This window comes from Theobroma cacao, chromosome 2 (assembly GCF_000208745.1).
Source record: "Theobroma cacao cultivar B97-61/B2 chromosome 2, Criollo_cocoa_genome_V2, whole genome shotgun sequence".
Lineage (NCBI taxonomy): Eukaryota > Viridiplantae > Streptophyta > Magnoliopsida > Malvales > Malvaceae > Theobroma > Theobroma cacao.
The window spans coordinates 34,018,009-34,073,978 of record NC_030851.1 but is presented as its reverse complement, the minus strand read 5'-3'; the positions used below and the strand labels follow the sequence as shown (position 1 = coordinate 34,073,978).

The following is a 55,970-nucleotide window of genomic DNA, read 5'->3' as shown; positions in this document are numbered from 1 at the left end:
TTTGTTAGAGATTTATTTTTTATTGTATTTATATTAAATTTCTCAATGAATAGAAAAAGCACTATTACTAATAATTTCCAAAAAAAAGTTAAATATTTTTGGTTCCATATGTTAAACACTCGTATTGAAGACCGACTTCAAGTTTTGAGTCATTAATATTTTTAACATACAAAAAATAAAGTAACAAATGCGAAATAAACAAATGCACTAAACAAAACATACAGAACAAATCATCAACACTAAGGAAACATCGAATTACTTAAAGCCTTGGATAACCTATTATTATTTAAAGGTTCGACTCTCGGCAGTCCCCAGTGGAGTCGCCAACTGTCGTAACGTGTAGGTCGGAGAACTCGACCGCCAGACGCGAGTGAAAACTCTAAAAAATTAGGAGTCTCCACCAATCTTTTTTACTAGGTGCGATTGACCACCTATTGACTCGATTCTAATCGACGAAGCCTTAAATTAATTTTAAGTCCACCGAAGAGAACCTTAAACTGGTCTACGATTTTCTAGATCTAGGCTCGAGAGTACGGTTACGCTCGGGGAAGGATTAGCACCCCCGGGACGCCCGTTCCATGAACAGTACCATTTTTTAGATTATCCTATTAGGTTTTAATTTTTTAAGTTCACTATATTTTTTTAGTTATTATTTTTTTATTTTATCTCATATTTAACCTAAAATGGAATGCAAATGTGAGGAAAAATGAGATGCATGGTGTGAGATAAAAATGTCGGACGAATAACCCTTTTATTGAGGACGTTCTCCCGAATCCGCCCATCATACTGGTGGGATCCGGGATGTTATCTCACTTAGGGAATTATTCGAGAAATTCACCTTCGCAAATTCGACGAATAAATCCCGTCATCGGGGTCATCGTACGTTTTCTTTTGAAAATAATATTTTCGTGCATAATAAACCTAATACAGTTAAAAGCCTTTTATTAAAGATATTTCTCGAACCCTCCCATCATACTGGTGGGATCCGGGGACACCTTTTCACCTAGGAAACTTTTCGAGGAATACTCGCCTTCGCAAGATCCTCGGAAGATCCAATCATCGGGGCTTAAACTCGAAAACAGAAATATTTGTATCAATGATATGCATGATGTAACACATATATATATGCTATGCTAATGCAATTATCTATTTTTTTTGTCATTTTTTATTATTTAATTATTATTTCATTTTATTTCATATTATCATATTTTCTATGTTTTATTCTCCTATACTTTATTTTTTTATATATTCTAAGTTTCTCCTATATATTTCTTGATATTTCTTATCTTATCATTTTTTACATAATATTTATTAATCTATACCTTATACCATTAGATATTTAATACTCAATTTTAAATTACTTATTGTTTTGGGTCTTTTATTTATTTGTCTATTTATTTAATGTCATGTATATTGCATTTTCACAAATTAATTATTTATTATATATTTGAAGTATTATCATTTTTTATTTTTTATTTTTATTTATTTTTTATTTATTTTTTATTTATTTAAAATTAAAAATCTCGAAAACCCAAAATCAAGGCCCTCCCATCATACTGGTAGAGCCTTAATTCGGATTTCGAACTTAGAAAAAATTGGCCCGAGATTGCAACTTCTTGCGTCCCAACCGATCATCCCATCATCGGTATTAAATTAAACTTATAGTTAATATCATGGTATTTTTTTAGAGTTAATTTTCTAAGAGTAATTCTCATACCTATTTTATTATAACTACTTTAATACTTAATATAATAATCTCCACTTTCTTAATTTAATCTATATAAATCTTTAGCTTACTGTTTATTTCATTAACCTATATATTATTATTATTATTACTATTTTTTTATTTTTGTTATATTTGTTCTCTGAAACTATCACCACAAACATACTTTATTTAACAATATACTTTTATTTTACATATATGCTTCATTTACTTAAGTGCAAATATTCTTTTCATTTTTAAACATTTTTATTACTATGTGTACGTATATATATATATTATATTTTTCCATTGATATTTTATTTTAATATTTGTGCAGTTTAGAACATCAAGTTAAAACTATTAAATCTAGATCATGCCTATTTAAACATTAGTCCTGAGACCCAATATAATAAATCAACCTAAACCACCCAACAAATTTGAGAAGAATAAAAAGGTTTACCTTTGTGGGTCAAGTAGACCCAAGTTGTCAGGCCGACCCGTGGCCCGTCCCCAAAGCACTGTCCGGCCCCTTTGTCTAGCAGCCCTTAAACCTTAGTGTGCCCAAAACGGCATCGTTTGAAGGACTGAATATGAACTCTTTGTGAGTCAAAAACGACGTCATTTTACAGTCATCAAACCCTAGCTATAAAACCCTCATTTTCTCCTTTCCCCTTCATTTTCTGTCTTCTATTTCTCTCTCTAACCATCGAATTCTCTCCCATCTCTCTGGAAAACCTTTCCTCTTTCTTCTTTTCATCGACGTCGGCTTGGGGACTTCTTCCCCTCTCCCTTCTCCTTCCTTTCGCCGATCTCCCTCCTTGGCGCCGATTGAGTTTCTCCCCACCGTTGGTTCCCTAAAACTTGACTTTCCCCTTTACCGATTAGTTCTCTCTCTCCCTATTCCTCTCTTCCTTTCGCCGATCGGTCAGCTCTTTTTTTTTTTTTTTGGCTATCACCTGCAGCGTTAAACCCTTTGGCTGCCCACCCATCACTTCGTCACTAGTGGCCAAGCCCCAAAACCAACAAAAAGAAAAACCCCAGATCTCTCTCTACAAAAATCAGCGGCACCCCAAAAACCCCCTAAATCTCTCTAAGACCTAACTAAAAATTCCCTAAAAAAACACAGTCGTTCACCTCTTATTATTGCGTATTTTTTTAATTTTTGGGTTTTTTTTGTATATTTTTTTGATTTGTGGTTTGTGATTGTTGGCTGCTTAGACTATGGATTTTATTTGTAGATTGCTAAGGATTTCTTGAGGTTTTTTTCTCTAAGGTTTTTGAATACTAGTTTCTTGATTTTTTTTGGCTCCCCATTCCCCTGATCCCCCTTGCTACAGTGGGGCTTTATACACTCGGCTTTTTGGCTGAGTGTACTGCCTCCACTACCCTACCAGACGTGAATTTTTTACGTCTGGCAAGGTGAGGGAAGTGCCTGGCAGGGTGTGTCCGCACCCTGCCAGTCGTACCTCTCTCCCCTTTTCTTTTCTTTTTTTATTTTTTAATTCATTTTTTTGTTTATGATTTTTGTTTATGATTTTTTTGACTAATTAAAATTTTATTATAATTTTTAATGTCTGCAAAAAGATATAATTATTTTAGTGAAGGAATAAAGGTTATGTTTTTTTATGTCTAGATTATTTTTACATTTTATAATTATGGATGAAGTTTATAAGTTTTAATATTATAATTTATAAAAAAATGAATATAATTTTGATCTATTGGTCTATAATCGAACCGACCAAACCAATTCGATATTTGGTCAATTTGATTTTTCTTTATGTTTGGTCGAATTTATAAAAATATTTGATCTATTTGATCTTTAAATATGATAGACCGAACTGATCGAAGCTGCCCAATGGCTCACTATATGAAAATCTAAGTGACATTCTTGAAAGTCTGAACAAATTTATCTCTTTACATTTAGGAATAAGTAAAACATATAAAGTTATTAAAAACTAAATTTTTGAAAATTTATTTAGATAAACAACAAAATATAGAATAAAATATTTGATAAAAGAAATAGATCAACTCAAATGTATATGAATAAACAGGAATTTAATTAAATAAAACAAATATAGATTGGTTATTTAGCAAATAAATGCATAATAATAATAACAGGAACAAAAAAAGAAATCATAAAAATGAAAATGCAAAAGATCAGGCAACTATTGTAAAAATCTCAATTAATATCAACATATTTCTCTACATAATATAGAAGAAAGAAACTATAAATCTAAAATATAAAGCAAGCCATGTGATAAACAACATTAATTCCACGATGCCATTAGATACAATTTCTCCATCGCCATTAAAGTATTTGTAGCCTAAATAAAAAAACCCAAATCTTGGATTTATCAATAAAATATGCTATTGATACACATTGCAAAGAACTGGGATTGAAACTGTTCATTAAGCAAGTAACAAAATAGGTGTATACAAGGGTAGATTTAGAAATTTTTCTGAGTGGTGTTATATTTAGAAATTTTTTTTCTCAATCTAGGATTTGCTGTGAGAGTACTTAGATCAAATTCAACATGATTTTACTTAGAAGAATATTGTTAAGTATCATCGTTAGTAAAATTTTGTTGTTATTGTTTGGGATTTGAATCTTGTGACACAATTTTTTTAAAAAAATATCTTTTGATGACTTTTTTATTTAAAATTATAAAACTGATTAAAAATTACTATTTATTAGTATAAATTAAAATATTTGAATTAAATAAAATATTATTTTACATGGGCAATTATTAGGTTTAGTAACTAACAATATGACAATTTTCTATTCATTGATCAAAACTAAATATAAGTATCCACAAACTATATAAAGTTAAATAAAAAATCAAATAATCAAATAATATATCTACAAAATAATCAAAAAAAGAAAGACTCATAATTTCAAGATATTATTTGACATGTAATACTATTTTCTATTAGCTAGATTATAATTCTAAATCCAAATTGTCAAACTAATCAAAAAAAATTAGACATGAAGTATGTAAATACTTAATTTAGGTTGAAAATTAATTACAATTGAAGTCTAGATGAGTTGTTTTGAGATAATGAAAAACACAATCAAAGACCAAGAAGGGGAAGGATTTGAATTTTTAGACAAAGACAGTAGTTTAGGTTTTAAATATTTTAATAAAATTTTAAATTATATACATTTTTTTATCTTTTCTTATAGTATTTAAATATTAATACATAAATTACTTTTTGATAAATCACTTTTACTTAGAGTCTTTGATCCCACTTTCTGTAAAATTATAAAAAAAATGAGTTCGTTAATATATTAACTACCCTGAATCTTAAATAAATTGTATAAAATTTAAAATATTTTAAGAAGTGAGTAGTGTCACGTGACACTATTCCTTCCAACATGGGCCTGCCCATGGGTGTATATTTTATGATGAATTTCATCCCCAAATATTTAAATTCATTTACATAAAAAGTAAGAATATTAGATATTTAAAATAAATAAAAATAATTTGTTCTTAAATTAAAGATGTATCAAATCAAATCAAATGCATTAATAAATGGACACATAATTCTAAGTTAAGTTATTTATAAGTTAGAAGAATAAACTATTTAAAAATTTTATTTAGTTTTTTGAAAAGGTTTTGTCTTTTATATATTTATATTAGATTTTTTTATCTTAATGACCAAATTAATTGTAGTTAATACATAAAAAGCAATAATATTAGATATTTAAAATAAATAAATAAATATGTTGTAAAATATAACTTTGAAGGAAAAATATTAGAGAGAAGTAGTAAGAAGGTAAGAAGATCTTCTATTTTTGTTTCTTTTCAAGTGTATATACCATTAACTATAATGCCTCTATTTATAAGCTTACATAGATGGAGAGGAAATAAATTTACATAAATAGAGAGAATAAACTTAGTAGATAAGAATGTACATATACTAAATGGATCCAAAAAATAGAGATGTACATGGTAAATGAAGAGGTACATTGGATACGAAGAGATACATTCGATATGATGAAATACAATGAATATTCACATATATTTATAACACTTCCTTTTAAATGTTCATTATATTAAGAATATACTTCGTTAAAACCTTTGTAGACACCATTCTTGAATATATCAATTTAATTTAATTTTTGTTTTTGTTTTTATTCTCACTTTTATTTTATTTTACTTTATTCTTATTTATGCCTATTGTTGGTTGACATTTAACAAATAATGTAAATGGGCTTAAAATGATCCGAAACTTGTTTGGGCTTGTTTTGGCCTGTATTTAATGTCAGGCCTTTAACTAAATGACCATTTGGACTTATAAGTTAGGCCTAATATTGAGTTTGTTGATTAAAACAAGCTTAATAAACTTTAATTAGAAGAAAATGGATCAAACAAGGATTAAACCACAAACTAAAGATTAAAGCATGATCAACTAAAGAACATTCTAAAAAATAAGGAAGAAAAAAGAAAATAAAAAAAAAAGAAAAGAAAGAAGAGAGTCGGTTATGAGAAAGGTAAAAAAAAAGTTAGTGGAACGAAAAGAGAGAATGAGGAGCCAGGGTTGCCAGGTGCGATATGCTTGTGTAACAACCATTCCTCGATCGCTACAGGCGCTTGAGTCTCGCGAGCAAGCTTGCCAAGTCCCGAGCAAACCTTCATAATTCATCAACTCAGCAAACCACAACATGTGTCTTGGAAATCTCATAACCAATACAATTTCATTAATGACGTAAATTTACTCAATACAATATGTTTTATCATCACATAAATATTTGTTTTACATTTTACATCAAAAGACAAGTTCTTAAAATCTCTTGACAACATAAGGACCTCTAGTAGTTGAGTGACACAGAAAGAGTTGCTAATAGATGCCATTACCCACAAAGTGGTAAAAGTAGAACCTCGCAAAAAATGCACATAGCCAAACACTTATCTGTAAAAAAAGTTAACGGGGTGAGTCTCACAAACTCAGTGATAATAGGCTTAGTGAGCAAGGCAAGGATAGAAAACAAGCATGAGGGTGGAACATTTGAATAATAATAAAAAAAACCAGAATAGTGATAAATAACTTAATGCTCAAATGGGACAACCATCCAAATATAAAACAATATTTGATTATGCAGCATTATATCGTTAAAAAAAATCATTTTTATGTTGTTATAAACAAGTAGATGCACTTTAAAATCATTATTGTAGCATTATGCTAAATCATGTATTAACTTAAATACTTGAAAACAGTTCACATGGCAAGGACACATCGATATCAAACGTATAAACTAATTGAAAAGTACATATTTCTTTTCGTATATAACTATCACTTGCCATGTAGAAAACTATTGTATAAATCTTAACATTGACATAATTGAAATAAAAACCAATCAATAAATATCCATTATCGGGTAGGACTTTAATCCCGTGGGCCCCTTCCCACGCAATAAGTATTCCCAACTACACTAACCCGTGGCCTTAGCCATATAACATAAACTCGTGGTCTTGCCATGTATACATCAACTGGTGGTCTTGCCATGTAACACGTGCTTGCAGGCATCCCCGTTATATCTCTAGTTATAGCTAACTTGGTGCACAAAGGTCACATAGCTTGGTGTGACAGCAGGCCTACTTCCGAGTAGATCCTTTAATTAAATCATGAAAAATCTCAATGCAAGAGCAAACTCAATAAATCAGTATTAATATCAAAAACAAGTAATTGTATATATAATTACTTTTAAGGCATGGTATTGTATTCAAATGTTGTACTTTTTCATAAGAATAACATATTACAACTTTCATATAAATGTATTTCAACGCATGGTATAATATTAAAAACCATGTGCTCATTAAACACAAAATTAGTTGAAATATTGCCTTTCCAAAAATCCGTAGTTATCATGCTCAATCTTCACAAATACAAACACTTGCAAGGCAATTTTGACTTAAATCATCTTAAAGAGCTTGTTTCTCTATTTTCAAAAGATATAGTTCATATATTTATGCATAGTATATACCCAAAACAAATTTGAAAATCATATCACAATCACAATATCCTAATAGATTGCTACCAGCTCATGCTTTATGTTGTTATAAACAAGTAGCATGCATTTAAAACCATTATTGCAGCATTATGCTAAATCATGTATTAACTTAAATACTTGAAAACAATTCACATGGCAAAGACACATCGATATCAAATGTATAAACTAATTGAAAAGTACATATTTCTTCACATATATAACAATCACTTGCCATGTAGAAAACTATTGTATAAATCTTAACCATGCCATAATTACAATCAAAATCAGTCAATAAATATCCACTCTCAGGTAAGACTTTAATCTCGTGGGCCTCTTCCCAGGTAATAAGTATTCCTAACTACACTAACCCATGACCTCAGCCATGTAATATAAACTTGTGGTCTTGCCACGTAAACATCTTCTCGTGGTCTTGCCACGTAAACATCAACTCGTGGTCTTGCCATGTAACAACTTGCGTAAGGCAAGAACCCTACATCGAGATTAGCCAATCGTGAGAATTGCGTCTGGCAAGCCATTTATCTACTTACAACCAAGGAAGGTAGCCGAAGAGAGCAACTATAAAAGTTATGCTTCTCCTTCTAGTCAGGGAGGGAGGGATTTGAAGAAGAAACAAAAAAAAAACCTTAAAGAAATCAAATCTTAGGAAACCAAAAAAGCAAATAGATAGAGAAACCCTAGCTTTTCTTTTCTTTTCTTTTCTTCTTTAGCAACTGACATTATACCACAATCCATACAAAACAAAAAAAGCATAAAAAACACAACAAAAAAAAAAATAGAAAAATGGAAAAATCCAGAAGCTTTCAAGTTTAGGAGTTTTAGGATGCTTTTTTAGTCTAATTAAAGAATAAGAGAGATAAGTAGAATTGGAGGTAAGGTTTTCTTTTAGGTTTTGACGACGACGGAAGAATAATTAATAGTTTAAAAGGTTAGAGTTTTAACCTTGGGCAGAGGGAGGGAGAGCAATCGTCCACTTTGAATGAGTGACGGATAAAAAAGAATAAGGAAGGAAGCGGTGAGAAAGAAAAAAATAGATTTAGAGTTAGGGTTTCTTAACTAAACGATGTCGTTTCACCTTGCAAAAAGGAGTCGAGCTAGGCCTGTAATCTCTTTGGAAGCTGGACCAAGCCCGTAACCTTTTTTCAAAAAGATTAAGGTAGCCTTACGAATCCCCTTATGGGATTGTTGTGTGTGGTCTATTCTTTTTAGGTCATAAAGAGCCCAAACAAGGATGAATACATAGGCCTTATTTTATGTTTGGTTTGGTTTATATTGTTTTATTACTGTTATTTGTTTGTATTGTATGATTAGGGTTAGCTTTAATCAACATTTGATTTAGTTTATTTTTTAAAAAATACTATTATTTGCATAAATTAATAAGTAATGTCTAATTAATATAAAAAAAGGTATGAATATATATAAATATATATATATATATATTCTTTAAATAGAATAAAAGGATAAAATATGTTTAGGTTTTTTTAAAAAAATGTATAAATAAATAATGGAATACTTTGTTATTTATAATGCTAAGGATAATATAATGAAATGGATACTAGGCTAGACAAGAAATATGAAAAAGATATAATAATAAAACTGTAGTATATAAATTAATAAGGGATAAAATTAGTCTAAAAATTGGAAGGTTAGAATATTTAGGTTTAGGAAAATGGACTAGCTATGCCATCAAGAATATTAACATAGAAAATATTATTTGGATTAACCCCCGATGATGGAGCTTCACCCAGGAAGGCAAAGAGTTGTTATTTTCAGGATGACTTTCCTAAGTGTAGAATTCGATTAGAATTTTCACTGAAACATTGGGATAAACCTAATCTTATATTCCAATATCCCGTTAATTCAAATAGTCATCTTAAATATTTAAAAAAATAAATTCATAGAATATTTTATTTAAAATTAAAGTTAATGTAGTTATTAATTAACTCAAACATTTATTACAAATAAAATACTAGTGGAACCAAGTTGTTTATTCAATACAAATAGTTTTAGAAAATAATAATAACCCATAACAAAATCATCGATTTAAATAAAACTTCTTTTTAAAAAATATATAGTAAGAACAAAAGAAGTATTTAATCATATTAAAATATTAAATATATTACTATAAAAATTAAAATCAAAGAAATTATTTTATAAACGCGTTCATTTGGCATCATTTATGATTTTATCTTGACATGGTAAATGAAACGTTTATTTTGCTAATGGGTTGAGAACTCCTATGATGGGATTTTCTCGAAAGACTTGTAGAGATGAGTTTTTTTGGGGTTATCCTTAGGTGAGGAAAACTTTTAGACTTCATCAAAGTGCTGGGATGGTCTACAAATGATTTTTTTCGATACAAGATTTTTGTTTTTTATTATTTAAATTTGATAAATCATGACATTATTTCATGATTGCATCATGTGCATCCACAAAGCTGAATAATCGACCTTTGATTTAAAAAATAAAAAAAGTAAATAAAATAATAATAATAAATTAGAAAGAAAGATTATGAAAAAAATAAAAATCAAGAATAAAAAATATATAAAGAGACATAAGAATAAAATCAAAAGTTAAGGTTAAAATAAGATAACATATGATTAAATGGTATTGTTCATGGAATGGGTATCACGGGGGTGTTAATCTTTCCCCGTGCGTAATTGTACACCCAATTCCAACTCTAAAAAAAATCACATACTAGGTTGTTGTTCTTTAAATGAATTTAAAAATCAATTTATGACCTTGTCAAATAGAACGAAGTTAATAGGTAGCCAATCACAGTTAGATAAAAAAGATTGGTAGTGACTCCAAAAATTTTCATGTTGAGGCAGACAGGTTCTCAGACTTGCACGTAACAACAATTTGGTGACTCCACTGAGGACACTAAAGAGTTGAGTAATTAATTAATCATAGATTATCCTAAGCCTTAAATAATTTAAAGTTTCCTTTAATTTTGAGCATTGTTGTTCATGCATTATTATTTTGTGCATTTATTGTTATGTTATTTATTGTTCCTAATGGTTGTGGGGAATTTAGGATAGAGGGATATGAGATTACTGATAAAAAGGATGCTACATTCCTTCACACACACGACACATGTTGCATTCATGCATAAGCCTTTTACTCGGGCTTTGTCCTTCATTAGAAAGGAGTTTAGTAGCTATGTTCTCCTGAAGTGATAACCTCCACATGGGTTAGTGAATATTCCCACTCAAATTGAACCTAGTTCATTTAAAGCCTGTAATGGGCGAGGATTGAGGTACCTTATTAGTTCTAGTGAACGATAATGAAGAACAATTTGATAACTTTTTGCTCCGTTCAAACCCAAATTTAACATATAGAATGCCATGAGCAACCTTTTCCTAGGTAGAGCCTTGCCCGTGAGAGTATACCTTTTGATTAGGCACACATGAAGGAACTTCTCTTACTTTCTCTACTTTAAATTTCCCATAAAAAAATAATAATAAAAATTGTAGAGTAAATAGCTCTGGTGACATGATAAATACCCATGAAATTAATTATCACTTTTCTTAGAGTGCAAGTTAATATTCTTTGGTCTTATTTACTATACTGACTTGAATTTGTTGTCATTTTTGTTTGTATATACACATTTGCATCATAATTTTGCATATAAGAAAAGGTATTTGTCACTTGACAACCATTGATGAGGGGAGAATCCGATTTCATTCATGGAGTCATCATGGCCTCCTTTAGGCTATGATAGGATATATGAGTACCATAGCACATGGCTAGTGCTCAACAAAACGAGGGAGATTGCTTAGTAGAAGGTCACATCTCATCACTACTTGAAAGGGTTCACTTTGATCTTAAACAGAATGACTTCACCGACTTGCTCAGCATATGGAAAACGTGGAAGGCCATGACTCGAGGAAACTTTGATAAGAAATATGGCCACATAGCTCAACTGCTTAAGGTGCGGACTGATGATCAGTTGTTGAAAGCCATCATGCAATTCTGGAATCCATCATTATATGCTTTGTATTTAATAAAATGGATATGGTGTTGACGATCAAAGAATATTTAGCTTAGTTTTAGAAAGATCTTTACAATCCAGATAAGATATATTGGAACAGATAAAAGACTGGTCATTGAAGGAAGCTAGCCATGTCAAGATATAAAAATAAGGAAAAAGGAAAATAATGAATGCATCCCATGTAGCTTTTTGCCCCACTAGATCATGAAGCATCAGGACACTAAGCAAGGTTAAATTGTGATGGCATTAGAAATATATGGGTTAGTCATATTTTTGAAAGTTTTGGGGCCTATAGAGGTGGTAATCATGGATTTCTTTGAGCAAGTCATCAACAAGGCTAATCATTCATCGTCGATCTTAGTATAAACCTTTAAGTCACTAAATTATTGTCATCGAAAGGGAAAAGGACGATTTGTTGGATGCGCACAACTTTTGTCTATTTGGATAACAAGCTACTTCAAATATAAAGTTAGGTGATTTAGAACACCATTTCATCCACAAAGTGCTTTCATCAAAGATTTCTGTGAGAGTAAATGGTTGGAAAGCAAGACTAAATAGCAATGGACTTCCAAGCTTAGAAAACTCATGAGTGTGGAAGTAACATAGAGGGCTCCATAGATGCCTCACTGCCCAATTATGTACAAATGTGGAGATAAACCTTGGGTACTGTTAATGGGATCCTAGGGACCGATCTGTTATAACCTAATCATAGTAAGAAGGCAATTTGGGTTAGAGCAATTCGAGTCGATGACGCACCGACTCAATATCTTGGAATTTACTTATAGAGAGTCAGGATTCTTAAAGAAGATTAAAGAAATTGCATGGGCATGGAAAAAGACAAGTTGGGTAGACCAAGGAAGATATGCTAATGAAGCTACTATTGGGTACTTAATATGACATGCTCAATGAGTCAAGGATGTGGTATACCTGCAGGAAAATGCACTTTATTGCCCAATTGACCCAAAGCCATGAGATACTGTACTTGAAAGTGAGTTGGCCCGAAAGAAATTCAATGTTGAAAGTGCTAGTTGGAAGTAATGATATGGAGATTTTCAAAAGGGGTGTGAAAAAGTGAAGAATGAAGTAGTTGAACAAAAGAGAAAAGTTTGCAAATTATAAAGGGATTGAGAAGAGAAATATGAATGTCTAAATAATGAGTTCTCTGCCACAACTAATAATCTTCAAAGGGAAATACAAATAAGAGAAAATTAAGGTAATGAGCTTCAAGCATACAATGATGGATTAAGAAACCAAGTGCAATTCCAACGAGAATCCATTCAGCTGTTAAGGCAAGAATACGATAAGATTAAGGAGATTATGGGAGCTTATCAATGAGAATATAAATGCCTATAGCAAGAAAGCATCCGAATCCAAGACTAAGGTGAAGATTATAAACAAGTTTACGTGCAGAAGCAAGACCATATAGAGTATTTGATCAGACAAATGAGAGAGGTGGCTTTCAAGACAAGGAAAATAGCTAAAAAGACAAACATGCTGAGAGGTTAGGTCTATCTTAAGGGGGAACAGGGACAACAATTGATTGAATATTACAATAAAGTTTATAGTCATTATAGCTGAATTGATGAATATTTCTAGATGTAAAGATGGCTCCTGAATTGTAATCAAACAATTATTTGATGTAATGGATCACTTTTGTTAATGGATGTTATGTGATGAATACTTTTAGCACATGCCTATTTATTTTATGCATGCATAAACACTCATTTCATGACAATAAATAATTTTTGCCTGTAAATAATAATAAACTTATCAAAGGCAAAGGTCTCATTTCTCTTCATTTCATTCATACAATGGCAATGTATCCAATTCATGTTTATAATTACAAAAGGTTTCCAAAATAGCTCGACCACCTAAGCCAAGTGATCAGTGTATCCATAATACCTATTGACGAATGAAAACAAAAAAAGGAACAAAGCAATCGATTAGACAAGATAGAAAGAGCTCAAGAAGAGCTGAAAGATCAACTAGCAAAAATGATGGAGTTGATGGTGAGTTTAAACGAAGGAAAAGGAGTGGCTAGAGAGTTGGCCCCACCAGAAAACCAAGACATTGATAATCTAAGAAATGATCAACTTTACTCGCTAGGATATGTTCCACCCCATGCACAATCCTCTTAAGGAATTCACCTACAGATGGCACCACCTGCTGGAGGGTTTCCTTATGTTTGCTACAACATATCACCTTTACTAGGTCCTTAACTAGTCCATGGGCAATTTGAATCAAATTTGGGAGTAAAACCTGCTAAACAAATGCAAGTCCTTAATCTAGATAATCGAAAAAAGTATGAGGGGTTGAAGAGAAATTCATTTGAGGCAATGGAAAATGACAAGGTTGGGAAGAAATATGATTTGCTGAAGAGTGCCTTAGTGTTGTTAAAAAAGGAGACATGTTCAAAACTATGGATGGAATTGAGTTATGTTTAGTACCCGATGTGGTAATTCTTGCCAAATTTAAGGTGCCGAACTTTGAAAGTGTCACGAGCTGACACTCCCTTCGAGCTCGTGACAACCGTCGCGAAATCTCTATAGACATTCATTACCCGGATTGTCAACCGAAACCTTGCAAGGCCCTTGCATCAGTTTTCCACTTCCTCTATGAGCAATAGTTACTAAATATCGAGTTTTAAGAGAATATAAACTATTTTAGATAAAAAATAATCAAAATAAAATTTTTGCCACACAGGGGTAGTTTGGTCATTTTTACCCAAAAATTTCATAACCTAATAAAAATACAACATATGGTAAAAAGATATCCATTTTCGATCAAAAATAAATTTTTGAAATCTAAATCATCCATTTGGAGTGAAATGTTGGCTAATTAGACTAAATAAAAATATTCGATAATATATTCTATTTTCTTATAAAACAATTTTTATAGAATTATGCATAAATAATTTTTGTAGTGTAAGAACAAAATAAATTCATACACATAGTGATACAGTAAACCAGGTATTCAAAATTATCCTACAGTGGCATATAGACCCTAAGATAATCAAAAGTGTGTAAGAATGTAGACCTACGATTTCCAAGGAAGTAAGTCCCAAAGAGATCCTTGATGAAATCGACTGCCTACAGACTATCCTGAGCTTGAAATGGTTAAAAAGAAAAAGTGAGTTTTATAAACTCAGTGAGTAAACAAAGTCTGTCATTAACATCTAAAGTTGAGTAAATGGAGATAGTTAACTTTTTATCATACCATAATCCACAACATTTTGTACTTGTTTCAAATCATATAAAACAACACATTTCATTATAATACACATCATGACTTATGATTTTCTTAAAAACTTGGCTCGTGTCAAAAATCATACTAGGTGATACCTTGGCCGAGACATTCAACCGAGTCCACCAAGGTTATTAAGTTAACAACTACTCATAAAAACATAGTTTAGCCATCCCTTGGCGTTGACAGAGTTCATCTTCAAGTGGTGGTTCGGCGTGAAGTGAACTCTATCGTACCTTAGGAGATATCCTTCGCGCCTCTCATACTAAAGTAAATATAACGGGGTTTACTGTGTCCCTCTAATAGACTGGTCCACGAAAACCCGCCTACTACAGTGGCTAATTAAATAACCCACCAATCAATAAAATTTTAACAGCATAACATGGCTAACATAATACTACCCAGCTTGTCAAAGGAAAACAAACAGTTTATATATTTCACAACCCAAAAACCCAGCCACATATGTCATTACGTATCAGTTCATAAATCATCAATTCCAAACGTAGGTACGTAACTTAAATATATAGGCAACATCAAAGGTTGGTCTCCACATACTCACATTTTCAAAACTATTATTGAATTGTAAAATAAGTCATAAACCTTATTCCTTAAATCGATTATTAGTCATAAAACATAAAATTCATTTAGGTTCAATATTCTTAAAATTATAAAAACAATTGTAAAAAATACTCTAGATAGATAATATGAACAGTGGTTACTCACTTTGACGAGAATTTACAACACTCCTAGTCTTGATCCTCGGATGCAATACTTTTACCTTTATCCGAGGGCTCACCACCTATACATAATGTGCAATAGGAAATTTAATATACTTATGCTAAATTGTCACAAAACTATTCTATGTTCTATATGAATGCATGCAATAAAATGGGAGGTGTTCAGCCTATCGCGCACTATACACTATTTAATTGGTCTAAACGTCCAATTCGATTCCAATTAATTTATTGCACTTCCAATACTCCCCAAAATTCCACACACTTCACTAAAAATCTATTCTAAGTGCAATTACCAAAATATCCCTCATTATGGTGCAAATTGTTAACTAACGGGAGTAAAATTTTTCAGTACTCGTTTTCAATTTTCGGTATTCCTAAGCACCAAATACAATCTAAAGGGCATGAAAAACAACCAAATTCATCATGAAACCTCACCCATAAAATTCGGCCAAGATAGGTTCTATAATGGGCATGTGGATTTCTTGCTTAATTTTCATACTAAATGTTACTAAACACCTAAAAACACTAAGTTACCTTAAAATTCAACTAAATTCATCACCAACTTTCTCTCTCTAAATTTGGCCAGCATATTGCCCCTCATGAAAACTTGAATTTAATTCATGAAAAATGGAAAAGAATGCATGGGCAAGATGAATTTCAAGCTTAAGATTAAAAATCTTACCTTTAGTCACCAATTTCTTGAAAATTCAACAAATTTTCCTTAGTTTTTCCTCCCTAGGGTTTTTCTTTTCTTTTCTTCTCTTTTCTGCAGGTGCTGGTCGGCCCTCAATTTGTAAGTGGAAGAGTATGGGCTGGTTTTTAAATGGCAATATAATAATATTTAATTTTTAACGCATGTCACCTTTTTATTAGTCCACTTGTTTTAACATAAGTTTTTAAGCCTTTTCTTACCATCACAAATGCTCTAATATTTATCCATAGCATAAAATAATAATAGGTAAAATTCTGGAGCTTGACAAATATCATGGTGGTTTAAAATCGTAAAATTCCAATTTTGCCCTTGTGGACCCGAAAAATTACATTTTTGCCCTTATGCTCAAAATTGAAAATTTTCACTTCTCAATCTCAAATTATACTCTAATTGGTCAAACTTAATCAAAATTTTCATCCAACTTTCCAAATTTGCCCTCGGATGGTAAAATTACTATTTTGCCCCCTATGGTATGAAAATTCCCAATTGACTCCAATTTAATCCTCGAACTCCAAATCACCATATTAAGTCATTCTGTGATTTTAAAATTCTCAATTTCATCTTAAAATTCCTATTTGAACTAGTTCGAGGCTTTAAATTAACTTAGTTGCATAACTAATTACGATACCGATTATTTAACTATTTCTAAGGCATTCTAACATGCAGATGTGTCATCGAGTATATGGATGTTATGATGAGTATATAATGGAGTAGGGCTTGATAGAAAGTATGATGGGACAAAATGCCCGATGGCACACATTACCATGTACTATCGAAAAATAACCATACAATCAGATGACGACAAGTTGCTAATTCACTTCTTTTAAAATAGCTTAACTAGAGCAACCGCAAGATGGTAAATACAGCTTGATCAGAGTCATGTCAAAACTTGAAAGGATTTAGTGAGAGCCTTTATGGCACAATACAAGTATGTTGTTGAGTTAGCTCCTAACCATTTGTCACTCCAAACCATGAAGAAAAAGGCTAGGCAAAGTTTTAAGGAATATGCCCAAAGATAGAAAGATACAGCAGCACAGGTTCAGCCATCCCTAACTGATAAGGACTGACTATATTGTTATAAACACACTCAAGGCTCCTTTCTGTGAACACTTGATTAGCAATGCCATAAAAAATTTTATAAATCTAGTCCTATCTGGTGAAATAATAAAAAGGAGCAATAAAAAGTGGTAAAATTGAAGGGAACGAAGTTATTAGCTCAAAAGAGGGGAATACATCCAAGAAAAGGGAAAGGGATGTACAAGTAGTTACCTACACTAGCCAACAAACTCATAATTTCAATCCATGCCATCCATACCTTTCGTATCAACCTTTCTATCCAAATATAGGCAATATTGCCCAAAACCCATATATCTATCAACCTACCCCACAACCAGCATTTCAAACCAAGGTTCTCTTACAAGTTTCAACACCAAGGCCCATATCCTCGACTAACAACTTTGATAATGGTTAGAAAGATCTAAAACCACCCAAGAAAAACCCTAATTTAATCCCATCCTAGTTGCCTACACTACCTTGTTGCCATAACGTATTGAAAATAGACTTCTTGCTCATACCCCTCTAGAACCACTCGGACTTTCTTTTCTAAGATGGTATGAGTAAAACGCAAACTGTGATTATCATTTTGAGATTCAAGGACATTCCACGAAGAATAAAACCATATTGAAACATATGGTCCAAGCACTCTTTAAGGTAGGACTCATAAATTTTGCCAAAAAAAAAAATTCAAATGTTCATGGGAATCCCTTACCTGACCATACAAGGTCGACAGTAAATGCTATACATGAAGGAATAGCACAGAAGATGACGAAAAGTGTCGATGAGGTCTAAATACCAATGGATAGAATGTTCGATGCTTTGCTCAAAGTAAATGCTATAGCTTCAGAACTAATAGACACCAGAGAATTAAGGATAATACCAATCTTTCTTGAAAATTCCATATAGGTGCCATTAAACATTCTGTCCAAAATTCTGATGGTTTTCATTACAAGCTGCAAGAGTTAATGGATTTGTCAATAATCGAATTTTATGTAGAAGCTGAAGAAAAGTGGGTTTGAGCCATAAATGAAGATTCCCTAATTAAAGCGGCATCAAGTGCATCTGGCATGAGTAAACCCAAACCTCTTATTATCTTCTACAAAGAAGAAATGAACCCGATGAACAACAAACTCCATGATGTTGTTAGAATTGGAATCACTATTGAAATTCCTAGTCCATTCCTATACAAAAGTGATAAGGTCGTTCCCAAGAATTATGAATGTAACATTCTAAGCATGACCTCCCCTACCCCCTAAGTATCTTCTGCAAATCTGATTGATGTAGGAGCTATAACATGACATGGGCGATGTTATTCTCTCGAAATAGTGGAAAGAGTTGAAAAAGATAAAAAAACTAAACAGGGAGAAGAAAATTAGAAAATAGCAAACGCCTTTCCCAAAAACCAAACTACTGAACTGATAGTTACTTGAGATAATGAGGTCAAAAAGACTGTCATGGAAAAAGATGCCGATGAGTTACTCAAATTCATCAAGCATAGTGAGTATAGCGTAATGAAGTAATTAACGAGAATGCCTACTTATATCTCACTGTTATCTTTGCTTTTGAATTCAGAAGCACATAAGAACACGTTACTCAAAGTTTTGAATCAAGCTTATGTGGCTCATGGTATATTAGTTGAAAACTAGACCATATTATGGGAAGTATTACAATAGGGAACTTCATTACTTTTAGTGGCAAGGAAATTCCATCAAGTGGTTGAGGGAGTAACAAAACTCTCCATATAACCATTAAATGCAAGGATCGTGCTTTACTTAGAGTGTTGATTAACAATGGTTTGGCTCTGAACGTCATGCCTCATTCTGCCTTAACCAGGTTACTAAGTGATATGTCTTATATAAGGGCTAGTTACATGATCGTACAAGCTTTCGATGGGGTCAGACAAGAAGTGGTAGGTGAAATTGAAATACTGATGAAAATTGGCTCATGAATTTTTGATATCTAATTCCAAGTGTTGAACATTGCCCTATCCTATAATTGCTTAATAGGGTGCTCGTGGATCCATATGGCAGGAGTCATACCATCTTTTCTTCATCAGAAAGTTAAATTTATAAATGAAGGCTAATTGGTAAACATCTTTGTGGAGGAAGAAATATTAGTCATTCAATCCCAATCGACTCTTTATGTAGAGGCTGTGGAAGTAGTCCTTGAATGCTCTTTCAAATCGTTTGAGTTTGTTAATGCTATTTATGTGGGAAAGGGAGCAGTAATACCAACTCCACGCTTGTCAAGGGTAATTAAGATGGAAGTTAAACAAACGGTGGGAAAAAGGTGTTGTGCTGGTTTTAGGCTAGGAAATAATATGTAATGAATGAGGCAGCCTTTAATTCCGATCAAGAATGAGGAAAGGTTTGGTTTAGGGTATAAATCCACCAAAAAAGAAAGAAGAAAGTTGGCAATCTAGAAGAAAATCAAAAAGATGTCTTAGTTCAAAGAGAAGAAGAAGAATTTGAGAAAAAGACAATCTCATAGTTGTATGAAACCTTCCACTCTACAGAATGCATTCATCTCGAAGCATCAATTAAGGTTATTGGTACATTTGAGAAAGCATCGGTTAAGGTTACTGAGACTCTAGAGGAGGCATTTGAGGAGTTATCAATTCACATGGCTAAAGATGAAGATCTTAGAGAGAAAGTCCATTTGGTGCATCCAATACCAAAGGGCATTAGAAGTAGTTTCTATTTTAATGGGGTTTTCTGTTACTTTAATCATTCAAATAAATGACAAGCATGATGTATTTTGTTATATTCTCTTCAATTGTTATTTATCACCTTTTTTTGCACATGTTGTTTTTATATATTCTTTTAGCCAATAAATACTTGCCTATACATATATGTCCAATTTCACCTATTCATAAGTCTCTAAATAATGAACGTGAAGACAATCTAGAAAACAACTTGAATTTTGTTTTCGAGAAAATTTCTAGCATTAATAAACTGAAAAATGAAAAGAAAGCGGATGATTATGAATTACCCCTTGATTTGTCTAGATTGTTGGAATAGGAGGAAAAAGAGATTTTACCTCACTAAGAACTCATAGAAATGATTAACTTGGGAAATGAAGATGATAAAAAATAGGTTAAGATTAGCACTTCACCATCACCTAATGAATGACAAAAGTTGAAAAAGTTACTTCATGAATATGGGAATGTATTTGCATGGTCATACCAAGATATGTAGGTCTTAATACTTGTATTGTTGTTCACAAGTTACCTTGAGACTAGATTGCAAGCCAGTTAAGCAGAAATTGAGGTGACTGGATGTGGTGATCTATTAAATTTAAGGCACGAAATTGAGGCAATTTTGATCTTTCCAGATGGGAAGTGTTATCCAACTACGACAAGATTAAATTTCAATTGTACCAATAACATGGCAGAGTACGAGGCATTGGTAATGGGATTACAAGTAGGAATCGGCATGAAGGTCGACACAATCAATTCCCCACATCGATTTCTACTTGCAATGGATATGATTGGGCTGATCACTCCAAAAGCTTCTAATGGATATCGATGTAGGGAATGGATGTGATTGGGCTCATCACTCCAAAATCTTTTAATGGACATCGATTTATATTGGTGGCCATCGATTACTTCATAAAATAAGTAAAAATAGCTTCCTATGCCAATGTAACGTAAAAAGTGGTATGCAAATTCATCAAGAAAAAGATAATATGTCGATAAAAGTTGCCATAAATGATCATTACTAATAATGTGAGCAATCTAAATGGTACAATGGTAAAGAAAGTTTGTGCTAAATTCAAGATCAAGTATCATAACTCGACAACTTATTGTCCAAAAATGAACAAAGCAGTGGAGGCAACTAATAAAAATATTTAATGGATTGTCAAAAAAATGACTAAAGTTTATAAAGATTGGCATGAGAAACTTCTTATTGCTTTGCACGCATATCAAACTTTTGTGGGTACCTCTACAAAGGCAACACCATACTCACAAGTATATGGCACAGAAGCAGTACTACTCATTGAAGTGGAAATTCCATCATTAAGGGTGTTAATGGAGACAGAATTGGAAAAAGCTGAGTGAATCCATTCTCGTCATGAATAGTTGAATTTGATTGAGGAAAAAAGATTCGTTACATTTTTATGATGGAAGTAATGTGGAGATATTCAATATTGCTTTCATTTGTTGTTTCAATATGATATCCATTTAGACGAATATATTTAAAATTTAACATATTTCTTTGAAACTTAGTAGAATATAATGCTTCCTTGATTATAACTTTTGTTCCTCTGGGTAGTAATATATTGGCTCTTCCGGAAACTTCAATTAATTTTGTTCTACAAGATATTATATTGATATTGGCTTTTTCCAATTTTAAATGGGAAAAATATTCTTGTCCTTTAAAATAGTGTATGTTGTAGCACTATCCATTTATCATTGATCTTGGATCTAACAAAAAAAATATCCATATTTTCTTTGATAAAACTAGATATATAATAGGAAATTTGAAAGTTAATATAAAAGAACATTATATATTTTAATACATCAATATATCATTTAGATGTAACGAGAACATAAACAAATGCATTTTCCTAGTAGACCAATATTAAAACATATTAACAAACTGATTAGTAAATTTCATTTTTGAACATTTCCATCACCATCACCAATCATAACATCACCAATTAGATAATCAATTCGTCTTTTAGGGTGGATAGAATCAACAACATCCAGATATGTCACATCAACTTGACCATCATTTTTAACAAAATTTGTTTCAATATTTTTTTCTTTATCTTTCAACGATGCTTGATAAAGTTCAATAAGATGTTTCGATGTACCACAAGTACGTGACGAATGACCTTTCATGCCACATTGATGACAGACATTTTTTGTAATTTTTTATTCTGTCCATTTTTTTTCTTTTTCTTGTATTTCCCCACTATTCATTCAGTTATGGTGGTTAAGTGCATTCTTATTGTTAGAATAGTGATTATTAGGACTACTACGGTTGTATTAATTATGACAGCTTCTTCCATGTCCACGACCACGCCCACAGCCATAATTATAAAATGATATCGCAATCATTTTAGGGAATGGAGTTAAACTAGTTGGACGAGATTCATGATTTTTTATAAGTAGCTTATCATTTTGCTTAGTCACGAGAAGACATAAAATTAGTTCTAATATTTCTTAAAGCTTCTTTCAAGGTATAGCTACTGCAAAAACAAATTTGAAGCGTGAAAAGTAGAAAATGTTTTTTTCTAACATATCTTCATCAGTAACATTTTCTCCACACAATTTTAATTGAGAACTAATTTTAAATATTGTTGAGTTATATTAGCTTACAGATTTAAAATCTTGTAAGCATAAATGCATCCAATCATAACGAGCTTTTGGATGAATTATATTTTTCTGGTGATCATATATATCTGTTATTGTAAGATACTTAGTTTTTAATTCTTCATGGAGATGGCGACGAAGGAAAATCATTGCTTTTGCCTTTGTCAGTTAAAATCCTACTACGCAAGTATACGTATCGAATAGATAATATATTAGCAAGCAAGGTATCGATCTCACAGGGAATTGATCTAAAACTAAGCACTAAAATTAGAACAATTTAATCTTATCCAAACAATCAAAATTAATTAATTAACTAAAACTAATTAACTAAAATTTAGACTAAACATAAAAATCAAATCAAACAAGCCTAAGATTACAATATCCCTCACACTTCATCTAAATCTTACCTCTATTCTTTAACTTATTTCAATGGGTCGAATTGCTAACCTAGAGTCCTAAATTATTTATAAGGGTCTCCCAACTCATCTTATAAAAATATCTATTTTAATCAAAACACTATATCCCTATGTGAATTGAAATTAAAACAGACTTATTAAGTGCAGGCTCTAATCTGGCTACATATGGCCTATAGGTATATTCTTATCCTATATGCAAATCAATTAATATGATCATATGTTATCCTAATTTTAGTCTACTCTAAACTCCCTTTTTCAAGTTTGTTTAGGTTCCTAGATCAATTTAATTGGTGACCAAGCAATTAAAAGCATTGAAAACAAATTGGAATAAACAATTCAAATCTCATTAAAAATAAGTAAGAAAGAGATTAAAAACTTAGATTACATGTGAATTCAATTGCAATCCTAAAAAAAGAAATTAACTACTCATAATTGCAAAAACAATTAACATTATAATAAATTCAACCATTGAGAATAACAAGAAAAATAAATGCCAAGGAAGAAAACAAAACAATATTTGCCGCCTTAATCTCCAACTTTCAACCTCAACTTCTAGCTTCTTGAATCTCCAAAGGTTGTCCCTAATGTTGTTAAACATATCCTATTTATACTAATAGACTTAACCTAAAGTTCCTTAAGTTGACCTAGGGTTTAATTGGGCTTAAAAGTATAATAAGAGGCCCAAAAATCAATTATCAGCCTTTACAAATTTTCATTCCCGGCACAGTACATCTAGCTATTTTCCCATGCGATTTTCTCTATCTTCAAAGCGAAACTGAGCAAAGTGATCTTCATAAAAGTTGTAGCTCTGTCTCTTAGCTTACCAATGGTCAAAGAATCGCATCATTTTGAGTTCTGTAACTCAAGATATGGCCAAAATAGTAAAGTATATGCAAACAGATTCTAGGTCTTTCAACACTTAACTTTTCAAAATTAAACCCAATCACTTTTAATCCTACAAAAAATATAAAAATTAATAAATAATAACTAAATTAAAAGGAATAACATAAAATTAAAATAACTAACTTAAAAGCAACCTAATTATAAAAACAACTAAAAATAAATAAATTATAATTGAAAATTGAGGACTTAGATAATATTTAATAACAAAATTGAAATAACATAATTCTATAAAATAGAATTATCAGCCTTATCCTAATTGGATGCTTCATTTGTCTCTTTGATTGTGTTTCCAAGACCTATAGCATCTAGAATCTAGAATGGATAATTCTTGTCAATAATATCAAGAGCCATAAATTTAAATTTTGTAAGATTTGACATGGTGAAAACTATTAATAGATAAAAAAAATATTGTTATCGACAAGCAAAAATCAAAATCGACTGATAATAAAATTTAAAATAAGAAATTGACTAATGATAGATTGAAAATATGAGTAAAGTAATAAAGCGATAATTGAATTTAAAAAGAAAATTACTTGACATAATGTAGCCTTTTAACTTTGAGATGATGATGGAAACTAAATGATATCAAAACTTAAATATTAGAGCTTTGTGCTGATAACATATTGTAAAATATAATTTTGAAAGAAAAATATTAGAGAGAAGTAATAAAAAAGTAAGAAGATCTCCTATTTTTATTTCTTTTTTAGTGTATAAACCATAAACTATAATGCCTCTATTTATAGGCTTACATAGATTGAAGGAGAATGAATTTGTATAAATAGAGATGATGAACTTAGTAGATAGGAATGTACACATACTGAATAAATCCAGAAGATAGGAATGCACTTACATAAATATGTACATTAGATATGAAGAGGTACATTGGATATGAGGAGATACATTAGATATGTTGAACTACAATGGATATTCACATATATTCATAATAAAAAATAATTAATTGAAAATAAATTATTTTTAAACTAAAGATGTATCAAATCAAATCAAACATTTCAATTAGTAGACACATAATTTTAACTTACACTATCGACATGTTAGAAGAATAGGCTATGCCTGTAGTTTTTGTTAAAGATTTTATTTTTTATATATTTATATTAAATTTCTCAATGAATAGAAAGAGCACTATTACTAATAATTTAAAAAAAAAAGGTTTAATATTTTTTGGTTCCATATGTTAAACACTCATATTGAAGACTGACTCCAAGTTTTGAGTCATTAATTGTTTTTTAATTAATAAAATAAATAAATTTAAAGTTTTTATTATATCCAATTTTATTTTTTATAATGAATATCTATTATTTTGATTAAATTTCATCCAATTTTGTTTACTTCTACCTTACACTAATGTAGTATGAGTTTGCTATAAAGTAAAGAAACACACAGTTTTTACTTTTTTTACTGTCGTTTTAGGATATATTAAAATGAGAAATGCTTCAGGATCAATGTTTTTTTTATATAAGAAATGCTACTATACTTAATATAATATATTTTATAATATTTTATTTAAATATTGAATAAATTTTTTTAAAATAACAATTTAACTAAAAAGATATTAAAAATACTTATAAAAACTGTTTGCTGAACCTATTAATTATTAATTATTATTATTATTATAATTAATTTTCTTAAATAACATTTGGTATGAGAGAAGTGGAAGCACGTTTTCTAAAATATACCTAATTAAATTATATTTATTTTGCAACAAACCAGTGTAAAGTAAGATTGTAATACAATCACGTATAGTCAATGGATGTATTGTGATTGCAATAAAAAAACCAATGCAATCAAATTATATTACACTTTGTAATGTTATTAAAGATATTTTTACCTTTCAACTTTGTTACATTGTTAAAAATATTATATAATGTTATAATTTATTTTTTTTATATAGATTTCGAAGATTTTTTTATTATTCTCAGTAGTCATGGTGATTGCTAATAAAATTTTTATTATCTTTTAAAAAAAAAAATTAAAATAAAATATATAATATAAAAATTATATTAAGAAATAAAAATATAAAATATAAAATCATAATAAAAATAAAAATAAATATAAGATATTAAAAATATATTAAAGGGATGCTATTATATAAACATTAATAATAAAAAATATAAATATATTAAAATTATATTTTAATAAATAAAAGTAATTTTAAAAATAAACATTATATTTTTCATAAAATACTTATAAATCAAATACTATAATATTATTTTTTATATTTTAATTATAATATTATTTTTTTTAAAATCACATGAATTATAATTATCCGTAATCACATATCAATATAAAGTATCAAACATCATCTAATTTTTATCTTATTTCAATCAACTTTTCGACCATTGCCATGAGAGAACAAATCATTGACCGCATGTCATTGGAGAAAAGAGTGAACCTCGTCAATGCGATGAGAGAACAAATCATGTACCGCGTGTCATTGGAGAAAAGAGTGAACCTTAAGGCAGTCACACAGTAACGCCAAGAATAAAAACATCAATAAAAATTAAATAAATTAATTAATAAAATAAAAAAATATTACTACTGCGCAAACGGCAAATTCTCCTTTGAATCTAAGCACAATCAGGATCTCATCTGTGCACTGTAGAATTTAAATTCAGGTCAAATCCATTAATCTGCCTTGATTTCTTGGATTTTATTTATTCATTTTTTTTACTTATTATATTGTTTTGAATTTTTCTTGCAGATCTGGAGCTGTTTCTATTTATTATGAATTTATATGATCAGTAGAAATGTCGGAAAATCACGATTCGGAGAATTCTGGAGCTGTTGAAAATGGAGCAATTTACCCTCAATCTTCGACTAATCAGGTTTTTTTTAGGAATGTTTTTCAATTGAAATCTAATTTTTTGTCATTGTTAATAGGGAAAATCTGTAATTTGGAATATTTATTTTTTAAGTATGATTTATTTTGTTTTGTAGTCAATACAGGAAGCGGAATCTATTGAGTTGTCTCATGTTGATAGCAAAGAAGATATGTTTATGGATGCTTCGGATGAGTTGAATAATGATAATAGGGAAGCTGGAACTCCAACTGCGCGTGGAAATGAGGGCGTTATAGAGGAACAGAATCCGGCAGCTAGACAGTTCGATGACATGGATAATATTGCACACAATAGTGGAGATAATGACAATAATCACTTTGTCAGTGAATTGGAACGCATGCGCGCTTTGCTGGAGCAGGCTGTTGATGAAAAAGAGAAATTTGAAATCAGATACAAGGTTTTGTGTGTTTTTATTTAGTGTGTGCGTGTTGGTCAATGATTTTTATGTTTTACTTAGGGTTTTAGTGTGTGCAGGAAGAGAGGGAGGCGCTTGAGAAGGAGATTTATATGAAGGATCAAGAGATTGAAGGGCTAAAAGCGAAGTTTATGAGTTCCATAGCAGAAGCAGAGAAGGGGGTTTATGTGGAGAAGAACCAGCAATGTGAGGTTGCACTGGAGAGGATTTTGGCTGCTCTTGGGTCGGTTGTTGATCAAGGAGAATTGTTTGGTGATTCTGGTGGGGAGCAGATTGACCTTGTTGAGAAAAGCACTTTGGCATTAATTGAGAAGTATAACCAGTTTCTTTTTGAGGTTAATCAACTTAGACAGTGTTTGACAAAGGCTGAGTCCGATTTTGGTGTGCAGGAGTTTAGTACTGTATTTGTTGCTGCACGTGATGAATTATTTGAGTTCAGGAGGAAGGAAGCAGAGCTGGTTGCAAAAATTGGTTTTCTGGAAGATGAAAATAGGAAATTGCTTGAACAAGTTGAAAGTGAGAAAGGGACGGTGGAGATGCTAAATTCTGAGCTTGGAAAAGCAAAGACAGAGGCTGAGCAGGAAAAGATGAGGTGTGCTCATACCAAGGAAAAGCTGAGCATGGCTGTGACAAAAGGGAAGGCATTGGTTCAGCAGCGGGACTCACTGAAGCAGTCTCTGGCTGATAAAACAAGTGAGCTTCAGAAATGTTTGGTTGAATTGCAAGAGAAGTCGAGTGCCCTTGAAGCTGCTGAATTACAGAAGGAAGAGTTGGTGAAGAGTGAAAATTTGGTTGCATCATTGCAAGAATCACTCTTGCAAAAGACCTTGGTTCTTGAGACATTTGAACACATCCTGTCCCAGGTTGATGTACCCGAGGAACTGCAGTCAGTCGATAATGTGGGAAGAGCTAGGTGGCTTGTTAATGAAAGAAATGAACTGAAGGGTGTTTCCTTGGACTTCTACAGATTGAAAGATACCATTTGTGCAATTGATTTACCTGAAAATGTCTCCTTTACTGATTTAGATTCTCGTTTGGGTTGGCTTAAGGAATTTTTTTACCGGGCTAAAGATGATATAAATATGTTGCAAAATGAAATTGCCACAACGAAGGAAGCTGCACGTGATGAGATTGATCACTTGAGTGCTTCACTTTCGACTATACAACAAGAGAAGGATTACATTAAGGAAGAGTTAGATCAACTTGGAATTAAATATGAGGAAATTGTTGGCAAGATGCATCAGATATCATTGGACAAGGATCATTTAAGTGCTTCACTTGCAGGAGAACTGACAGAGAAGGATTATATTCAAATGGAATTGGATGACCTCACAAGTAAACATGAAAAGGTAGTTGAGAAGGTCCATCAACTTTCATCAGAGAAAGATCAGATGTTAAGGATGCTGGTAGAGTGTTCTGGAATAATGATGGATGATCAAGAGGGGATTGAGGAGACTTCTTCTAGTTTACCCATTCTAATTGATAGGTGCTTTGTGAAGATAAAAGAACAAACGAGTGCCTCTTCGGATACTCCTTTTGTGGATGCAGAACTATTTGAAAATCTTCGAAGTCTCTTGTATATTAGGAACCTGGAGTTGATGCTTTGTGAGGAAATACTAGAAGAAGATAGTCTGGTGAGGTCACAGCTGAATGATCTGTCAAATCAGTTCACAGTGGCTTCTCAGGAACTTTTTGTGCTGAAGGAGGAGAAAGATGTGCTGCAAAAAGATCTTGAACGATCAGAGGAGAAATCTGGTCTGCTGAGGGAAAAGTTATCAATGGCAGTTAAGAAAGGAAAGGGATTGGTTCAAGATCGGGAAAACTTGAAACTTCTTCTTGAGGAAAAGAACTCAGAAATTGAGAACTTGAGGCTTGAGTTACAACAGCAAGAATCTACCGTTGCTGAGTGCAGGGATCAGATCAGTACTTTATCTAATGATTTAGAGCGCATCCCAAAGTTGGAGACTGATCTTGCAGCTATGAAAGAGCAGAGGGATCAATTCGAGAAGTTCCTATTTGAGAGCAATAACATATTGCAGAGAGTAAGCGAATCAATTGATCGCATTGTTATTCCAGTTGATTCAGCATTTGAAGAGCCTATAGCAAAGCTGAACTGGCTTGCTGGGTATATTGATGATTGTCAGACTGCCAAGACACAGACTGAACAAGAGTTGAGGGAAGTAAAGGAAGAGTCTAGTACCCTTTCTGTCAAGTTAGCAGAAGCCCAAGCAATTATCAAATCACTGGAAGATGCATTGGCTGTTGCAAACAATGATTTATCTCAACTTGCTGAAGAGAAGAGGGAGTTGGAATTTGGGAAGAAAAATATAGAAGTAGAGTTGCAGAAAGCAAATGAAGAAGCTCATTCACAAACTAACAAGTTTGCTGAGACTAGTGATGCTAGAAAGTCACTCGAGGAGGCGTTGTCACTGGCAGAAAATAACATTTCCTTGCTTATCAGTGAGAAAGAGGAGGCTCAAGGTAGCAGAGCTGCTTCAGAGATGGAGGTGGAGAAAATGAGGGAGGAAGTTGCTATTCAGACCAGCAGACTCACTGAAGCATATAATGCTATAAAGTCACTTGAAAATGCACTTTCTCGGGCAGAGATGAATGTTGCTTCACTAACTGAACAAAGTAACAATTCACAAGTGGAAATAACCAACTTAGAGAATGAGCTAAAGGAGCTAAAAGATGAAACTGAGACCCAGAAAGCAATAGAAATAGAGTTGCAGAAAGCAATCGAAGAAGCTCATTCACAAACTAACAAGTTTGCTGAGACTAGTGAGGCTAGAAAGTCACTCGAAGAGGCATTGTCACTGGCAGAAAATAAAATTTCCTTGCTTATCAGTGAGAAAGAGGAGGCTCAAGGTAGCAAAGCTGCTTCAGAGATGGAGGTCGAGAAAGTGAGGGAGGAAGTTGCTATTCAGATGTGCAGACTTACAGAGGCATATAACACTATAAAGTCACTTGAAAATGCACTTTCCCAGGCAGAGATGAATGTTGCTTCACTAACCGAACAAAGTAACAATTCACAAGTGGAAATAACCAACTTGGAGAATGAGCTAAAACAGCTAAAAGACGAAACTGAGACCCTGGCTAGCAAGCTGGCAGATGCTGGCACAACCATTAAATCACTAGAAGATGCATTGGTTAAGGCAGAAAAGGATTTTTCTGCACTTCAAGGTGAGAAAATAACTGCTGATCAGGAGATATCAACTCTCAATTCGAAACTGAATGCGTGCATGGAAGAGTTGGCGGGAACCAGTGGCAACTTTGCAAGCAGATCCATAGAGTTGATTGGTCATATCAACAATCTTCAAATGCTCATCGCAGACCAAAGTTTGTTGTCTACAATAAAACAATGCTTTGACAGGAATTTGGAGCGCCTTAAATACATGGATCTTACCATTAAAAACACAAGGGACCATTTGGTTGACAAGGATTTAGAACTGCTGCAAGGTCAACCACTCATGGAGGTGATACCAAACTATCCTTTTTCTTTTAGCTCCTGAATGAGTTTAAGACATTTATTATTATTATTATTATAACTGGCTCTCTTCATTTACTACAGGATATTGCCCATCTGGCAAGACGTTTCTCCATTGATATCGATAATACTGTGAACATTGAGATGGAGAATGATGAAGCAAATGCAGTAAATGCTAATGATGTTTCTTCATGTTTTAGAAGGGCTGCAGAAGGGTTCCAGTTGCGAACCAAAATCCTTGCAGATAGTTTTGAAGGTTTTTCAACCTTACTAGATGAGTCAATAGCAGCCTTGTCAAAAAAATTACAGGCAGCAAAGGACGAGGTAAAAAGTATGGTCGAGAATATGGAATCCTTGAAACAAAATGTCAAAAACCTGGAAATGCGTGAACAGGAAAAGGAGAAAGCTATAGCCATGTTACAGAATGATTTTGCCATTTTATTCTCTGCTTGTACAGATGCAACTAGAGACCTGCAGTTTGAAGTTAAGAACAATCTTATAGAATTTAGCTCTCTTCCTGGGCTTGAAAAATTGAACCATGTTTTGCATCCAGAAGTGGAAGAATTTGTTGGAGATGACATGGCTCAGACAGAGGTTGCTGGCAACAAATATGCTAAGACAGCTGAGAAGTTGTTGACTGCTACTAGAAAAGTTCAAAGTCTGGCAAAGTTGTTTGAAACTACAAGTACAGCAGTGGCCACTATCATTCATAATTTACAGAAAGAATTGGAAGATACCAGAAGCACCTCTGAGAAAGCCATTGAAGAAAAAGATATATATCAAAGTAGGGTTTTCAAGTTGGAGAGTGATGTAGAAGCATTAGAAGATTCATGCAGAAAAGTGAAGCTTAAGTTAGAGGATTATCAAGCCAAAGAGGACAGATGGAAAGAAAAAGAGGCAGAACTTTTATCATTGAACCTTAGTTTGTTGATGAAAGAAAAAGGTAAATGTCTTCCTTCTCACCTTGTTAATCTTGTGCTCTTGATTGTCAATCGTCATTAATCTTTATTATGTTGTTGTTTATCATATTGTTGTTACAGAAGCTGAAGAGCCTCTCCTGTCAGCATCTCAATTAAGAACTCTATTGGACAAGCTAAGTGGGATTGAAACTCCTCTTGTCGAGTCAAAAGACCTGGAGCCCCATACCTCAGCTGATGTTAAGAAACTGTTTTCTGTTATTGATAATTTCACTGATCTGCAGAATCAAATAAATTTGCTATCTTATGAGAAGGAAGAACTACAGTCTACACTTTCAAGACAGATTTTTGAAATTGAGCATCTTAAAGAAGAAATTGGAAAAAATGTTAGAAATAAGCCAGACTTGGAAGAGATGAAAACGGAGTTTTCTGAGGTTACATATGGTTTGGAGAAGATTATTGCTGTCTTGGGAGGTAAAGAGTTTACTGGAGGCCAAAATTCTGTTGGTATGAAAGCACTTTTACCTGTTTTAGAAAAACAGGTTAATACGCTGTTGTCAGAGGCTGAAAATTCAAAATCCAAAGCACAGGAACTTGGTATCAAGTTGCTTGGAAGCCAAATGATTGTGGATGAATTGTCAACTAAGGTTAAGTTACTTGAAGATTCTCTTGAGAGTAGGACTGTGCAGCCTGAGATTGTCCAGGAAAGGAGCATCTTTGAAGCACCTTCAGCACCCACTGGATCAGAAACATCTGAAATTGAAGATGCGGTACATATTGTTTCTTACAACATTTTCATTCAACATTTTCGTTATCAACTTAATTTATGAAGTTTATCTTGTCGCTATGAGCTGTCGGTGGTTTGATACATGTATTACTAGCTTGTTTTATTCAACTAGCATTTTAGTTATCGTGTGTTCAGTATTGTGCAGATCTTGCTGTCTAAGATGATGCCTTGAAATCATACATAAAAAAAAAAATTAAACAGTTGGGTTGTAAGGTGCTTACTTGTGTTGTGGTTCTTAGGCAGATATTTAAGTGTATTTTTGAGGATATTAAAAAATATATTATGCATGACAGTTCAGTTGACCCCACTCAATTCTTAAAAAACTTAATTTGTAATTTATGGACAAATACTATATCAAAGGTAACTGCATGAGATAATATCTCATTTTAATAAATTTTTATATATACTCAATTTTTTTCAATAATTAAAACTTTTGGGTTTAAATGCAAAACTTTCTTTAATAATACAATGTGAAAAAAGTGTATTCATATAATGCAAATTATATATATGAACCCACTGAAATTTTTTTCTAAGTAAGCCACTGCTTACTGATAGCTTAAAATTATATGTATGAATGATTCTTTAGTTTAAGTGCAGTGTAAAAGATCTATTTTTAGTGAATGAAACTGCTTCAATGATTACCATACTGTTTTACTTTATGACTGATTTAGTTCTTGGACCTAAATGTTTTATGGCTCATAGTGATCTCAGAGAACTTAATTATGAACTTTTCATGTACCAAATGACTTGATTGATGTAATCTTTGATTCTTTACTTGATTATATGTATTATTAGAACATCTTCAAGTGATGGTTGGATATTCGATCCTCTTCATTGAGAACGCTACGTGGTGGTAGATGAGGATTTCAGTGTAACTTCCCAATAGTACTGTGTGTGAATATGGAATTGGATGGGTTAGGGAAATTTTTTTTTGCAATGCATGTTTGATGAAATCACATGGGAAATGTTTGAATTAGTTTGTGGTAACTAATATCGTTGTAAAGAAAAAAAGTGGTGATAGTTATAGACTGTTACTTGCATAATCATGTGACTCTTTGTACTGTCTATATATTCATTTCATGATGATGTCACTCCCAAATGGAAATGCTTTCCTTTCGTAAATTTAAAGCAACTCTCTCTCTCCCATTTAAAGCTGAAACTGGATTTCTCAAGTGTTTTGTATTCTGTTTGCTTCAACTGATAGTGTCATACATCCCTTGCAAATTCTGCTCTTGGAGATCTAATTACTTTTTAATGCTTATGCAGGTATCACGTGGAAAGAGTACAATATCTCCTGTGCAATCAGCTGCTCACGTGCGAACTATGCGAAAAGGATCAACGGACCATCTTTCAGTTAATATTGACTTGGAATCTGATCGCCTGATAAACAATGAGGAAACTGATGAGGACAAAGGTCGGCATCTTCAGAATGCATCCTCTTTTTATTGTTTTTGAAAAAATAATTTCCCATTAGTACAGGTCTCAGAATTTGCAGAACTTAAAGCATATGCACCCATTTTTTGGCAGGTCATTTGTTCAAGTCTCTCAACACATCTGGCCTCATCCCAACACAAGGAAAGTTGATTGCAGATCGAGTTGACGGAATTTGGTAAAATGCTCTAGCCATTTTATGAGGGAAAGGGGAAAATTCTTTTGTTCTTCCTAGAGGGAATATTAAGTGCTTGCTTTCTATGCAATTTACTCGTTTGTTATGATCTTGACATCTGTTTTGAATTGCTACAGGGTATCTGGTGGCCGAGCTCTAAGTAGTCGTCCCAGAGCAAGACTAGGCCTCATTGCTTATTGTCTTCTCCTGCATATATGGCTAGTGGGAACCATTTTGTAACGAAGATTGTGATCATCAATCCTCTGGACCAAAGCCTTACCATTTCGTGATCAGCTTCTGAAAATTGTATCATAGATACTATCGTAGTCATTCTTTCTCATTCTTTGTTTTTCCCTCGTCTAACTCGTCTTAACATATGGTGCCTGTTAGGTTGGTATACATATTCTTACCAGTATATAAATTCTTTGCGATAGCCTTATTTTAGAAACCGCAGAGAATGTAAGGTTCAAATTGTCGAGGCAAAATAATTCGCATTGTGCCTCTGTTGTCTGAAGTGAGACATTGAGCATATGCAATTTGTGATGGATCATAGACAAAATTGAGATGCAAGTGTTCTTAGATGTAGTTTTGAAATATGTGCTGCCATCATTTTAGGTAACATGACCCTTCAAGGCTGTCGTCAAATTACCCAGTGATGCTGAGACTCTCCAGTCGATTTTAGCCTCCTGTTGCGGACCGCTTTGGTGAAGGTTTAAATCCGCTAAGAGGTCTTAAATATCGTCGTTAATAATCATAAAAAAAATAGAAAGTGTTGTAACAAGTAGGCAACACAGATGTTCGATTTGTTAGTTTGTTCACCAATCTTCAGATTTATTGGTTTTTATTTTGAAAAAAAAAAAACAAATGATGGCAATTGGTGACCCGAATAGGCTTTATGCCAGTATTTCCGAAACTAAGCTTCCAATATTCCACGTGGCTTGGAATTAAACACAAGGAAGGGAAAGGAAGACGATTTTAAGGCGTCATCTCATGGTTAGTTTCGAAGGCGTTGGATATTTGATATTTCGTATTTGCTCTCCACTTCCAGTCTTCCTCATCCTCCTTGGTCCTTAAACTTGACATTATAGCTTTTTCGTTTTTGTTTATGTTTTTGGTAATTTGATATCTTCATTTTCTAACTCCAGTTGAGAACGTAGAAAAGAAGTATTAGAATACTGCAGGAAAAAGGTTTGGCTCCCGTTGAATTTTCTCTCCCCCTCTCTCCCTCCTCCTTTCTTTTCGTGTTTTACTTATCTTGTTTTCTTGAAAAATTGGGGTGTAACAGATTAAAGGTACATCCATTTGGATTCGGAAGCTGTAACCAGCTATGGGTTTGCTCACTATAAACTGTTAGTGCCTCTTCTCCATGAGTTTGCTTTCTGATTCCGTTTGCTTCACTAAAATTTTACTTAAAAAGACAGTAAAAGAATGATAACATTGGGCAACTTTTGATGCTTCATGTTAATTTTTGCATCACTGTGTATAAGATTTGCCCTCAAGAACTAAATTATTAGTCAAAAGACTTTTGTTCATTCATTGTTATGTTCTTATTCTTGTTCTTTCTTTAATTGTGCAAAATTGATGATATTGAATAGGTGGGAAGTTAGTTGGGTACTATGGTGCCAAAGAGCTTTCACCCCTAAAATGTATCAGTGTAAGCTACCTCGTATTGCTTTATTTGATAAGGTCAATAACGTTCTGGTCCTAGAAATTTTTATACATATATGCTTTTCCTCTGCAGGGTACTAAATTTAGTGTAAGGGCCTTTGCTAGTCGTAAATCAATGAAAAAATTGAGAAGAGAGGCACAACTGCGTAAAAGTGTCACCTTGCGAACTAAAGAGACTTTGCCAGATGACAGCAGTGTCCCAGCAGACACGTCTCCCTCAAAGGATGATAATGTTAATGATGGAAACAGTCTGTATTCTTTTGATAATTCAGCTCCACAGAATTCAATTTCCATGCCTTCCAGGAGTAATGTGCTTCAAGCCTGCACCATCACTTCTGGGTTGATAGCTGCTTTAGGTTTAATAATTAGACAGGTTTGCTTCCTCACGTGCAATCACTAGTTTGATTTTGATATTCTTATCTTTGCTGTTAGATCCCTTTTCCTATTCTGGTTTCTGTCAATTAGTTGTTTAGTAGCTCGAGTAACTTGAGTTTCTTTAGTTCAACATGACCAAACAAAGGAATTTGTGAGTTAATTTTGTTTATTTGGCAAATCAGGTATCTCATGCTGGGTCGATGGAAGGATTGCCCATTCTTGACTGCTCCATGGAAGTATCATGTATATATTGCATTTTAAGCTTGCTTCCTAAATGGTTGTTAAAAGTTGTTTTGTTTTTCTTTCCCTCCTACAATGTTTGGTGATATTGCACGTCCATAGAAAGAGAATCCTTTAAAACAGAAATTGACTGCACAATGATAAGTCTGATAATCTAAATTATTGTCCTAATTTGGTATCTTTATTTTTGTGGACCGTTGGATTAGAATGGCATGCAGGACTCTAGAACAGGGCATGAATTGGCCTCGACTCATATTAGAACTGGTGAAAAATTGCAAAACTGGTTGGTGCTACATAGATGAGGAATGGATTACCCTGTTCAAAAAACTTTTACATGTGACATAATGAAAAGAGGCACCCAAAGTCTCAGCTTTGGCATTTCTTGTAGAATGACATTGTGTATTCTGGCCTGGAGTTGCTTCTTAAAATGAAGAAATAATGCCCTAAATACAGCTTAAATATTAAAGACAATTGAACAACAACTGTTGTTGATTAACGTTTCAATGACAGAGAAATTATCACATGCTTGAAATGAAATCATTAGCTCTGCATAGAAACTGAGACAAGGCTTCTTTGTTAACATCCCTAGGTGATGAAATGTGTTCCAGTTCTTAAAATAATGAAAATGGTTTTATTATTTGAAAAAACAGTTTAGGTCCAGTGCTGTATGAAGAAACTGGAGGGTTCTATTTTGATATGAAATGCACTTTTTAAGGTTTCTCATGTCTGTTTAAGCATGCAAGTATGCTCATCTGTGTTCCTATTATGCTATTTGGGAGAATTTGGTCCATCATATACCAAAAGTTGTCACTGCTTCTCCAATTGTTTGCAGTTGGTTTTCAGATGTGGCATCTTGAGCTGATCACTGCATTGGTTATCCTAATTTCATCATTTCGTTATGTACTATTGAAGACATTGCCTAATTTTGCTGAGTCAAGTGAAGCAGCCAATCAGCAGGTAGGTAGCGTACTCTGCTTTATGCCCGTGTCTTTACTTGGGCTTCTACTAGTTTCACTTTGAAGTTCAGGTTATAGATCAGCGTATTAACGTTTGGATAAATAGAAACACTTTGAGCCAATATGTAGAATCTGTTATTATTAACTCATTAAAACTACATATGAATCCATTTCTGCATCCACTATATCTTTGTTATCCTTCTGTCTACAAACATATGCAGATCTTTGACTGCTTTGCTGAACTCGAACAACATCTTTCTTTCTTTTGCAGGTTCTTTCTTCACTACAACCTTATGATTACTTAGTTGTTGCCTTTTTGCCTGGGATGAGTGAGGTAAGTTTTTACAGTTTCCATCACACTTTTGTTTTCTGTTATTCTAGATATGTGATTTATCATACTATTTGAATGTTCGCAATATCCAGGAACTACTTTTTCGTGGTGCACTGCTCCCAATTTTTGGATTTGACTGGAAGAGTGTCATAGTTGTTGCCACTCTTTTTGGCGTTCTACACTTGGGCAATGGGAGAAAGTATTCCTTTGCAGTGTGGTATACATCTAAAATCTAATTGATTTAGTGCTAGATTTCTTCCAGATAACATCATGAAGTTTTCTTTAACATCATGAGTCGATCAATTCTGTTCTCATGGTTTACGTCTTACAATTATGCTCAATTTTTGCTCCCAACTGCTACAAACATGGCGAAAATTTTTGAGAAAGGAGGCTTATAGAAGTTTCAGAATAATCTTGAAATGTAGTTACCACGGGTTTGTATGATCAAGATGTGGTGCGTGTTCATGTTTCAGGGCAACCTTTGTTGGGATTGTGTATGGTTATGCAACAATCATATCCTCAAGCCTTATCGTGCCCATGGCTTCTCATGCATTGAACAACCTAGTTGGAGGGGTTTTCTGGCGCTACACATCAAAGTCTGTAGAGTGAGAATGAGATGCCATTTGGGCTTTAGTGCGAGTGATTGCCAGACTAGAAATTTCTTAGATTTAAAGCCGTGATTACTGTCACGAATGTGTGGCATTCATGATGTAATTACCCTCACTTGTATATAATTGACCTATGAAAAACAAGAAACAGAAACATGTCAAGTGTTTGTAAAGAGTAATTTTTTCGTCAGTGCACTGCTTCCTTGGATGCAAGCTGAATATCGTTCCCTAATGTAAACAAGGTGTACAGTTGCTCTTAATCCCTCAAAACCGCACTAAAATCCTATAGTGTCTTTAAAGCCCACCGTTTTACACGCGGTGAAGTCAATATGACAGGGTCTCCCACCTTTCTGTTGAAACAGAGTAAATGTGGAAAAAGGAGAAAGGAAAGAGAAAGAAACTGAAATGGGAAGATCCCGCGTCACAGACGAGTTTGATACGTGTGGAGAATCAAAGTCTTCTTCGATTTCACTGACCACCCTTTGACCCAAAGCCCCTGATTTAAATCCACTCGCCTTTGAATGTCTCTCATCCTCCTTCTAGTCAATCAATTAATCCACAAAGATTTCCATACACTTCCCAGTTACTCTTCCATCATGTCATCTGTAAGATTCTCTTCCACCATTCTCATTTTCTTTCTCTCTGGGCGTTTTTTTCTTTGCTCTGTTTTCTGTTGTCAGTTTCACTACCAAACCTTGAATGAAATGTTTTTTTTTTTTTTTTATCAATTGGACAGCTTTTCTCTTCTTTTTTACTACATTTTGTTCGGGAAACAAATAAAACCCAAACAGAGTAATGACAGTGGGAATGCGTTGATTTGATTAAAATATTCCTTGTTTTTTTTCCATGTGCAGTATTATAAGGGCCAGCCTCTGCCAAAATTTGGTGAATGGGATGTAAATGATCCAGCCTCAGCTGAAGGATTCACTGCCATATTTAACATAGCTAGAGATGAGAAGAGAACTGGTGGGAATGTTACGGTCTTAACCACCGACGGTGTCAAATCACAGCACAAAAATGGTGCACATAAGGAGAGAAACAGACGTAAATATTCCATTAAGGTCAGACCTTAATTCACAGATTCTCGGGATTTAATCAAGTCAATTCACATACAAATCTCTTTATTACTAACTTCATTTTCTGTCGTTTCCAATGCAGAGAAAATGGTTTTGCTTAGCTTGAAATCACTTCAACTTTTTGAGACAGAAAGCACTTGCTGCTGAAGCCATTAGAATTTTTTATGGTTGCTGATCCTGTTTTGTTTTTGGTTTGCCTTGTAATTAATTTTCTACAATTTTTTCAGTGCCCAGTGTTTCCATGTTTTTCATGGAATTTTTCTATGCACTTTAAATGAGAGTGTAGGCTATAAACTATGTTTTCTCCATGTGAAAGGAGGCGATGGTAAAGCTACAATTTTTCACGTTTTCATTTGGGATGCCTTCCTTGTCTGTTAGTACTTATTTCATTGCAACAATTACAACAAAAAGAGCAGCAGTGTACAAGTTTTGACAGTGGAACACCAAAATAAATCCATCAGCTATATTTAGTTCCATTGCAGACCAAGTTTTGCCTACTTCTTACTCTGTTAGTGCTCCTTTCTTTGAATCGAGAGGTGAGACGGAATGAGTACTAAATTTTGGAGTTCAAAGGGACAAGAACACACACGAGCCAAGGACACGTGCGTGAATCCATGGGGCTTAATCTTAATCCCACAATGATGAAGTGAATTAATTAGTGTAGTGATCATTTCAGAAAAAGCCACGTCTTACATTACAAGGGCTTATAAAAAAATAAAAAAGAAGGAAGTCCTTGATTTCGGCAAATGTTACTTTGATAGTCGTTAGTCAAAAAAAGCCATCAGGTGGAAACATGGAAACGATGGAGACTCGTAGGACAAAAACGAGGACACTGCCGTGTTTTTCCCAACCAAAGACTTGTCAACTCTACTCTCTTTTCTTTTCTTTTTCCACTTTCTTTTTGTTATGTCACCAAATGAAGAATTACAACATTAATTCCTTAATCTGATAAACTATCAAGTGCCATCATATGTAAAAAAACTATGGCAACCTGTGCCGTTCATGGTGGCTGCCCCTCCGACTATGTGGCCGTTTCCATAGCCATCTTCTGCGTGATTTTGTATGTTCCTTTTCTTTTTGTAAATCTCTACCATAAACCCATTTTATATAACTAATCAAAATTTCATTTTGTAGTCAAAGTTCAATTTTGGCAGTTTTCTTTGATGATAATCTATTTGATGTTATGCCTCAGTGGGATTATTTATCATTGCAGTCTGTTTTTATTTCTGATTTTTGCCTTCCCTTTTCTGCAGACTCATTGTGAAGTCAACTTTGCCGTTTTTAATACACAAGGACAAGGTTCCCAGCGGAAAAGGCAGTGCCTTTTGGATTCCAGTCATTCAAGTCATTGCCAGCTTCACCTTTCTGCTATCAATATTGGTAAGACAGTGTAGACTTCAATTTCCTTGTTATTATATACATATCTACAATAATCGGCTTCATTAATGCTTAGCCTTAGAGTTGATCATAAACTTTTTACAGATGTCAGTTAATTTCCTCAAATACAAAAAGAAGCATTGGTGGCTGTCTTGCTATGTTTGGGCAGGTTATAAATCTCTAATTACTTTTCTACTTACTTTATATTTTTCCATGAAATAGTCTGAAATGTGTTTTGCTTTCAGTATGGGTTGAAGGTCCACTTGGATTTGGTTTGTTGATGAGCTGCCGCATAGCACAGGCCTTCCAACTATACTATGTATTTGTCAAGTAAGTCAGCGTTCTTCTATTTGAGAAATTTGTAAGACAGATTGTAAAGACCGAAAATAGATAATGACAAAAGAGAGAATTGACTTATGGACCTTTTTTCTCTTTTCTTAAACCAGGCAGAAACATGTTGGTTAAATTATTCAGAAATGGTTGGTTATGTTAATTTTCTACGAAATGGTTCAGTGAAAAGTCTTCCTATAATTTTTTAACCAATGAATTTAACTACATTCTTTTCACTATGAAACTTTGTTGCATGCTATAGAGCAAATTGCTGCAGACTAAACTGGATAATTTATTAGAATATGATGCCAAACCCTGGTTTTTGCATCAGGCTGCAGTGTTTAGTTGTGGCAGAGGTGTTGTTATCTGCTTAAACATGCCATTTTAGCAAAATTTGGTAATTTATATGCTGTGATATTTCAGGAGACGTTTACCACCAATTAGATCTCATATTTTTCTTCCACTTATTCTCTTGCCATGGATTGCTGGCGCTGCACGTAAGGATCTGAGAAACCTATTTTTATTCTTATTTGGACACCTATTCTATCAAGTTGAACATAATGCAATGAAGTCAAGCTGCCTTTCTAGTGAAACTGTCTTCAAATGAGTTGTTGTATCTGTTTGTGTAAACTCACACGTATTGTTAACTTCTATATTGAATTAATATGTGCAATTGTTGTCTACAAATATTAGGTAGCTCAAAAGTATATTTGCTTGCTTCATTCTTGCTGTCGGAATGACCGTCTTTTAGTCATTTACAAGGTTCATGCTTTTAACAAAATGCATGAAACCCATAAACTGCCATGTGAAAGTGACAGGTGCAAGTAACACTGCTGCATTCAAGTCATTCATGCTTTTTCTAAATACCTGTGTAGATATTTGCTAATTAACACTCTGGAATTTATGGATCTATCATTGAGCTTATTTATGATAATTTTTTTTACTCCTTTTTACTCTCACTCCACTGTGATTCCTATTTTAACTAGAGGAGTACTGTCCTGTAGTTATTCACGTGAAGAAGCCTCTCAATTACAGATGTCACATGCAAACTTACTGGATAATCCCAGTTGTATGTCTCCACACGTTGTATGTCGCTGTTTTAGTCATGTTCACAGGGGCAATTCGGCACATAGAGTTTAGGTTTGATGAACTCAGAGACCTGTGGCAGGGAATACTCGTCTCAGCCTCACTTATTGGTAAATTTTTATCTAGGTTCCATACAAGGCTTACATTTCCTTCAGTTTGTTCCGCATATATTGCATGTTATCTTATCATCACCAATAAAAGAATTCACAGTTTTTATGCTCAATTTTGTTAATAAGAAATATAGTACCAATTCATAAGGGGTCAAGTGGAACAAAAAGTCGATGGATAATCTAATTTCATGATTGAAATTGATAATTATCATGATTTGATACGTTCGCTAGAGTTGTAAACTCTGTAAAACATTTTGCATTTGGTCAAAGCAAAAGATTAGTTGCAAACAGCTTGCATGCAACTGAGGTGCTTTAGCAATGGTTAATTCACATTGGAAACAGAATTTGTGCTTTTGATGTCATGTCTACTCTTGCTGTAACATTTGTGATTCAACTAAATGCTCCCCCTTCCTTAAGTTGTCACAGTGTAAACTAATAAGGAGTTGAAAACTGTAGGAACCGGTAAAAATTATAATTTCAGCAAACAGGCTTTGTTGCAACAAATAATAATAACAACATTTTGTGATTGTTTCTGATATCTCCTTTGCGTAACTATGATGGCCTTCATTTTCTAACTTGTGCTTGTTTGTACTTCTCAGGAGTTTGGGTTTCTGCTTACATCTTGAATGAAGTTCATGATGATATCTCATGGCTTCAAGTTGCCTCCAGATTTCTGCTTTTAATTACAGTATGTTGATCTGTTCCTTTGCCTCTTTATGGGCTTGCCTGCATCATTAGTTGGTTGACATACAAGTTATTGAAGCCTTATGCTTTTGCGTGTTTGCTAACATGGTTCAGGTATGTTTCACAGGCCAGCATTCTCGTACTGGTATTCTTTTCCATATCAATTTCACAGCCTCTGCTCTCACAAATTAGCTTGAGAAAAAGGGAACCTCTAGAATTCAAAACCATGGGTCAAGCTCTGGGCATACCAGATAGTGGACTGCTATTGCAAAGAGAACAAGCTGTTGTCATTGATCCTAATGAACCATTGGATAAGCTTCTTCTGAACAAAAGATTCCGTCAGTCTTTTCTGGCATTTGCAGACAGGTATTTTATACTTCCTAAGCTGTTAGTTAGATTTGGTGGTTGATTACTTTTTTGTGGTATTTTTATTGGATTTCAAAAGAAGAACAGATTTCATGGTGCATTCAGATTTTTCATTTTCTTTATCAATTGTTTACTGAAGCTCACCAAAGAAACAACAGAATATTTTTTAGGTTTTGTAGTGATTCAATTTACAAAGAAGAAAATGGTTGGATAAAAAATTTTCAATTATCCTAAAGAAAAAAGAAGAAAATAGTCTTCCCAGCAAAAGTTCTTCACTAGTGTAAACTAAAATAACACATTGTTTATGACCTTAATGGTTAAAAAAAATAAATAAATTGAACTTGTTTCTTCTTGAACACAGTTGTTTGGCTGGGGAAAGTGTGCATTTCTTTGAAGAGGTGCATGAGCTGGGAACAATTCCAATAGATGACCCTGTAAGAAGGATCTACATGACACGACATATCATCAATAAATACATAATTGCAGGTTTGTTATTGTTATTTCTGAGGAAGCACTGCTGGAATTTAGTTTGTCAGTTTTTTCTTTGTGTTATATTTTCAGTCTTAAGTCTTGTGCTATGGAGAAGTAAGAAGTTCCTACAACTTAAAATCTCCTTTTTAATCTCCAAATATAGAAGATTGCCTCTTCTCAGAAGAACAATCTTCAGTAGCAGGATATGGATAGATGGTTCAAATGTTAATGTTTGTAGTGAGCTGCAACTTTTAAAGGTTATGCACTGAGGAGTGATGTTCTGTGCCAATATTGCTAAATTGAGATATTTTGACATGCAAACTCTGAAGAAACGGTGCTAACTGTTAGTAATTATGATTACCCAACACAGAGAACGCATGTGGAATACTTCCACTCCATTATACTATTACCATCCAGAAACAATCTCATGACTTATGAGTGTTCAGAACGCTAGTTGTTGAAAAGCAGCCATTTAACATTTCCTATTTCTCCTTCAAACTTACCTCTTTTACCGTTATCTAATGGCCATCTGCATCTTAAGTCCTTGTTTCATTCCAAGTTCATGGATTACTGCAGATCCACCCGAACTTGATTCTAGAGCAGGTCTGTATTTTGTTAAGTCTAATTAGGTAAATACATGGGGGGTGTGAATGTGTTTGTAAATGAAGAAATTGAAGCAAGATTTTATTCTGTAATTTCGTCAAATAAGAATTTTTGTTTCATGTTGTGTGGTAAAACAGTCAACATTCACCAAGTGATCAATAGTCAGGTATCAATCTTCTGTGACCATTCTGTTCATGAAGCTGGATTTTGACCTTTATTGGAGCTTTTATTTCATGCAAGAATTCATGTTGCTTAATAACTGCCATCTTATTACTTTGCAAGTCATGCCTTTATGCAGTTTCCTGCCCAACTTTGTTGTACAGGTGCAGCAATGGAAGTTAACATATCTCATAGAATCCGGCAAGATATTTTGACCACCACGGATCTGACACATCCTGATCTCTTTAACAATGCCCTAAATGAACTGATGCAGTTGATGAAAACGGTGGGTTATTTACTTGGATTACACAGTTAGTATTATTGGATTTCCTTTGGAGTGTTTAGAACTATGTTCATTCATGTCTAAATAAGCTATATTTTCTACCATAGAACTTGGCAAAAGATTACTGGTCATCCATGTACTTCATCAGATTCAAAGAAGAAGCCAGCGTGAGATCTAATGGCCATGAGATGGAACACACTACAGGATATAACTTCTCTCCCAGGTTGAGTTCTGTTCATGCCACTGATGATCCCTTTCACCAGGACCCATTTTCACGGGGTTCTAGCCACGATAGTCATGATTCATATCCATAATGAACTAAGATTTGTAAATTGTCATTCGGTTGACTATAAATTCATACAAGAAACGGGTTCTGATTTGCTAAACCGGCTCCCATCCATAAGTGTTATCACTCATATACCATTCAACACATCTAAAATAGTCATTGGCTTGGCCTATCAACCTCTTACTAAGTGGATGGTGAAACACAAGCAGAGAAGAAAGATTTAAGGAAAAAGAGGCTTAAAACAGAATGGAATGCCTTCGTCAGATACAGTGGCAACATATTTCAAGTTCCAGCTTCCAAACTCTTTGAGTAGTTGGACATATCTATGCCTTTTAAGGGCAATATTTAACTTCAACTTTATGTTTCTTTAATAAATTTGGGGTATTGAAAGCCGTTTCCTTGGCTGAATCACGTGCACATGCATGTGATGAGCAGTAAATACTCCACCCATGAGATGCGCTGGCAGTAATGTTTTCTTTTATTCCAGTGTCTTTTCTTTTCTCTTTTAAATAAATATATGAAATTTGTAAATTAAATAAATACAGTTCAAGGACGTGATAAATAAATATAGTATAGCTAATAATACAGCTAACTACTTTGTTATAATTGCAAGCATAGGTTAATTGGTGCCTATTCACAAAAGAAATTTGTAAATTAATGTATGCATTAAATTAAAAAAAAAACTACTTTGAGTGTTAATCTAGATAAGTAACAGAGGCGACAGTAAAATTGTGTGAAAAGAACCTGTATATAAGAAGCTCACGTGATTGGCTTAGGGGTCATGGGCATGTGTATAGCTTTAGGCCTTTGGTGCGGTGAACAAGAATGCCGCTGCTATCTCGCCACGATCCTCCGAATCTATTCACGTATTCTCCATGCCCTGCGAATTGGTATGAGCGTTGCTTACTTTTATTAATCAACATTTCTCTACTGACAATTATGAAATCAACTGTGAGAATGTGATATATTGCTAGGCAATTCAATGCAGAGTGTTAAGGTTAGTAGAAGAATCAAGGTGGTGACAGGAGAAACCGCTGTCATTTTTTAATTTGTAATTTATTATTATTATTATATATATCTCTATATATAATTTAAACTATATAAATATATGATCTCATATAATTATTTTTTTAATCATTTTTCATGTAAAATTTTATATCTATCATTGATTAAGATGAATAATAATATGATTTAATTTAGTTTAGAAACTGACTAAATTTGCAAGCATGAAAATTATGGTGAACGTGGCTTCCACTTTGCTGGAGTTTTTCTGGTGGATTGTACTCGTAACTCGGTCCCTTTGGGAACAGAGCAGCGAACCTATAAATGGCATAAATTTCCCTCATATAGAGTTAATTCCGCTGACCAACCAGTAAATAAATGCACATCTACTCGATCGGCAGATGCAGGCTACGGGGTGTCTTCTTGCTTATAAGACAATATTTGTTAAGATTTTATTTGTACCAATATAAGTTTACATTTAGTGCATGCTTTGTTTAATACGTTAGGTTTTGAATTTGCTTAATAACAAGATCACAAATGGGATACATTGACAATGTAACTTCTACTGTAAAATATTAAGTATATCTCACGTTGAACTTAATGAAAAATCCTGAATTCAACTCCCCTCTATTACTTTTTAATAAATTATTATTTATTATTTATAATTATGGATACATATAGATGTACTGAAAATTAGTGGACAAAAGAAGTTATGGAGAAAAGGCTCCTCAGCTTACAATTGAATGAAACACAAATACTTAGATGATACTTGCCATCACCGCATTTACTCTCCTAGGCTAATTAACGAACTTGACTTGTCTAAACAAAGTTCCAAGCGTATCTTTAACTTTAGCTAAGTTTCAGCAATATAAGATCAGAAGACGCTATCAGCAAGCATCAATTGTCTCACAATGCAACCCACCTGGTTGCTTCTTCTCTCATTTTTAGGCTTCCTCTCCCTCCTTAAGCATTCCATCTCCCTCCTAAAATGGGTTTTCGACACAATTTTCAGAGCCTCCAAGAACCTCAACAAGTACGGCTCATGGGCTCTCGTCACTGGAGCCACTGATGGCATAGGGAAAGCCTTTGCACGCCAACTAGCCCAGCAAGGCCTCAACCTGATACTGGTCAGCAGGAACTCGAACAAGTTGAAAACAGTTTTGAATGAAATCCGAGCAGAACTTCCCCACATCAAGATCAGGGATGTGGCCCATGATTTCTCCAGCGATGTAACGACGGGTGTCAAGTTGATAGAAGAGGCTATCAAGGAGGTGGAAGTTGGTGTGTTGATCAACAATGTGGGGGTAACGTACCCGGGAGCCATGTTCTTCGACGAGGTGGATGAGAAAGTGTGGATGGAAGTTGTAAGGGTGAACTTGGAAGCGACTACGTGGGTCACACGGGCGGTGCTACCAGGGATGCTAAACAGGAAGCGTGGTGCGATTGTCAATATCGGGTCTGGAGCTTCCATCGTTGTGCCTTCACATCCTCTCTACACGATCTATGCCGCTACGAAAGCGTAAGCTTCTCAATTCATTTATCACATCGTTTCAGGTTGGTTGGAAACACAAATTAACTCAATTTCATGTAAAAACAAAGAAGAAAACAGACAGTAAAGAGTAGTCTAATTAATTAATTATTCTGTTTTCCTGCAAATTAAGTGTATAGAACTTTCTAAGTTAGATCATCTTTAGATTCTTAATTACAAAGATGGTATTAATATTAAGAAGGATAATTAAAAATAAGAAAGAAAAAAGAAGTAGGAATATATATAGGATCCAAACTAAAAAGAAAACACTAATTATCTTTTATAAGCTAAATAAATACACCACCACAGGGACAAGTATAAAATCTAACTTAGTTTGACGTGACCAAATTCTAGGTTTCAGCTCTCATATTCCGCCTTTCAATTAATAGGGTCCACATACACAAAATTAATTATAGTTTTTCTTGACTAAGATATTGTCTAGTTATTTTTTTGACTCTATTTATTTATTTTTATAAAAATAAAAGTAGAAAAAATGGATCTTAAATAATTAAGAAAATGATGTGGGATGAGAAGAGAAAGTTGCTTGTTATAACCTTTCGAAGATTTTGTATTGCTACATACTTTTTTTTTTCTTCATTGCTTGTGATGTGATATACAGTTACGTTGATCAGTTATCGCGATCTCTTTATGTGGAATACAAGCTATGTGGCATTGATGTGCAGTGTCAGGTATGACGGCTCTTTTTTTAATCCAATCACCGCCGGTTGCCTCTCCGTCCTGAACAACATCTTATAATCTCAACTTGTTAGTTTAATTAATGACTGGATGAATTATTTTGAATAGGTGCCGCTATACGTGGCAACAAATTTGGCATCCAAGGTAGCACTAATTGAAAAATCATCGTGGTTGGTGCCGACGCCGAAAGATTACGCGGAAGCCGGGATCCGCCACATCGGCTACGAACCGCGGTGCACGCCCTATTGGTCTCACTCCATACAGTGGTGTTTTGCGCGCTTGCTACCAGATGCTCTTCTTGATGCTTGGCGTCTGTCTGTAGGCATCCGTAGGAGAGGGGACCTTGTTGCCTAATTTGTTTTTATTTGTTTATGCTTGCAGGTTAATATTTGACATACTATTATAAATCAATCTCAATTCCTAAAATTTATTCCATCCTTGTAACAAATTCTATTGGAGTTTGTACAACTGTTATAAAAACACTATTAAAAGAGTAAATAACACTCTATTTGTTAAGATAAATATACAAATTATTTACTTAGTGTTATTACTTAGTTAGATTATAATATAATTATATTATAATTCTATTAATTAATTAGATTTAAAATATGTATGAAATTAGAATTAACGTTATATACTATACCTTATTTATGTATTACTCAATACATTATTTAAATTTCTTTATAAACACATATATTTCATAATATAAAATTTTTCTTCTAACTTGTTTCTATTCTTAACAACTATAGGCAAGCAGCAAGTGTAAGAGGACTCCTCATTTAGGCCATTGTGGCAACAGCGGCAACATATTTTATATATAGAAGACAACTACAGAATCAGTCAGACCTACACAACAGATTTTCGCTCCAGTGTTACTTGAAACTGAATATACCAATGGTAGTCTTGATATGTCTTTTGGAGGACATTTGATCAGTACGTCAATTTTTTGGAAAACATCCTTGATCAACAACCACTTTTAATGCATAACCCCTCCTTGCCACAGAAGATGAAATGTTTGAAACTCGAAGGAAACTGTTGAAAATTGTAAGCATATGACTTACTTGTAATTGTTGGATTAATTTTGTAATTATTATAGTGGTAAGGTTCTCATTCAGCTTGTATAAAAACCCTATTTCAACAAGAAAATTGAAGAATATGTCAAAATCAACCCCTCTCCTCCTCTTTCCTCTCTTCTTCTTTCTTCTTTCATAGTTGGACATGCCTTCCTCAATGGGATTTCATAGAGACTGTTTACATAATGGGTAAGGATGTTAACGGGTCGGCTACCCTATAATTTCGAGATACCAGAATCCTAACCCTATAAAAAATCAACTACCCTAACCCTATAAAAAATCAACTACCTTAATCCTATTACATTTTTACTACCCTATAATTACCCTAACCAGTTTAAAAACCCGATTAGATTAAAAAGTTATTAAAATTTTTTCATGGATATCCAATTACTCGAACCCGTATACATATACAATAATATTTCTTTACGTATTTCATAAAATTAACTACTAATTAAATTAATAAAAATAAAAATATAATTATATTCCTCTATAATATAATATGATATTCATATTATTTAAACATAATTAATAATCTAATAATTTTTTTATTTATATATATTCATATCATCACATTAGTTATTTAACTAACTATATTTTAAATAAATTATTTTGTCATTATACAACAAAGGAAACTACTTGTCCAGATGGTGGAGACGGTAAGTGTTTCCTTGCATGGCCAAGGTTCGAGTCTTGATGCAGCAATTTTATAAATACACAGGTATTGTAAACGGGTTCGAGTAACGGGTATCCAAAGTGTGATACCCGAACCTTACTCGAATCCTATTCGAGTAGTGATTTCACTACCCGAATCTGTTCCGAACCCATTTATGGGTATCCTAATCTGGTATAATCGGGTCAGATACCCGCGAGTACCCTATAATAGGGTACCCATTGACATCCCTAATAATGGGACCTAGTAGAGACAGTTACATGCAACTTACACCAAGTTATGAGCTTCAAGGGGCGTGCACCACATATTCTAAACCTATGTGTAAATTGCAAAAATCACTCTATGGCTTGAAACAAGCTTCTCAACAATGGAATTCAAAACTTATAGATTGGCTACTTCAGTTTGGTTTTACTCAATCAAAATCATATTACTCGTTATTTACCAGAGGTACTGTCGATAACTTTGTAGCTATTTTAGTTTATGTTGATGACATGTTGGTAGCTAGCTCTTCTATAACAATTGCAGATGAAGTCAAACAGCACTCAAGTTGAAGGATTTGGGAAATCCCAAATATTTCCTAGGCTAGGAGATTTCTAGATCAATGAAGGGCATATCAATTTACTAGAGGAAGTTCACATTGGATTCACTTGATGAATATGGGTTTCTCGGCTCCAAGTCAACATCAACTCCAATTGATTACCAGTTAAAAAAAGTCTAGATACAATGATGATCCCTGATAGAAGACTCAACCAACTATAGAAAATTGGTTGGTAAGTTGTTTCCTTTAACTCATAACAAAAAAAAAGGCATTAACTGACGAAAATTTTTTATAGTAATAGTTTTAATTCTATCAGTATGTTACACTACCGACGAAATTGTCGATAAAATTTTTTGTAAATATTCGATCGAAACTACTGTCGTCGGTAATGGCAAATTTGTCAATAACAAAATATTTTGTTAGTAAAGTACCAATAGAAAATTTTCGTCGATAATTTTATTGACAAAGACTTGGATTCATCAGTCGGTGTATTCATCAGTAATGGCAAAATTTCATCGAGAGTAGTACCAACGGATTGTGATCCATCGGTTCTTTCCATCAGTGACTATCGATGAAATTAGTTTGTCGATAATTCAGTTGGTAAAATATCGACGGATAGTGGATGGAGTTGACTTTGAAGCTCACAAGCAGTATCCATCAGCAATGGTTTAGAAGCCGTCAGTATTCTGTCGATATTTTGTATGAACTTCGTCGGTAATAGATGAATTCCATTAGTAATTCCATCAATAACTAATGAATTCCATCGGTAATAATTGCAGAACTAGTTATTTTTTTAAATTAAATTTTGTCGTATTGTTAATAAAATTATTATATGATGTTGTTATTGATAAAGTAAACATATAGCAAACATATATATGCATATAAAAAGTATGAAAATTCAATACAAATCATAATTAATAAAAATTAAAAAAATCCAATGTAAACATCTGAACATAATCCCAAAAAGTATATAAAACAAAGCTCACTGATGGGGTAGGGATGGTTGCTGTTGCTATTATTGCTGTGGTGGAGGCAGCGGATCCGACTGCTATGATGAAGAAGACTTGGAGGCACTTGATGTTAGTAACCTCTCTGTAATGACCTCAAACAAGTAATTAAGTCTATCCATTGACGTCATTAAGGTTAAAATGTTACTAACCACTTGTTGATATCCCTTGGGCTTAAGTGTGGGAGGCAAAGGAGGTCGTGTAATGTCAAGACCACAAGTAAGCTCAGACATTGCGACTGGAGTTAGAAGTCTAGAAGCAAGGACTTTGGTGCCAAATCCATAGAAATGGATTCGAGTACTGTTGGGCCGTTTAATGGCCTAGGTCCATGCCTCAAGATCAAACTTTGATTGGGTCGATGGCTGATCACCATATTTTTGCGATAAAGTCGAAGTGCATGATTCCTACAAATAGAAAAACAATTAAAATTATTATAATATTTAATTAGTAAGCAACATATATCAAATATATATAAACACACATATTACTTACACAAACAGTTTTGAACCTATTATCCACAAATTCTCCAATACCCTTTTGTTGCTTATGAGTGCGTTCGAAGAGCTTGGAGAATGTCACTTGTCACTACTTTTTCTGGAATTGTAATTATAAAAAGACAATAAGAATCCAAAAACATATCATTGCATGGTATCACAATTGTTAACAACATAAATAATTATATTATTAAAGTAAATCATTTTTGGAGTACTACAATAAAAACATGTACATCATCTTATAGTATAGGGCAAAAGGCAAATAACCACTTCTATGTTTTGCTATATTATCGTCTTTCTCTATCAGGCGGTTCTACTTGGCTTTGTGTGAGCATGACTACCACTCAAGTATGAACCATACATTATCAACTAGTTGGTATTATACCTCAGCAGTAATCTAGGGTCTCGGCTTACCCTTCATCAATAGAAGATCAACATCAAGGTCATCCACTTCCCTCTTCGCCTTCTCATGCTCATCCGTTATTAGATCCTTGATGCGGTCCTTGAAAATATTCTCCTATATAGATCGGATATTCGTTGCATTTGCAGCAGCCTATGTGAAAGATTCTTACACCCAAATATATATATTAGTACAAAAAATTATGATAGATATACAACAATATTATATCCTTATATTACATTAAATTCACGCCACATGTTATCCTTATGATCCTTACACGTATTACTTAGACAAATAGTTTGGAACCTATTGTCCATAAATTCTCCAGTACCCTTCTGCTACTTGTAAGTGTGTTTGAAGAGCTCAGTAAACACCACCTGTCACTGCTTTTCCTCGGACCATAATTATAAAAAGACAATTAGAATAAAAAAACACATCATTGCATGGTATCATAAATGTTAACAACACAAAGAATTGTATTATTAAAGTGAATCATTTTTAGAGTACTACTATAAAAACACGTACCATCCTCTTCTAGTATAAGGCAAAAGGCAAAGAACCACCTATATGTTTTACTACACTGCCATCTTTCTTTGTCAAGCGGTTCTGTTTGGCCTTGAGTGAGCGTGACTACCACTCAAGTGTGGACCATACGTTATCAACTAGTTGGTCTCATACCTCAGCAGTGATTCAGGGTCCCAGTTTACCATTCCTTAATAAGAGATCGACATCGAGGTCATCCATTTTTTTCTTCACTTTCTCACGCTCATCCGCTAATAGATCCTTCAAGTGGTCCTTGCAAATCTTCGCATATATGGACCAAACCTTTGTTGCATCTGCAGCAACCCATATGAAAGGTTCTTACATCCAAATATATATATATATTATTATTATGAAAAATTATGATAGATATACAATAATATTATATCCTATGTTACCTCAAATTTACGCCTCATGTTATCTTTATGCTCTTAAAGAACCTGCCTCCATGTCAGCCAAGGTCCACTAAAGTAACTCCTGTTAATCTGCATAATCGTCGAAGTAATGCCTGTCTCCTCAAAAGTATTACAAAATGGACTTATTATTAGTAAAATGCATTAATTAATTAACTAAATTGACTTCATATAATGATATAAATTGGAGTGGAGGAAATTATCTCCTTATGAGAGGATGCAAAAGTATACGTCAGTTCGAATGAGTCAGAGTGGGCAAGCCAAGACTCGACCCTCGACCCTTAACTTGCGACATACTATTGGATGCAATAACAGCATCCAAAGTGGGGGTTTTGACTGGAGTAGTCGAACTTAGCATTAGTACTTTTGGTTGTACTTGAGTACTTGCCACTAGAGTGGGAGTCTGTGGTATGGGGGGAGGATACAACATAGGAGGTTGTGCAGCCAAAAGGCCAGCACCACTGGCTTGTCCTTGAGGGCTTGCCTTCGTCTTCAGCTTAACCATGTTTATCCAATAAAAAGAAAAATATACAACTGTTAGTAACTATCAAAAACTAATATGCATATAAATATTAATTTAACTATGAATAAATAACATAATACATATAATGAATGACCTTCATAAAGTTTAAATGTCAAAGTGCTAAAAATACATTCATTCATTTCTTTTTACAAAAAAAAAAACACCCATCAATCATCATCCAAACAAGCAAACTCATTTTCTTTGTTCTCATATTTATCATCATCGATATTGTTTTCATCTTATATGTCTAATTCTTCCTCTATCTCGTTATATTCTCCTTCAGCTTCATCATCTTCTTCATTATGTTCAACATCCACAAAAGTATTAACCTTTTCATATTCACCATTAACAAGGATTGTATTATTTTTAAGGTCGATCAAAGTATGATCAAATCGTGAATTGAAATAAACTTCATCCTCTTGGTACTTCGGTTGCATCTACCTCTCCATTGTCATCATTCTATGGGACCTTGTTCATTCTTGTTGGGATTGTACGTTCAAAGCATATAGAACAAAACAATGGTATTTCATTGATGATATATGCTTCACAAATGGATTCTTCCACAGATGCTCGATTTTTCACATTTTTTTTTCAAATGATGTAAAAACTAAAGACCAACGTTCCACATTAGATTCTAATTGTCAATTAATATAAATTTTAATTACATGTGTGGCTCACAATACCTCTCAAACGAATGCATCCATTAATAATAGACCGATCTTCCAAGCTTAGCTTTGTATGGCAAATGGATCAGCAAATGCTCCATTAACTCGAAAAAACTTGAGGGAAAATCTTTTTAATTTAAATATGGTTTCCATGATTTTTCTTTCCCATGAATTGATATAATCAACACATAGTTTGATTTCACATAAATCACGAAAGAATGTCAGATCTCAACAATTGTACTCCAAATAGCGTGGGGAACCATATCATGCAAAACAATTGGGAGCAAACGTTGCATGAAAATGTGACAATCATGACTTTTTATTCCATAAAATTTGCATTCCCACTCATTCACACACTTTGCTATGTTAGAGGCGAAACTATCTAGTAATCGTAATTGTTTCACACAAGCACACACAAGTTTTCGTTGCTCTTTGGTTAAAGTGTTTAATGTTTTCAGTTTAAAAAGTTTACCATTATTTACAATTAAGTGCATCTGACTGGCTGCAACACACCTCTAAATCACGACAAGCCTTGATATTGTCTTTTTTCTTTCTCGAAACATCCATCATTGTGTTGAATATATTGTCAAATACGTTATGCTCAATATGCATTAATCTAAGTTATGACGAATGCGATTCGTCTACCAATACAGTAACTCCTAAAATATGCTCTTCTTAACCTAATTATGGGTTTGACTGAAACCCGATAGCTTATAGACATCCACCTTTGTCCCATACGTGATATTTGAAATTGACTCCAATCGTTCCAAGATCTCGACATTGGTTAATTGAGGAATTAGAAGTTCCCGTTCAACACGTTTTTTAAATGTATCTCTTTGGCAACGAAAAGGTGATCCATTGGCAAGAATTGCCGATGACAATAAAAAAAACAAAGCTTCCTCCCGTAATCTAAGATGAAACTCTTTCCATGTTCCATGCAATATGGACATGATAAACGTTCATGAGTGCTCCACCTGGACAACATATCATATGCAGAGAAGTCATTAATGGTCCATAGAAATGTTACTTATAGAATAAAATTTAGTGAGTAAAGGCATCGTATGTGACCACTCCTTTGTCCCACAGAACTTCTAACTCATCTATTAGAGGTTGGAAGAACACGTCAATGTTCTATCTAAAACTTGTCCTCCTCGAGATGACCACACTAAGAAAGATGTACGGTTGCTTCATGCACATCCATGGAGGTAAGTTATACATAGTGAGAATTATCGGCCAAACAGAATACGAT

At 33.4% G+C, this 55,970-nt stretch overlaps 4 protein-coding genes across 6 annotated transcripts; all 4 read left to right on the top strand.

Moving 5' to 3' along the window:
- On the top strand, positions 26,528–34,757 carry LOC18609651 (myosin heavy chain, skeletal muscle). 2 transcript variants are annotated; one of them, XM_018115367.1, is made up of 9 exons: positions 26,528–26,726; positions 26,813–26,936; positions 27,058–27,348; positions 27,426–30,842; positions 30,938–31,796; positions 31,894–32,540; positions 33,824–33,971; positions 34,085–34,166; positions 34,301–34,757. In XM_018115367.1, exons 2-9 carry the CDS (start codon positions 26,859–26,861, stop codon positions 34,401–34,403), a joined length of 5,625 nt encoding a protein of 1,874 aa, XP_017970856.1. In that variant the 5' UTR covers positions 26,528–26,726; positions 26,813–26,858; the 3' UTR covers positions 34,404–34,757. The 2 variants fall into 2 exon arrangements, with proteins under 2 accessions (XP_017970856.1, XP_017970855.1); XM_018115366.1 differs by having other exon boundaries at positions 27,049–27,348.
- Positions 35,163–39,893, top strand: LOC18609650. The gene is made up of 11 exons (XM_018115368.1): positions 35,163–35,351; positions 35,449–35,512; positions 35,759–35,817; positions 35,905–36,204; positions 36,389–36,449; positions 37,279–37,403; positions 37,674–37,736; positions 37,826–37,950; positions 38,207–38,946; positions 39,196–39,402; positions 39,500–39,893. Exons 2-9 carry the CDS (start codon positions 35,491–35,493, stop codon positions 38,340–38,342), a joined length of 891 nt encoding a protein of 296 aa, XP_017970857.1. The 5' UTR covers positions 35,163–35,351; positions 35,449–35,490; the 3' UTR covers positions 38,343–38,946; positions 39,196–39,402; positions 39,500–39,893.
- On the top strand, positions 40,127–45,580 carry LOC18609648 (regulator of G-protein signaling 1). The gene is made up of 11 exons (XM_007044874.2): positions 40,127–40,477; positions 40,671–40,797; positions 40,900–40,963; positions 41,040–41,124; positions 41,548–41,621; positions 42,129–42,320; positions 42,920–43,008; positions 43,132–43,370; positions 43,732–43,856; positions 44,768–44,889; positions 44,994–45,580. Exons 1-11 carry the CDS (start codon positions 40,401–40,403, stop codon positions 45,198–45,200), a joined length of 1,401 nt encoding a protein of 466 aa, XP_007044936.2. The 5' UTR covers positions 40,127–40,400; the 3' UTR covers positions 45,201–45,580.
- Positions 46,912–49,512, top strand: LOC18609647 (very-long-chain 3-oxoacyl-CoA reductase-like protein At1g24470). Of its 2 annotated transcripts, XM_018114663.1 has the most exons (4): positions 46,912–47,693; positions 48,322–48,391; positions 48,507–48,779; positions 49,148–49,512. In XM_018114663.1, exons 1-3 carry the CDS (start codon positions 47,086–47,088, stop codon positions 48,750–48,752), a joined length of 924 nt encoding a protein of 307 aa, XP_017970152.1. In that variant the 5' UTR covers positions 46,912–47,085; the 3' UTR covers positions 48,753–48,779; positions 49,148–49,512. The 2 variants fall into 2 exon arrangements, with proteins under 2 accessions (XP_017970152.1, XP_017970151.1); XM_018114662.1 differs by lacking the exon at positions 49,148–49,512 and having other exon boundaries at positions 48,507–48,833.

What these genes read in the sequence shown, in the direction of transcription:
- LOC18609651 (XM_018115366.1), top strand. Translation starts at nt 26,859, where the DNA reads ATGTCGGAAAATCACGATTCGGAGAATTCTGGAGCTGTTGAAAATGGA. An exon ending in AATTTGAAATCAGATACAAG is followed by an intron (nt 27,349 to 27,425) that starts GTTTTGTGTGTT and finishes TAGTGTGTGCAG; the next exon opens with GAAGAGAGGGAGGCGCTTGA. An exon ending in TTTGTTGATGAAAGAAAAAG is followed by an intron (nt 31,797 to 31,893) that starts GTAAATGTCTTC and finishes TTGTTGTTACAG; the next exon opens with AAGCTGAAGAGCCTCTCCTG.
- LOC18609650 (XM_018115368.1), top strand. Translation starts at nt 35,491, where the DNA reads ATGGGTTTGCTCACTATAAACT. An exon ending in TAGGTTTAATAATTAGACAG is followed by an intron (nt 36,205 to 36,388) that starts GTTTGCTTCCTC and finishes TTGGCAAATCAG; the next exon opens with GTATCTCATGCTGGGTCGAT. An exon ending in GTGAAGCAGCCAATCAGCAG is followed by an intron (nt 37,404 to 37,673) that starts GTAGGTAGCGTA and finishes TTTCTTTTGCAG; the next exon opens with GTTCTTTCTTCACTACAACC.
- LOC18609648 (XM_007044874.2), top strand. Translation starts at nt 40,401, where the DNA reads ATGGCAACCTGTGCCGTTCATGGTGGCTGCCCCTCCGACTATGTGGCC. An exon ending in CAATAAATACATAATTGCAG is followed by an intron (nt 43,857 to 44,767) that starts GTTTGTTATTGT and finishes TTTGTTGTACAG; the next exon opens with GTGCAGCAATGGAAGTTAAC. An exon ending in TGATGCAGTTGATGAAAACG is followed by an intron (nt 44,890 to 44,993) that starts GTGGGTTATTTA and finishes TTTCTACCATAG; the next exon opens with AACTTGGCAAAAGATTACTG.
- LOC18609647 (XM_018114663.1), top strand. Translation starts at nt 47,086, where the DNA reads ATGCAACCCACCTGGTTGCTTCTTCTCTCATTTTTAGGCTTCCTCTCC. An exon ending in ATCTATGCCGCTACGAAAGC is followed by an intron (nt 47,694 to 48,321) that starts GTAAGCTTCTCA and finishes TGTGATATACAG; the next exon opens with TTACGTTGATCAGTTATCGC. An exon ending in GCATTGATGTGCAGTGTCAG is followed by an intron (nt 48,392 to 48,506) that starts GTATGACGGCTC and finishes TATTTTGAATAG; the next exon opens with GTGCCGCTATACGTGGCAAC.